The 72,089-nt window shown below is 39.2% G+C and overlaps 1 protein-coding gene across 2 annotated transcripts; it reads left to right on the forward strand.

Moving 5' to 3' along the window:
• Positions 1-7,691: 7,691 nt before the first annotated feature.
• ankrd50 (ankyrin repeat domain 50) lies at positions 7,692-56,137 on the forward strand. Of its 2 annotated transcripts, XM_067458138.1 has the most exons (6): positions 7,692-7,858; positions 17,874-17,900; positions 18,048-18,681; positions 28,494-28,711; positions 47,780-51,321; positions 55,145-56,137. In XM_067458138.1, the coding sequence occupies exons 3-5, from the start codon at positions 18,281-18,283 to the stop codon at positions 51,316-51,318; spliced, it is 4,158 nt and encodes a 1,385-aa protein (XP_067314239.1). In that variant the 5' UTR covers positions 7,692-7,858; positions 17,874-17,900; positions 18,048-18,280; the 3' UTR covers positions 51,319-51,321; positions 55,145-56,137. The 2 variants fall into 2 exon arrangements, with proteins under 2 accessions (XP_067314239.1, XP_067314238.1); XM_067458137.1 differs by lacking the exon at positions 17,874-17,900.
• The last annotated feature ends 15,952 nt before the right edge of the window (positions 56,138-72,089 follow it).

Consider the following 72,089-nt stretch of genomic DNA (forward strand, 5'->3'; position numbering starts at 1 on the left):
ATCACCTTTCTTTCCCATTCTGACATTCAGTTTGGAGTTCAGGAGATTGTCTTGACCAGGACCACACCCCTAAATGCACCGAAGAACTGCCATGTGATTGGCTGATTAGATAATTGCATTAATGAGAAATTGAACAGGTGTTCCTAATAATCCTTTAGGTGAGTGTGTGTGTGTGTGTGTGTGTGTGTGTGTGTGTGTGTGTGTGTGTGTGTGTGTGTGTGTGTGTGTGGGGGCATGTCTTTGTGACATATAAGGACACAAATGTGTATAATGCCATGGGTATGACACAGGTATTACAGGAGAGGGTGAAATATGAGGACATTACCCATGGCCCCACTTTACAAAAGGCTTTTTTCTGAGAAAGTCAAAAAGTAAAAATGCAGAATGTTTCCTGCGATGGGTAGGTTTAGGGGCAGTGTGTGTGTGTGTGTGTGTGTGTGTGTGTGTGTGTGTGTGTGTGTGTGTGTGTGTGTGTGTGAGAGATGGGTAGGTTTAGGGGCTGTGTGTGAGTGGAATATCTCCTCATACTCTCTAAAAGTGAAAGGCTCTTTCTTTTCTGCAGAGTGAGATGCGCCTGGTTAGCAGTAACAGGTGTTTAAAGATGGATCTGTGAGTGTCTGTCTGTTTGTGTTGTGTGTGTGTGTGTGTATGTGTGTGTGTGTGTGTGTGTGTGTGTGTGTGTGTGTGTGTGTGTGTGTGTGTGTGTGTGTGTGTGTGTGTGTGTCGAGGCAGCTGCGGGTGAGAAACTGTGTTACTGGAACTCAAGCGTTCTGTCTCCGCACGGATATAATCTGAGCCGCCGCAGTCAAAACACACACACAGTTCAGGGTGAAAGAGCCCAAATACTGCTGATAAGACTGAACACACACACACACACACACACACACACACACACACACACACACACACACACACACACACACACACACACACACACACACACACACACACACACACACACACACACAGATTTCATTAGCTCTGCAGTCGCTGACAGGCCAGAGATTGAGCGGTCAGAGCGCTGTTAACCTTTGACCTCCACACTTCAGAGGGCAGAGCGACGACACAAACCCTCATGAGAGACGCAGACATTTAAATATTAAATATAATATCATATTATATGTTATTAATATACATTAACGTTTTACTCTCTGCGTTTTTCACTGATTCACAGATGAATGTTGCACTAATATCAGACCCTTTACCGACAGACGGTTCACTGACTGGAGTTATTCCTCTCAGCATCTTCTGCTTTACCTGATTAGTAATCATCTCTCATTTAGATGTGATTATTAGGGCAATTATAGCTCTGAAACCTGTGATTTTACAGTGGACCTACTGTAATCTAAAACAACAGTTTAATACTGTAAAACATATCACAGTACTGCTCTAGAGAATATAGGCTGTACAGTGTAATTCTGTCAGGTTTTGGCTCCTATTATACTGTATAATATATCTATATATTAGTGTTACTGCTTTAATCTCCACACTGTAAATAATAAATACGGAAATGGTAATTTTCTGCCAGTACATTATCCAGTTATTTTACGGAAATGCCCATTAATTCTTAAAACACAAACTAATGCAACTTGTAATTCAAAATACAGGTAAAACAATACGGAAAATTCCTTCATATTTATACCGTTCGTTGTGCCCTGTTTTACAGACCTTTTTTTACAGTGCATAAAATGTACACTGTAAAAAAAATTGTTGGTTTTTGTTGGTTTAACTTAAAAAAGTAAGTAATCTATAAATTTGAGTTTATTGAAATAAAAAATTTGAGTTGATACAATGAAGGAAATTTGTTTAATAAATAGAAACTCAAAATATTATTGTATCTGAACCACATAAAAAATGTGATAAATCTGCGTCATCACAAATAAAACACACACAATTACCCAATATGCTTACAACATCTTTTAATAATATTTTAATAAAGGTTGTCGAATCACAAATTTTTTTTAAATTGTAATAACTCAACATTTTGTAAAAACTCTTTTTTGTTAAGTTTTGTTAAAACTTTTTCTAAATAATTTTTTACAGTGTATTAAAGTTCTATAAAATGTGATCTTTATATTGCGACACTAGAAACTGATGATGTAAAATTTGCATTTTAAAACCAAAAACACTGAAAATTGCTGGCAAACAAATGGCTCAGACAAAAGATGACCTGTAATTGTTAGAATTTCCAGGGATCATCATTTTCCTCTAAAACTGATCGGACAGACCAAACCGTAAGTCGAAGAGACTTGAAACTTTCAGGGCTGTTAACACTCACACCGACTACAACGTCCCCAAAGATCGCCCCAATCGGCCTGATGGTGGCGTTACAGCGGCCAAAATGGCTCATAACTCCTAAACCAGGGATCCTCAAATCTGGCCCACAAGATTCACTTTCATGCAAAGTTTACCTCTAACCCAATCACACACACCTAAACATGCTAATCAATGTCTCCAGGACCATTAGACAATCACCGGTGGGTGTGTTTGATCAAGATTTGAGGAACCCTGTCCTAAACCGTTATTCAAGTCTTATATCGTTGGAAAGCTTGGTTTAAGACGCACAAAACGCGGGTTTTCGGGTATTTTTTGGTATTTTCTTGCAAACTAGTTCTAGATTTTTTCACTAAATCTGAACTGAAATTTTAGATTGACACCCGTCACGGCATTAGCAGTGGGCGTGGACATCTTTACTAAAATGGCTATCCCTCTTGAAAGGAATGAGATAAATTCACCAAACTTGGTACACGTATGCATGAACTCGGTTTGTGGTTGTGTGAAAAAGGACGCTGCGACTGGCCACTTGGTGGCGCTACAACAGGGGAAAAAACCTTACAAAAAAAGCTATGCAGCAGTCAGTCCAATTGACTTGAAAACTGGCATAAGAGCCTTTGTCCAAAGTGCCACACATTGTCTATGAGGACATTCACGCATCTCGAAAAACATGGCTGCCAGCGGCTGTCAGACAAGGTTTTCGAAAACCTTTAAGCTTTTCACGTGCATATAAAAGATTGTATATCGCATGATTTTTTTGCTCAATCCTACGACATTCATAGCATATGATGAAACTTTCCCACTAGGACCGCCGCTGCCCATTGAATCAGTTAGTAAATATTGGCGATTATTTGATAAAATCAACTTTAAATCCAAGGTTTTTCATCTGTACACTGCAAAAAATGCTATTTTACTCAGTATTTTTGTCTTGTTTCTAGTCCAAACATCTAAAAGTTCTTAAAACAAGAATTATTTACTAGACAAGCAAAAGTAATTGTCTTGTTTTGGGGAAAATAACTCAAAATGAAGAGAGTTTTTGCTTAAAATAAGATAAATAATCTGCCAATGGGGTGAGAAAAATAATCTTAATTCAAACAGAAAACAAGATTATTTTTCTCAAAAAACTACAAACATGGCGGATGTGTGAGTCTGAAGGGTAAGGTTGAGATAAAGGGGTTTGAGAGATTAATACTTAGTATCTAACCTGAAGAAAAGATATTTACTCAGTGTCATCCACATTATTCTTCATCTGCAACAGCACTGTGAACTTTATCAAAGATACGTGTGGTCAATAAACTGAATGCATCATTATGAGTAGAGCATTAAAGACCCACGACTGGGCTGCATTTCTCTGATATGATAGGAAATTAAATTAAATGTAATTTAATTAAACTATGAAGATGAATGACAGGGCAGTTTAAACAGCGACAGGATGCACATAATTAAACAACAGAGCCGTTCGTTAAAGATGCAATTATGATGAAGTAGTACTGCCTACTCCTCTGATACAAGTGTGTACTTTTCCTTCACAATGACAGTATTTTGGGCGTAGTATAAGCAGGCGCATCAGTTATTCTCCTAATCAGCATTAACACAGCATATGTTATTCTTCTAACCTGTGAATAAACACACATCTGACCTGAAATGCTTGTATTATAATTCATGAATGCTTTAAATACAGACCTAAAAGAAGTGAGAACACTTAAAACATTAAAGTATAAAAGTTTAGTTTTCTGGAAAGCAAATGTACTGAACCAAACTTTAGTTTTTTCAACAAAATATATATTTTACAAAAATAATTTGGACTCTAAAATTGCTAGAAAATCAAAGCCGTATGTCCAGCCATGCTGTGCTTCAAGATATAAGTTGATATCACAAAATTTGAGCGGCTAAACTGTTTTAAAGCGTACCGGTACCTAATTTCATGAAGAAAATGTGAGTGCTGCTTGTCGTGGCAAAACTTTGAACTCGGTTACTCGGTGTTTCTAGGCAGTTTGTGGCATGGATGGTTGCTAGGGTGCTGTTAAGCAGTTGCTAGGGTATCCTGGCTAGTTGTGTTGCTAGGCAATTGCTAAGGTGTTCTGGGTAGCTGCTAGAGGGGCATGGAACGGTTGCTAGGGTGTTGTTAGTTCATTAGGGAATCCTGGATGGTTGCTGGGGTGTTGCTAAGGTATACTGAGTTGTTGCTAGAGTGTTTCTAGCTTCACCCTAGCAACCACCAAGCATACCCTATTTTTCATATTTATTTTTAAATAACTTTTTATTACATGAAATACCTTCAATCATTCTAGTTTGAAGATGTTCTGGGTGGTTGCTAGGGTGTTGCTATGTGGTTGCTAGGGTTAGATCATGAGTTGTTATAGGGTGCTGCTAGGTGGTTGATTATGGTGTTGCTAGGGTATCCTGGGTGGTTGTTAGGTTGTTGCTAAGGTGGTCTAGGTAGTTTTATGTATTTTTTTATTTGGAACCCCATTAGCTTCCACGAGTGGTCGCTAATCTTCCTGGGGTCCATTTTACAATATCAAGGCATTTTATAAACAATCACATTACACTTTTTACAATATGTTATCAAAAGAATAAATAAGAATGAGTCATTACACTTAGATTTCATTACAAATCATACATTTTTTTTTACCATCTTTTTAAAATAAGATCTGTTGCTTATTTGTCTTATACACATTGACATTAGATTCCAAGCTACTGAGGATCTAAATAGTACAGTTCTCCTCATATAATTTGACTGTGCAAAAGGAACAACTAAATCACCAGAGCTGACCTGCCGAGTAATACATTGGTGGCAAAACCCACTGTACACCAATTTATCCACAAAAAATCTGGGCTTGTTTTTATAGATGGCATTTTGCATGTAGCACAGAAGACTTCTCTTTAATTTATCCTGTACCTTCAACCATACTAATATAGTGTGCATCTCATTCACACCGGTCCCGTACGAACAGCCAAGAGCTACCCTGGCAGCTCTATTCTGAGCAAGCTGAAGTTTTTTCAAGTGCTCCTGTGTAGCACTGGACCAAATAACTGAGCAGTACTCCAGGTGTGACAAGACCAACGACTGGACTTCTGTTCTCACGACAGAGGGTGGACAAAACGGCACACACTTCCTAGCTAAAGCAATGCCTCTGCCCATCCTAGAAACAATAGTTGCCAGGGCATTGCTATGGTGTTCTGGGTGGTTGCTTTGGTGTTGCTAGAGTGATTGTTAGGGTGTTGCTAAGGTATCCTGGGTGGTTGCTATGGTGTTGCTAGAGTGGTTGTTAGGGTGTTGCTAAGGTATCCTGGGTGGTTGCTAGGGTGTTGCTAGGTGGTTGCTAATGTGTTCTGGGTGTTCCAAGCTGCGGGATTTCCAAGCAAACACCTGACAACTGCTCTGCATGTCCACCAGATTAATTCTCTGTTCCATACATGCAAAGTGTTAACAAATTATGACTGCATTTTCCGAAAAACCCCTGACAGATGTGTGAAGGACAGTCTGAGACAGATTGGCCAAACACATTCACAAAGCCCTGAGTGCCGGTGCCGTTCTGACCCCACAAAGGCCTCAGATTTGGTCGTTTTTCTCCGACCAACACAAAGAGAGAAAATTGGAGTAATTATCGGTGTTCTCCTGATTGGTTTGGCTGGCTGGGTGTCAGTCGAGCAGTTTAAGACCAACACGTGTTTCATGTAATGCAGAAACATCACCATGAAAAAAAAACAAAAACAAAAAAACAAAACTGCTATTAGTTTAAATATCATGTATGACTATAAAAAACCATAACATGAACTTAACAACATTAATACTGTTGTTTTCTTATTTATTACTTTGAATCTGTTTGAAACAATCTGTATTGTATAAAGCGCTATAAACAAATGGGTAACACGTTCCAATACGGTTGCGCTAATACGCATTAATTCCTGCTTAACTAACGCAGAGATAATCATGAGTTAATGAATGACTAATGAAGAACTAACCCATTTATTAATGATCACTGCATCAGCAACAGATGAAGATTCATCATGATTAATAGATTAAATAATCATTTAATAACGGCAGCCATCTTGGAGAACAGCGTTCGTTGCTCGACTCGTCGAGACTGTTCTCCAAGATGGCTGCCGTCTGTAAACGCGTAATGTTCTGTCTTTATAAAGTATCTTCTTATTAAACTGTTTGTACTCTTATAAAGTTCTCAATGCTGCGGTTTGCATGTAGGGACCCTCATTATGCTGCCGTGTTAGTGTGAGGCTATTTTGAGCCTTGTTAGTGGTATTAACTAGCGGTTTAATTTCACTTATTCCATGCCCCATAGACAAGCATTATAAGCTAATCTGTGTTTAGAGATCAAACTCTTTAAATTCGATTTTCATGAAAACGCATCGCAGAGAACGATCTACTCGCTAACCATCTGTTAATTACCCCGAGGGTCATTTCTCACCGGAGTTGGGCTTTAATATCATCAGCTAATGATTAATTAAAGCAGAAAACTGGAAGATGAAAGGTATGGCTTTGACCCGTTGTGGTAATTAACACATTAATTAACATTATTAGTTAATATAATATGTTATTAAGGAATTAATACATGATGACACATTTAGCTAATAAGAATGTAATGATTATTTAATCTATTAATCATGATGAATCTTCATCTGTTGCTGATGCAGTGATCATCTGCGTTAGTTAAGCAGGAATTAATGCGTATTAGCGCAACCGTATTGGTATAAATGTGTCTTGGCTTGACGACACACACTGACAGCCAATCAGAATCCAACAAACTTTACAACGCTCAAGCATTTAAAGCTGCAGAGGACAAATAAACAAGTGAAACTAAAATACTTAATAAACAGAACAATAATATGCTAATTATTATAATTATCGTTCTTGATGTGAACTGAAATGGACAGGATGATTAAGGTATAGGTCTACGTATTATTATTAATTGCCTACCTAAATATTTTTGTTTAGTATATGATATGATTAAAAATGTAGGCTAAACAATTTTGTGTGAAAATATTTTATCTCTGTAGCTTTATTTTACGTTTATTTTATTTGTTATACGTGTACATTCAACATTTTCTTTATTATTTCCTTTTTATGCAACGATTAGTTATGTTTGTATTGCATTGTATAAACGTCTGCCGTCGTATCGTCCTAACAGAACTTTTTATTTATTTATTTTTTATTATAGAAATCAAATTACAAACATTCACCCATCACAGTAGCAAACATCATTAATACATCAAATAATCACATATAACATAATATAAGTTAAAAAATAAAATAAAAACACTTACAAATTGTGTTAATAAGGATAAAGGGAATTCATTATTGAAATTTGAGAATTTATATCAGTTCGTCGTAACAGAACTACATCTCCCATCGTCCTCTGCGCATGCGTCACGACCAATGGGCGGAGTCTCGGATTCCGCGAGAGTCGGTCTGCGGGAGGAGCTCCACAGTACAAACCGACACACAACCCGAGTGGAAAATGTGAAAGGAAGATTCGGGATTGAAAATAACGACAAAAAAACCGGCATACGAGTGTTCCTATGTGGATGGGCCATGATTTCTGAGAGAACAGACGCGCCGAAGGTGAGATATTTATTAGATATTTAGCTGAAGTTCCACTCAGAGTCACCGAACGCGAGTGACGCGACGCGACAAACTAGAACGCTCCCATTATGATCAACGCAACGCATGCCCGTGCCGACAGTTGCGTTCGGTTGCTTGATGCGTCGCGTCTCTCGCGCTCAGACAGAGTCAACGGGCAGTTTCAGTCATAATAGCCGTTAAAATAACCGACACGATTCAAATAACGTTAACATTACATGTTTTTAAATAAGAAAATGAATGTCTAATGGAGGGAAAGTGGGACCTGTGTTATGTGTAAGTGTGTGTGTGTGTGTGTGTGTGGGTGTTCAGAGTCTTTGTCACCCGGGACGGGCGGAGCTCCGGTTTGGTTTATGTGACCCGTTACTGTACGGTTCTGAACGGGTTTGTTTTGATGGGCGTTTAAAGATCCGTTTGAAGAATCGCAGCGCTCCGATTCGTTTTGGCTCATACAGCCTGACCAAAGTTTCGGTTAAAAACAATTTAGCGACTACAGTATCATTATTTAACCACAGTAAAACTCTGGTAACTCGCAGAGATGGCAGGGTTACTTTAAAATGTAATCCGTTACTTACAGTTACTATAAATGTATTCATAAAAGTAATCAAAAAAACACCACGATATGAAAGTAATGTAATCTGATTACGTTTGGATTCCTTCAAGGTCACGTGTGTAAATAATATATTGTCAGCTGTCTTCAAAATGAGAAATTTGACACACTATAAAGTGTCTCTTTTAGGGAGATCTTGTATTATTTATTTATTTTAGCGTGCTAAGGGTCCTTACAAAGTGCTTGTACTTGGAATTTGACTTGTTGACATTTCAATTCCTGGAAAACGCTTGAATATATATATATATATATATATATATATATATATATATATAATATTATATCTGGAATTTCAGTTTAATCCTTAAAAAATAATAGATATTGTTTGATAAGTTTGATTTCTGATTGTAGCCTTTAAATAACGATAAGTACTTTGTAAAGATTTCATTTTACAGTATCTGTACGAACTACGGAGCCTAGATTGAGGTTTTATTGGTATTATTTGGCGTCATTCAGTCAGTCTTGACTTGTCTTCTATTAGGAGACACTGGCTGTGTGTCAAACCTAGTCAGCATTTTTGGGCCATTATGGTATCGTTGTGAATCAACAACATTACGGGGCATGACAACACAAATATATGTATAAGATAAAGCAGTTTTTGGCATGAAACGTAGCTATGTATCTTCCAAAGTCATCCGTGATATTGCTGAAAATGCTGCAGATTCACGAGTCCCCCTCATGGTTTGAGAGTTTGTGTTCCTCCTCACAGTTGGCTCAATATTTGCATGTTTCAGTGGTTCGTTGCTCTTTTGAATGTTGGCCGTGCGTGTGTGTGTGTGTGTTTGTGTGTGTGTGTGTGATGCTGTCTAGTTAGGCAACACATCTAAGGTGCATCTCGTGGGATATGAGTTTCACACAGGTATTTTTGCAAAATACCTCTACCTAGCTTCCTAATCTAGTTGTCTAATACAGGGGTTTTCAAACTGGGGTCTAAAGGTTCTTAAGCCCCGTTCACACCGCCAGCGACAAACGACATGATCCCATTCATTTCAATGGAGCGCTGGCGACTTCCGGCGACACGAGCGACAGTGACCGTTGGCGACAGAATGTGGGCGTGTCAAGCGACGCGAGACACGCGACAAAAGTTCCGAAATTTCAACTTTGTGCAAACGAGAAGCGATTTTTGCGCGCGACAACCAATAGGAGTGAAGTCAGTGGAGTGCACGTGATCCGTCTGCTGTACTGCTACTGCGGTGTCCGGAGGAGTTGTGGATATTAGCTTTTAGCAAGTCCCCTGTTCTTTACCATATGTCTCTGTGTAGCCTTCATACAGAGACACATTTAAAAAAATGATGCATGGAAAAACGTGTCTGGGATTGTGGGGAAATAAAGTAAGTTTTGACTAAACTGCATGCAATATGGTCTACCTATTACAGTACAGTGTGTATGTATTCTAATAACTTGCTCTGTTCTACAAAACACTAGTAATAAAAACGGTACTTTTTAGAGATGCTCCGATCAGCATTTTTGGGGCCGATTACCAAGATCATGATCTGCCGATCACAGAATGGCAGGGGAATGGGAATCTTTTATCTATAATCTTGCAGAGTTTGCACCATTTGTAGAAACTAAACTAACTCTAAATTAACTGTATTGAGAAAAAAAAACTGTAGAAATTGGCTAGATTCAAGATCTTGAAGAACCACCAAGTGTTTATTTAAAACTACTGTAGGCCATCTTTCCAAAATAAAACAGAGTAAAATAAAATGATTCCAACCAGATGGGTTAGGCAGACCAACACACATCAGATCAGCTTAATGGGACGGAGCCTCTTAAAACACTGATTACATTTAATCATTGGCAGCTATATGTAAATCTTGTTACACCAAAACTGGCTACTGTCACAAAGGACAAAACTATGGCACGTTTATTTTTTTAGTGTTATTATTATGAACATCTGATGTAGTTGAGGAACCCACTACATCAGATCCAAAAAATCTAATAATGCAAGCTACTGTATGCCAGTGCCATCCTTCCTAAATAATAAGGGTGCTCTGATCAGGTATTCTGGAGCCGATCGCTGATCACATGAAGCAGTCAATCTGCCGATCTGATAACAGATACCCACCTATTTGAAGCCTTCTTTTTATCATATATAATTATTTATAGGGATTTTTACAGACATTCATTCAGGGAATTGATTATTTCTGAAAATGGTGGAATTCCCCCCTCATAGCTGACTCTTGTTATACATTATCTCACCCAAATCTTTGGTGAAATTTTGATTTTAAAGACTTTTTTTTCAGGTAGGTCTTTGAGGTAAGAAATACTAAAGAAATTTAATAAATAATCATATGTAAATTAATATTGGTCTTCCCTGAATAAATTAGATTAATCCTTACAAAAGTTGCAAAAGCTAGTCATTACAAAAAAAAAAAAAAGTCCTTATGAAGTTGCAAAAGTTAGCCATTCAAGAGCAGTGAGTTTCATTAAGGTTCATCAAACAACAAGACAGAGAGAAACTGAGAGACAGGAGCAGTTTATTCGACCGCTTTCACTTTAAGAGCGAATACACAGAGACGGTTATGCAGACAAATGTTAACGTTCACTGCGAGTCACGACGGGCAGGGGTTTATGTGCGTACTCGTCAGTGGCGGATCTACAACATTTTACATGGGGGAGCAAAGGGGTGGCAAGAGGTCTTGGCAGGGTGGCAGGTGTAGACGGTACATGGAAATCCCTATATGTGAATTGCTTTAACAAAACAAACACAAAACCACTTTAAGGGTGCGTTCACACTTGTCATGTTTGGTTCGATTAAAACGAATCCGTGGTGCGATTGCTCGGTTAGTGCGGTTCATTTGAACATATGTGAAAGTTGCCATCCGAACCCTGGTGCGCACCAAACAAGCGGACCGAGAGCGCTAAAAAGACGAGTCTCGGTCCACTTCCAAACCAACTCTGGTGCGGTTCGATTGATATATGAACACAACACGGACCAAAGACATTAAACAAACCAAAAACCGGACGTAATGTCACAAGATGCGACGCATAGGCGTAATGCAGCTGATTTGACGACGCGGAAAGATCGGTGTATCCAAAATGAGTAACTTTAACGTTAGAGGGCAAACGTGGAGCAACGAGGAAGTGCCTAATCAATATTTGGTCAGACGAGCATGTTTCGAAAATGCTAGAAAAAACGCACAAAAAGCAAACCTGGCTCTTCTCATCAAAGTTCCTGTGTTGCCCATTATTAGCAGGTACAGACGACAGAACGGCCGTCTCTTTTCTGCACAACGGAGGAAATACTGATGCTGTTTTGAATGTTTTGAACATTTTATGAGCTCTTCATGAGTTCTCAGCGGGTAAAAATAATGCCACATGTACACGCATAAAATGATCGCGTTTAATCCAGCACACAGCGTTGTTTTGAATGTTGTGAACATTTCATGAGCTCTTCATGAGTTCTCTGGTAAAAAAATAATGCTGTATGTTAGGGCTGTACGTTTTCAAGTTTTTCATTAACCGTTAACCGAGGCCCTTAGCGGTTAATACTCGGTTAACCATAGTGTGCGTCAGGGTTATTTTTAGCTTATTAATTTGACGACCACCATCTCCGTAGTGAACGCGCCTATAGAGAGAATAATGCACATCATGGATTACACAATCAGAGAGTAGCCTATTTCTTTTCGTTTTAAATTGTTAAAAGACATTTCAAGTTTCTTTAGATCTATTTCATGTCTGCGAGGCGTACGCTGAGTTTCGTTAAATTAGGATGAGATGCGCTCCAGTTCACGAGCAATGCGAGTGGCCGCGAGGGCGGCTGCACGATTAGGGCATTAGTAAAATATGCAGCCGAGAATGATTCACACAGACAGCGTTTGACTCGCGCGGCTGCTGAGCCTCTCCCGGCAGAGTGATCAAGCATCTGTGGACTCGTCCCTTCAGCTCTGGCCATCTTGCTTTCAGTCCGCGATTAGCTTTTTTGTTTTCTTCATTACAGTTAAAGTAACGTCTGCTTTTCTCTAGTCATTCAGAAGTTTCTCACTTAAAACTTTCTTTCTTCTGCTCCGTTATGCACGGCGCGCGCGGCTCCCGCTCTGCTTCTGCCCTAATGCGACTTATAGTCCAGTGCAACGTATGTTATTTTCCTCTTCATGACGCATTTTTTGACTGATGCGACTCATACTCCGGAGCAACTTATAGCCTGAAAAATGCGGTAAGCACTGCATTGCAATACTTGCATTTTGCCCCGGTCACTCTCATTTTTAAAGTGCTCCCACGCTTTCTTTGCCCGCTTAGAAAGCTGGTCATGACTTCTTCTTGTGGATATTACAAATGTCTGGCAGCGCTCTTGTGGTCTCTAGGGGTGCAAACATATATTACAACTAAATTCAAAGCACGTCATTGACGCCACTTAACCGAGCAAAATGTTTCACTCAGTTACGCAATTTTTAACGGTTAATCGGTCAATCGGTTAACCATGGACACCCCTACTGTATGTACACGCATAAAATGCCCGCGTGTGTAATCCGCACACAGCATTGTTTTGAATGTTCGGTAAGCAGCTCCTACGTCATATAAACCGAGCAATCAGGTTGTGACTAGGGATGGGTATCGTTAAGGTTTTAACGGTATTGCTACTCTTACCGATACTGCTTATCGGTCCGGTACTTTAACGTTATTCTTATCGGTACTTTTTGAGATTTTATATATTTATAGTATGTGATTTTAGATTTTAGAGTGATTTTCTCTTTACATTTGGTTGTTTAATTCGCAGTAATTTGTCAGCATGTTTTATTTACACCGCTGCCTCTTTAAGACAGAGGTGCAGATCTCTCTCTCTCTCTCTCTCTCTCTCTCTCTCTCTCTCTCTCTCTCTCTCTCTCTCTCTCTCTCTCTCTCTCTCTCTCTCTCTCTCTCTCTCTCTCTCTCTCTTTTTCTGGTCACGTGTATTTTCAAAAGTACCGACAGCAGAACCGATAACGTCCGAGCTTATCGATACAACGGTCTTTAAAAATACGGGTTTAATACCGGTTTTCGGTACCCATCCCTAGTTGTGAGCGTCTCCCTGTGCCTTTGGTTCGGTAACTTTAGGTTCGCTGTTAAAAATGCCCGTGTGAACGCTAAGCGGACCAGGACTATTATGTTTTGTTTTTGTTTTTTGGTCCGGACCAAACGAACCAAACTAACCGAACTACAAGTGTGAACGCAGGACTAATAATTGCATCACAATAAGTGCATTGTGATTGTCACTAACATTTTAGTAACAACTGAATTTTATTAGGTTTAGTGGCAACATGTTACAGTGTTTACATGGTACAATTTCTGGTAAGCTACGCTTTATTTCAATTAAATTAAATTATTGTGATTTGATTTAATATTGACTCATTTGGATAAATATTAGGCACACAAGATGTCCCTAATCTCAAGAAAAACAACTCGCCTAATGCTGTAAACATACAGAGAGCCCTATCAGCTGGCAGTGTTATTTAAGATAAAAAAATAACTCAAATTAAAAACATGTTTTATTATAATAACAACTTTATTTAATGATATAAATACAAATATAATAAATGTATGTAAATAAATTTAATGGCTTTCCTGAGGTAAATGTTATGTGACAATTGTTCTCCAGTTGTTTTATTGACCCCTTTGTTAGATTGATTGGTTGATATTATATATGACGAATATACATTTAGGTAAGTTGTTGGCTACTGTTTCTTTCAACATTGTTCATTCGTGTTTACTATTAGCTAGTAACGTTAAGTTAGAACTGATCGGTCCAAGTGCAGCTAGGGCTGTCACGTAACATTTACAAGCGCCAAAACGGCATTTATTGTTTGAATTTCGTAATAAAAGTGACAGAATCTGAGAGCTGAGATTTTTTTTAAATATCGAAACTCAAAAGTAAGTTAACCTGCTCTGTCTAGTCTGTCTCCGGCGCTAATTTTGGCTAACGTAGACTCGCTGTTTTTGCTGATGCTGAATCGTCTTTAGCACACAATACATTCATTACAAATGTAATTTTAAGTTAAACGTGTGTTTAAACTACACCAGGGGAAACTCACTTCACCTTCAGGGGCTCTAGGGCAGCTCTGTCTCTCCAGTGGGTTTGTTGGGCTTTGCACCAATGCAGACTCGCTGTGTGTGTGTGTGTGTGTGTGTGTGTGTGCGCGTGTGAGTGAGCCAGACTGAGAGCGAGCGAATGCCGCTCTGCACGTTTGAATCAGGGACGTATTTGAGGGGCGGGGCCGCGGGGGAGGGGTATTTTATGTATTTTAATGTTAATACATTTAAAATAAAAAATGAAATGGTTTACTTTTGGTAAATGCATTGGTAAGTTAGTACATATTTTGTGTGTATTTGACCATTGCAGCGCAATTTGTACTCGCAAGCTTTTTGTCAGATGGGCTGTGTGTGTGTCAGGTGTGTGTGTGAGATCACGGTCTCTTGAGCCCCTTTCACACTGCACGTCAGAACCGCAATATTCCCGGAGCATTGCCGGGTCGCCTTCTGTGTGAAAGCAACCACGTCCCGGAATTGATTACCGAACTGAACCCGGGTCGGGGACCTAGTAACGTTGCGGTGTTCGACCCGGGATGAGCGCTGTGTGAACAAAAGCCGAAACTAATGCCGCAGCGTGTGCGTAGTTATCGTGCGACTCCTAGAGCTTGTTTTTTCAATAACACAACCCTGCAGTGCCAGAAGAGCTCGTCAGTGTTTTAAACGCAGAGAGTGTTCGGATACAAAAGAAACTAAAATTAAACAAGCAGAAATGAGCTCAAACTGGACACAAGTCGAGACCACGGAGCTCCTTACTATCCGCGCTTAAGCGGAGATAGCTCGCCGTTATACGTCACATCAGGATGTCACGTGTCAACTCGACCCGGGACCGTTACGGGCTGTGTGTGAAAGCGCACATATTACGGTATTTCGCCGGCAGTGTGAATGGACCAAATCTAGCGGCCCGGGAACAAATGCCGGCTCGCATTATCCGTGTATTTGCATGCGTACTATTGCACCATTTTCATTTAGCATTAAAACGTGTTCTGACAGTGTGTTAAACTTCAAACTTCACTGAACGAGTAAAATAATCTGCCAATGGGGTGAGGAAAATAATCCTAATTCAAACAGAAAACAAGATTATTTATTTTAAGCAAAAACTCTCTTCATTTTGAGTTATTTTTCCCAAAACAAGACAATCATTTGTACTTGTCTAGTAAATGTTTCTTAATGTACGAATTTTTTATTTATTATTTTAAGTATTTTTTTAAATGTTTTTTTCGGTAACTTTTATGTCTCGACCCTTGCTCCCTGTGACTCTTTTTTTTTTGTATTTGTATTTTTTGGTATTTCTTTTTTTTTCTGGTTTCTTCGCAAATTTAAGCTCTGTTTGTATCCTAATTAGGGATGTCAATTTTCACAAATTCCCATGATCGATCGTCGTTTAAATTAACGATCAATTAATCGATTAATCGTTAACCATAATACTGAAATATGCGTCTACAGCAGTGGCTTATAGCCGACAGCATGACAGTAGGCCTATGTGCAATGCTGCTCAAAACGCCATATTCTTCACCAAATGAATGATAAGGATTTTTATCTAAACAAAGGGCTATGGGATTGTAAAATTAGTCGATGTTATTTATAATTTAATTACATTAGGCTACTTATTTAATTACCAAATATAACATTTAACACAACACGAACACCGCCTCAGATCTGTTATTCAGAATTTGTGGACGCACTTGCAAGAGCAACGTGCTGAAACGTCACCTAAACCCAGTTAATTCAAAACGATTTATTAAAATATTGTTTTCATTAATGTAATGTAATGTAATGTGACAGTCCCAATCATAGTTATTATTAGTTGTGCGTTGCTGTTTGAACAGCGCGAGCTGAAGCTGATGCGCTGAATCAACACTGGTAAGTTACACTGAAACTTTGCTAGCACGTTATTTAACTCAACAAAAAGCTTCCTATATGAGATTAATCAGATTTATATAAAGTTAACAAAATATTACAAATTATATATCTTAACAAAATGATGCGAATGGACAAGTGAACTTGAATTGAGTTGCTGATATTCATATTGAGAATGGGAGACGCGTGGTGTTCACGCGCTCTAGGAACAACGCTCTAAACACGGCACCTAAACCCAATGACTTTACAACCATTTATTAAAATAGTGTTCTCATTTCTGTTATATAATATGATCGTCCCAATCATCGTTATTATGCATTGCTCTGCATGCGCTAAAGCAGAAGCACTGAATGAAAACCGGTAGCCATCACTGACTGAAGCCATTTGTTAGTGCGTTTTATTTCGCTTGAAAGAAACGCATCCTATATGATTGATCACATATATAACGTCACAAAATAAATGTAATATTACAAATTACTTCAGCACAATCTGATGCGAATGCACAAGTGAACTAAGTTATGCGCGAGTCAGAATGCGTGACTCATGTTGTGCATGCGCTCTTCCTGGATCAACGCAATGAAACACGGCAAATAAACCCAAATAATTAACAATCACAATGTTTTATTAGGCTACAATAGTGTTCTCATTAATGTTGTGTAACATGACAGTCCCAATCATAGTCATTATTAGCTGTGCATTGCTGTTGGAGCTGCACGCTGAAGCTGATCACCGCCACGCTTTTACTACCGCTCACCTCTAACGTTAATTATTAACCAAATGCATCCTTATGAGATAAATCAGCTAAAGATAGGCCTGCACAAAATAAACACAATATTACAACTTACATTTGCACAAAACAAAAGGCTGCGAATGCACATGCAAGCTTGCAGTCATGATGAAGGTGTGACTCCAGCTGTAAAATGGTTCCAAATAGAACTCGGGCACGCTCGCTTCATTTTTCCTCCCGTTTCCTCACGCACGCGCATGACCCTGCTTAATCGATGATCGATAAGTCTTATCGATCAAATGTCTTATCGACAATTAATCGATCATCGATGAAACGTTGACATCCCTAATCCTAATGGAAGTGTCTTACATTATTGGTTGTTCCGTCTTATGTATATATTGCAATTAAAACAATTAAGAATTTTTAGATATTTTGACTACACGGTAAAAATGATTTAGAAAAAGTTTACCTGGCTTCCTTAAAATTTTGAGTTAATACAATGAACATTTTTTTGAGATTTGACAACCTTTATTAAAATATTATTAAAAGATGTTGTAATCATATTGGGTAATTGTGTGTTTTATTTGTGATGACGCAGCCAAACTGTGCTATTTTCATGATTTATCACATTTTTTATGTGCTTCAGATACAATAATATTTTGAGTTTCTATTTATTTAACAAATTTCCTTCATTGTATCAACTCAAATTTTTTTATTTCAATAAATTCAAAATTTTAAGGCAACCAGGTTATTTACTCTTTTAAGTTAAACCAACAACATTTTTTTTTTTACAGTGTGGAAACAAGACAAAGATAGTAATAGTAAGTAAGCAAAGCATTTTTTGCAGTCTTTGTATTTGCATTAAATGTATGAATTTGATTGGGAAACTGCTAGCACCACGTTTGAGCTGATTGTTCCATACACGTTGGCTTTAATGGTGTCGTGTGTGTGTGTGTGTTTTATTTCAGGGTGTTTCATCAGCCCGTTGACAATGACAAACACACAGTCATGGCCCGATCTGATGGAGACCTCAGTGTGTAGGCTCTGAAACGCCCCCTAAATCCACCTCCAGGTTCTGGTCCTGAATTCTTCCAAAAGGAGGAGCGTGTCACTCAGACTCATCGTCATGGTGATGGACGGGTGTTTGCGCCGACGCCCGCTCGGGGTTTGAGGTCCAATCTGAGCCTCTCGACCTCCAATCATGGCTCAGACCAGCCTTCTGCAGGGCAAGCGCTTTTACTGCCGCGAATGGGTCTTCCATAAGATCCAACATTGCCTTCAGGAGAAAACCAGCCAGAAAGGCGGGTCGTGGGGGGTTCTGCTGGTGGGCGGCCCCGGCAGTGGGAAGTCGGCCCTGTGTACGGAGCTACTGTGGCCCGGTTCGGCTCACCGCGGGCTGCACCGGCTCGCTCTCGGCTTCCACTTTTGCCGACCGGAGGATTCGGACACACTCTGTGTTAGCGGCTTTATCCGCGGTTTGGTGGCTCAGATTTGCGGGTCGGGACTCGTGCCGGATTACGAGGAGAAGGTGACGGAGCCGGCGGTCCAGAGCGCGCTGCAGCCGGGGGAGTGTGAGAGGAACCCATCCGAGGCCTTCAAGAGGTGAGGAGCGCCTGCTGCTAATCTGGCAGATCACACACTGGAGCTTTCATTTGGAATCGCCTGTCGCATGAATGAATGGTGCAGACGTGCGGTTTTATCACACACACACACACACACACACACACACACACACACACACACACACACACACACACACACTGCCCCTAAACCTACCCATCACAGGAAACATTCTGCATTTTTACTTTCTCATAAAAACTCCTCCTGTGTGATTTATAAGCCTTTTGTAAAGTGGGGCCATGGGTAATGTCCTCATATTTCACCCTCTCCTGTAATACCTGTGTCATACCCATGGCATTATACACATTATCCTCATATGTCACAAAAATATCTGATATGTCACAAAAATACCCCCCCCCCCCCTCACACACACTCTATAGCACACAATTGTACAGTTTAATGTAAGTCTGAATACTAATAACAACAATACAATAATTATCAACTTTAATTTTAAAGGAATAATCGCACATATTTCTTCCATGTTTTAATTATATAAATTTACCCCTGTTGTGCAGCACTTTTGCTTGCCAAAAAATGGGAGGGTTTATTTAAATTTAAATGGATTATATATAAATTATTGTTTTATAAATTCATTTGATTACCAGAAAAAAACAAAACACAACATGGACTTTCCGGAAAGAAAAAAAACGTAGGGCCTAAGTTATTTTTTATTAATGAAATTAATTAGACCTGTTATTCATTCAACCATTTAAATGGAATCCAGAAAAATGTAGAAAAATACGGCATTTGGGGAAAAAATAAAACGGATTTCATGGAGCCATAAATTCTCAAATAGCTCGTTAGTTTCAGATACCAAAATGAGTGTCTTACTGCGCTAACGGTCAAATACACACAACATTGTGTATGTGAGTGTGTGTAAAATAACTCTTGTCTTCAGACGTGTGTGTGTGTGTGTGGTGATGTGACTGAGTGAAGGTCTCGCTGAACTCTGTGAACTCTACAGATCTATAGATGATTGAGCTCTGTGTCATGAGTCAGCATTTGAGTTATTCAGCATCACTTCTGTCTTGGCAGAATCTACACTAACATTAAAATGTTTGGGGTCAGTATGTTTGTGAAAGCGAGACACACACACACACACACACACACACACACACACCTAAACCTACCCATCACAGGAAACATTCTGCATTTTTACTTTCTCATAAAAACTCCTCCTGTGTGATTTATAAGCCTTATGTAAAGTGGGGCCATGGGTAATGTCCTCATATTTCACCCTCTCCTGTAATACCTGTGTCATACCCATGGCATTATACACATTTGTGTCCTCATGTCACAAAAACATGCCCACACACACACACACGTACACACACACACACACACACACACACGTACACACTCAGGCTCCACTTTAAATCCGATGGCTCAGTTTGATCTGAGATCTAAATTTGGTTTATGCGCTCCAGAACTGAAGGATGAGCGTGTGCTGGATCTGTGTGTGTGTGTGTGTGTGTGTGTGTGTGTGTGTGTGTGTGTGTGTCATTCACTCTGAGATGACTCAGCAGTTTGCGCTCGAAGGTTCAGGCAACATTTAAAGCGCGAGACACACTCTTTTCCGAGAGTTCGAGAACAGTCGTGTGTTTGACAGTGTGTCTTTATGCTGGCTTTGGTTTATGGTTCACCTCTCGCTGTGTTTCTGATATGCACACATGCAAACTTTCTGTAGGCCGCTAATTTATGTCAGTTTTATTTCACAATACACATCGCAGGTTTAGAGAAAGTCATGTAGTCATTGAAAGTCAATGACAGAAAGTCATTTTAGTCGCAAAATTTTGCGACTACAAGCAATAAAGCCGTTGAGATGTGCTGTATCATATATATTGGTTTATGTGAGTATACTCTGTACATGCAAGTATATATACTGTACGGTTCGGCACGCAATTGCACCGTGGTTCATCTCAAATCTGAATATCTATAACAACTTTATGGAGATCGGACCCTAGGTGGCGCTATAATCCAACCTGGTCTCATTGGCAAAACGTAGCTGTGACATAGTTTTTGCAAACCACAAAATACGCACCAATAGGTTCATATCGCGACAGTTTCAAAGTGAAATGAACACTGAGGCAGTAGAACAGCAGTATTTAAAAATAAATATATTTATACCATAGTCCATGATCTGTAAACAAATACATTTTGGAGTTTGTCTCCAAGGGGTTAGTTCACCAAAAATGATATTTCTTTCATGAACTCCTCTCCCTAATGTCGTTCCACACCTGTAACAGTATAGTGTGTGGACAGTATAGTGTGCATACACTTACATTCAAAGGACAGAAAGGCCTCGCACTAAATCTAAAATATCTTAAACTGTGTGTGAAGATGAACGGAGGTCTTACGGGTTTGGAACAACATTAGGGGAGAGGAGTTCATGAAATAAACTAGGGGGAGGAGTAGGGATGGGTCGATACCACAATTTTGGCTTCGGTACGGTACCACAATCTAATACCGAAGTACCGATATTAAATCGATACCACACAGTCTAATATTAGCGCGGGTATATTGCGCAAGAATGAGTACGTGGAATATCACCACAAATGTTTATTAGCAAATTAATTAGCAAAGCTTATCACATCAAATCAGTCATTTGAAAACTTTCTTGTGAGAAATAATTGCAGCAAAAATCTCTCAAAATTAGCAAATTGCTTCTGGGTTCAAAAGACATCGCACGACACTAAAGCAATCCTCATAATCCGATTCAACATTTCACGCTCGTCTCGGGATGGAGAACGGAAATCATTTAGACATGCAAGAGATTTTATAGCATTTCGTAATAACAGTTACAGGAGATATGAGCTCATAACAACGACACACACACACACTCCTGTAACGTAACGTTAGAGCTCGCACATTACACATTAAATTTCCTTAAACAGTCAAATACACAGAATTATGTACAAATGTCCGTCTTTAGTGAGTATTCACATAAACACAGTCGGCTGTGTCTAACGGGAATGTAAATAGTGCAATAGTACGCGAGCAAATATTATGAGATCTAAATGTCATTGGTTGAAACGAAAGCTGGAGATTTAGTGATATTCGATCTTATGTTAGGCTGTGTGTGTGCGTTGATCAGTGTAAAAAGAAAATAAATGTCTAAATGAGATGGTTTGAATGATCACTGACCTGTCGATCTCTTCAGAAGTCTTGAAGTCAGGATAGTGACAGATGCTTGGCTAGGTTTGATGGTTCGTCATCAGTTTTATAAGCAAAGTAATTACAAATTCCACTTCTACTCCTCCCTTTATTAATTTGTTTTGGGCATCTTGAGTAGGGTTGGGCATCGAGAACCGGTTCTAACTTGGAACCGTTTAAAAAATAACGATTCCATTGGAATCGTTTAGAAAATTTATTTTTCCAAGCGCGCAAGTTTTGGTTTCCATGGCCACCTGATTTCCGGTGCTTGCGCGCCCGCTTGTTCTTTTAGTCATGGAAGCCCGGTAAGCGGCTCTAAAGTGTGGATTTATTTCACTTTTAAAAGCCTGGGTCGGCTCAGTGCAACTAGTGTTGTCAAAAATATCGATACTGAAATATCTAAAAAGATACGATAGCCTGCTCAGCCTACACAATCGATCCCAGCTGCTGTCCTCTCCTCTCCTCTCTGACCGACAGCGAGTTGACACGCAGCCGCATATTCTCACTCAGCCGGTTAACCTCTGAACACGACGGACGCGCGTTCTGCTGGACTTTTCCTTACGACAGCGTGTTAGTGTTAGTGTGTGTGATCGGTCTGAATTTCGCGCGGGATTGCACATAATTCTACGAATCCCCGCAGATTTCAAGCTCACATCTGAAGCGCACACACACACATAGCCTACCGTAATAAAGCCGCCCCTGACATACAATGCTTCTTTTTCCAGCTTATTATTGGTCAAATACAATCAACCAAATTCTCAGTGCACATTTTGAACAGTATGTAAACACAGTCTTAAACAATTCAGGAAGAAATGAAGAATGAGTAACAGGAACAGTTCAGGATCAATGAGTGGGGGACCGCAGTCATTTGTTATTCAAAGACAAACGATCACATTGCTCTTGACTGATCAACTTGTCTAACTTTAATGGTTTTATATGAAAATATTTATTTTTTTGCAAAAAACATTATCCAATGTTATTTTAAATTTATTTCTTACCTGAATGTTAGACCTACCTGAAAAAATAAAGCAGTCTATTTCATTTATATCTTTTATTCTACTGTATTTATTTGTGCTGTGTGTAAACTATTGCAACACAATTACCCCGTTGTAAAAAATACATTGAGCTAACAAATATTTGTGAGAGAATTTTAATAGTAATTGATCAATGTTTATATATGAGAAAAAGCTTAAAAGCTTTATCATATAAAGTGATCTCTTCAGAAGAAATGTTTGATTGCCTAGACTTTCAAAAGACAGACAAAAAAAAAATTATATAAAAAATATCTAATTGACAGTATATGCAGCGTTTTTCCCCCGTTGTATTGAAAATAGCATTGAATATCGATGTGATATGTTTTGACTCCACCCCTCAAAGAATCGGAATCGAGAATCGAAAAGAACCGGAATCGAAAGTAAGAATCGGAATCGGCATCAGAATCGTTCAAATCAAAACGATGCCCAACCCTAATCTTGAGTGAGATTCAACTGCTTTATCCATTTTGTTTGTCTATGTTGTCGTCACATTTGCCGGCTGTTTCGGGTCAGTTTGTGTAGCGCGCTGCCATCTAGCGGTGAACTTCGGAACAGCAGCATATACCGAAATGTGCAAAATCATGATATCGTACCGTTTTAAATAAAATATATACCGGCATTTTTCCAGTACCTGTATACCGCGCATCCCTAGTGAGGAGTTAATTTTTGGGTAACCTAACCCTTTAACCAGCTCCATATGTTCGGCTTTTCTGACCTATTAAGCTCGATAGCTCAGCTGGTGTAGATTTGAGCTTGCGATAAAAGACGAGTTAAGCTAAAATGACATGATACAATCTTATTTTTGTCACATTTGCTTGTTAGTGCTGTTAGCACTATCGGGTTGATTTAGGGTTTGGTGTGGGTGTGCGTTAAAAAACCAACGTAACAAAACATGCCAGATTCACACACATCTGTTCCAGAAAACAACTAAACTTTTCACTTTCACTGTCGCGATATGAACCTATTTGGTACGTATTTTGTGGTTTGCAAAAACGTTTTCATAGCTACGTTTTGCCAATGAGACCAGGCTGGAATAAATCATCCATAATAAACCTCTTGGGAACACAATATGATTGATCCCTGTGTACAATCAATTCTAGATATTTGTTTAAATCTCTTTGACAAGCATTTCAACAATATTTAGTTTTCAGTTGTAAGAAGTGCCGAAAAAACTAAATCTCCTTTTTTGGCAATACAGATAAATAAGGTCCCTATACTATTCCAAAATCTCTTACGTACATCTGCATATATTAAGATTTCTAACAGCAGCAGTACACAGCCCCCCCCCCCCCCCCCCAGTAAAAATAGATCCCAATGTACTGCATAAATATGAGGGATTTTTCCATATTGGTTTTTTACAGGTGTTTTACCTGTATTTTGAATTACACATTGCATTAGTTTGTGTTTAAAGGGTTAACGGAAATGACGTTTTTCCAATGAGACCAGGCTGAAATAATCATATATTTCTAATGGTAAATTGAAACCTATGAGGTGTTGTTTAGGACATTTTGGTATATTAACTGCTACCTGACAATCTGCTTGTGTTTCTCTGCTGTAGTGCATGCTGGGGGATTTCAGGCCATGCGCCTACTCTCATGCACAAACACACTCTGTTAGTGTGTGTGTGTGTGTGTGTGTGTGACGTGGGCTGAGAGCCCGGTTCACAAAGAGTCCATCAGCCGCATATTCAGACTCGTCCCAATCTTTCGGTCAGAAATGCAGTTATAATAATGCAGCTGTGATTTTACTGCTAGTGTAGAGACGGATGAAATCTGACATGCAGTACAATAAACTTCGGAAATAGTAGACCATGCGGGTGTACTCGATTTGAGACGCACTAATTCAAATACTATTTAGGATGGATAGTACACCCAAAAAACAATTTGGATTTACTTTTTTTGTTTTGTTTTTGTCAACAGGTTCCACCTAACTGGTTTATATTGAATGAATTAACATTGTTTATTTCAGTAAAGAGATTATCATTTTTTTTTTAAACGTTTTTATTTAATGCCATTTAGTTGAATCAGGTTAACATGCTTAATTTTGTCCAAAACTATTAAGTTTAATTATTCAAAATGAATATCAAACAAAAACCATAACAACACTGCAAAACATGCTTTTCTTACTTAGTATTTTTGTCTTGTTTATAATCAAAATATATACAAATTCTTACATTAATAAGATAAATAATCTTTGTTTTCTGTTTGAATTAAGATTATTTTTCTCACCCCATTGGCAGATTATTTATCTTATTTTAAGCAAAAACTCTCTTCATTTTGAGTTATTTCTTCCCAAAACAAGACAATTACTTTTGCTTGTCTAGTAAATACTTCTTGATTTAAGAATTTAGATGTTTGGAGTCGAAACAAGACAAAAATACTGAGTAAGAAAAGTATTTTTTGCAGTGTAATCCAGTTCAATTACAATGTATCAAGAATTTTTCTTACAAAAGTTGTTTGTTACATCCATTGCATTCCCAAAGTAGGTGTTTTAAAAAAAAATATTTTTAAAACAGCTTTAATTGTTATTAGCAGGTCCTCAGCCCAAGCACATGCTCCACACAGTGGTAACCTCCAAAAACACGAACAGAACACACACTCTTAAATACCAACATAACAGAACATTAAACATTAAAAACTCTCTCCATTTCTCATCTTGTTATAAATGCATAATAGCACTTTATTTGAGCATTTCATCTCCAAATTCAGCCCTTTTGCAAAGCATGATGGGAAGTGAATGTCCTGTTTGATTAGGTTACTTAATTATAACATGTTATTTGAAAATAAAAACATCAAGTTATGTCAAAGAGTAATGGTTTTAAGTCAATATAACATGAAGCAATTACACCTGAACCAGAAACCTGATATAATGCGGTTAAATCGAGATGAATTGCTTAAATAAAGTGAACCGCATCATACAATCATTTTTTTGAGATATGCAAATTGGGACACACCATGTGTGTGTGTGATATAATGACAGAACTGGACAGGAAATGAGTGGACAGACACTGAGTCAACCAATACAAAGCTGATGTAAGAGAGTCTCTGCTTCCTCAAAACCGCACCAATCATCTCATGTGCCATCAAACACAATGGCTTTACATCCATTTAAAACGCGTATTGTGTGCCTTCAACAAACATCTGCCGCAGTGTGACTTTATAAAGAGTGCACTAGGGTCGTGCAAAAAATAAAAAATCGACATTATTGAATTATCGCAAATGTACACGTCGCAATATGCATATCGCAACGTCACGCAATATCTGAATGATTTTAATAAGCTACTTCAACATTGTGACTAGGGATGTTAACCGATGACCGTTTGACCGATGGTTGACCGAATCAAAGTTAACCGATCAAAGTTGTCGGTTAAAAAAAAAAGTGATCTCTAAATTAGGCTATCCGCTTGTTAAGTCGTGACGTAAGGAACGGCGCTTCTGGGTCCAAGCCTCAACTCGTCTCACTTGAGAATGCCATTGACGCCCGTTTATGAGCACTATTTATTCATATTAAACATCAAACGTTTAAAAAAGTTAAACATTTTAAATACTTACAGTCTACACAACAGTCTCTGTGCTCACAGCGTCACACACATTAATATTTTAACGATTTATAAAAGATGAATCACTGTCTGGCCATCGGGAACTTTGGTATGGAGAAAAAGGTTGATTATAACTTTTTGTAGTATTACACCACGTGTGTGTGTGTATATTAGCACCGTTTGTAGTTTAGATAGAGCGTCTGGACCCGGAAGCGCGACCTAACAACCGGATAAGGTGCTTGAAAAACGACCGATAGAGTCGTATTTTTTTTGGAGGCCAGGTTGAAATGTTTAGTTAGCCTTTATTTTAAGGCGTCCGTGTTACAGTGTAATTATACAATTATGCCGCCTTCACGTGCTATCGGAAATGTGATCATTTTCCTACTTCTGAAGTCGTGATTACGAGCTCACGCCATTCAAATTGTGACATTGGAGCGCGTTCATGAGCCATTTTTACTGAGGAAACTCGTATTTACGATCATTCTGAGAGCACGTGACGGCGGCATTAAAGGGTTAGTTCACCCAAAAATGAAATGTATGTCATTAACTCCTCTCCCAAATGTCGTTCCACACCCGTAAAGATTCAAACGGTTAATGAATCAGTGAATCGATCAATGCTTCGGGTCGCCAGTGTCACGTGATTTCAGCAGTTTGGCGGTTTGACGCGATCTGAACTGCTGAAATCACGTGACATTGGCGACCTGAATCATTGATCGATTCACACCGTTTGAATCTTTTCGGAGGAACCCGGAAGAGAAGACAATGCTGAATAAAGTCGTAGTTTTTGTTATTTTTGGACCAAAATGTATTTCTGATGCTTCAAGAGACTCGAATTAACCCACTGATGTCACTTGTGTGTGTGTGTATATTAGCACGGTTTGTAGTTTAGATAGAGCGTTTGGACCCAGAAGCGCTGCCGCGTGACGTCAGACCGAACAACCGGATTATAGACAGTGGACTAAACACTACTACAGTTAGCCGTCTCATTTCAAAGTCTTTTTGTGTGAAGTGAACAAATCCCTTACACTTAATTTTTCATAACTCGCCTGTTTGTACTTAAAGGTGCACTATGTAGTATTTTTGCAGTAAAATATCCAAAAACCACTAGGCCAGTGTTATATATTTTGTTCAGTTGAGTTCTTACAATATGCCAAATGTTTCCAACTATTTGTAAATTGTGAGAAAATTGCTATTTTAACTGAGGACCGGGACGAGTCAGCATAGCGTCTGAGGGAGTCGCCTGTCAATCACTTCATATCTGCGCTACCCTCGGCTTTATTCTGCAGAAGCGCTTTACTCTTAGCAGTGTGAACATGTCACCGCAGCGCCAAGTGAAATGTATCTGATATGATAAACAGAGCTGCTTTACCTCATAATCATGACCGGAAAAAGCGGAAGTGTGGGCGCCGGGCGACTGTGTCCCGTTCCGTCATAATAAAAGTCCCGGTGCTCGCGAGCCGTGTGTGTGTGTGTGTGTGTGTGTGTGTGTGTGTAACAATCGCTCCAGCGGCCGTGCTCAGCTCCTCAACACTCGCTCCTGTTCTCCTTCACTACAGTAACGTTAATAACCGCATCCATGAACGTGATTTCTGCCCGAGTCCTATTTTCCACCGGCTGTGAGGTCAAGACCACATGTCCCAAGATACTGCGCTCACACCTGGCGTCATCAAACTACGCCTTTGTTTTGAACAGGCGACCTCTAGTGGATGGAAAGTTGCATAGTGCACCTTTAAAAAAGGTAAACAAATCACAAATATGCAGTTTTTAATATGCCAAAGATGATTGTTGAAAACCAGATTTTTTCCCCCAAAAAAATAAGTCTGAAAAATGGGGGGTCGTCTTATATTTGGGTATATACGGTAAAATAAACAAATAAATCAATAGATTCCGGACAAGCAAATTTTTTACTCGGACGAGCACCTGAACAGGCTTAATGTCGAGCCCTGAGATAGAAATTTGTTGCCCATTCTTAATGGGAAAGTGTCCAAGCAACATCTTTCAGCAACATTGCTCAAAAAGTTGCCCTGTGTATCATCATCAGCTTAAGAGTGTGTGTGTTTGTGTCTCAGGTGTGTGTTGTTGCCGTTGTTGAGCTGCAAGGCCCCGTCTCAGGCTCTGTTTGTGCTGGTGGACTCAGTGGATGAAGGCTGTGTGACCGGAGAGCGAGACCAGAGGTCAGGAAACATCGCTGAGCTTTTGGCCGGCCATCACGAGCTCTTCCCTCCGTGGCTTCTGCTCATCTGTTCCGCCCGGCGACAGAACAAACACATCACCAAACTCTTCACAGGTGACGCTCTTTACCCTCACTGTGTGTCTGAGATCATGACTATCATATCAATCTTTCAAATATTCATACTCTTGTGTAATCGACGCGTCATCCTGAATAAACCCGTTTCTTGCGTGATACCCAGAAATTTTTAATATTCCGATCTAATATGATTTCTGACCTAATAATCCTCCACTGTGTGTTAATAGGCCAGAGGAGAACTGAGTCGGGTTTCTCTAAGGTTTATTTTTCTCCATCATGCCCTGATGAGTTTTGGTTCCTTTGGTCGCCTTTGGCTTGGCTTGCTCAGTTGGGGACACTAACATTATGATCAGAGTTATTCAACTAAACATACAAACAAAATTAATTAATTAGGTTTTATTTAATTCTATAAACTATAATACTGATCTGCCAACATTGTCGCTCTATGATAAATTAAAAGGAGCTGATGACATCATTGTTTTTTCCAGAACGACTGTACAGCCAAATCTAACGCGCACATTATATAGGCCTACGCGCACATTATATAGGCCTACTCGGACATTATATAGGCCTACGCGCACATTATATAGGCCTACTCGCAAATTATATAGGCCTACTCGCAAATTATATAGGCCTACGCGCACATTATATAGGCCTCTGCGCACATTATATAGGCCTACTCGCACATTATATAGGCCTACGAGCACATTATATAGGCCTACTCGCACATTATATAGGCCTACGCGCACATTATATAGGCCTACTCGCACATTATATAGGCCTACTCACACATTATATAGGCCTACTCGCACATTATATAGGCCTACACGTACATTAAATAGGCCTACGCGTACATTAAATAGGCCTACGAGCACATTATATAGGCCTACTCAGACATTATATAGGCCTACGCACACATTATATAGGCCTACGCGCACATTATATAGGCCTACGAGCACATTATATAGGCCTACGCGCACATTATATAGGCCTACTCTGACATTATATAGGCCTACGCGTACATTAAATAGGCCTACGCGCACATTATATAGGCCTACGAGCACATTATATAGGCCTACGCGTACATTAAATAGGCCTACGCATACATTAAATAGGCCTACGAGCACATTATATAGGCCTACGCGCACATTATATAGGCCTACGCGCACATTATATAGGCCTACGCGCACATTATATAGGCCTACGAGCACATTATATAGGCCTACGAGCACATTATATAGGCCTACGAGCACATTATATAGGCCTACGCGCACATTATATAGGCCTACGCGCACATTATATAGGCCTACGCGCACATTATATAGGCCTACGAGCACATTATATAGGCCTACGCGCACATTATATAGGCCTACGAGCACATTATATAGGCCTAAGAGCACATTATAATTAATTTTATTTTGGGTGCTTGTCGGGTGTCGGGTCTATTTTAAGCGGGTCAGGTCGGGTGTGGATTTTAATCAGTGCTCCCTGTCGGAAAACGGGTCGGATGCGGTTTAACGCACCGCGGGTACGGGCGGGTGCGGATTTACTAAATCGGATCCGTGCAGGACTCTGGATTGACATTCCAACGCTCTCCATTGACTTTGTATTGCGTGAGGCTGCCTTTTTGCTTAAAATAAGATAAATAATCTGCCAATGGGGTGAGAAAAATAATCTTAATTCAAACAGAAAACAAGATTATTTTTCTCATCCCATTGGCAGATTATTTATCTTATTTTAAGCAAAAAGTCTTCATTTCGAGTTATTTTCCCCCAAAACAAGACAATTACTTTTGCTTGTCTGGTAAATGTTTCTTAATGTAAGGATTTTTTTGATATTTTGACTAGAAACACGACAAAAATACTAAGTTAGAAAAGCATCTTTTGCAGTGTTCTGATGTTCATTTGTGTTTATTTGCTGCTGTATCTAGTAGTAGAGCGGAAGAGATGATCGCTTCAGCAGCCATGTAGTTACTTTTTGAATTTCATAATAAAATTGATACACTGTAAAATATTATTTAGAAAGTTACCTGCCTTAAAATTGAGTTCATTGATTCAAGATTTATCTTTTTTTTAAATGTGGATCAGATACAATAATATTTTGCGTTTCTATTTATTAAACAAATTTCCTTCATTGTATCAACTCAAGTTTTTTATTTCAATAAACTCAACATTTTAAGGCAACCAGGTTACTTACTTTAAGTTCAACCAACAAAAAAATGTACAGTGTAGAATTTTAAATCTGAGTCTTTGTTTTGTATCAAAGCTTATTGTGATTATTGGATGGCAGACCTACAGGAGCTCTGCTTTCCCAGTAATGGAGAGGAGAGGAGAGCAGTTGTTGTGTTGAGACTGGATGGGTTTCTCTGCGCCTGCAGCAGGAAATCAGCCCCAGATGTGTGAATATTTCTAATGAGCAGAAAGACAGTGAGTGTGTGTTATGTGAGGACAGATAAACGCTGCTGTTTGTTTTGGCGCTATGGATTCTGTCTGAAACAAAACCCCTCATTGACAGAGTTTGGTAAATCTGTCCCGTGACTTTCTTACTCTGACGTTTCTTCACATTTTCTACATTTTTGCACTTGTGTAGCATTTTATTCTTTCTCTTTTTTTATGCATTAGTGAGTTTGAGATTGTGAATTAGTGTGTGTGTGCGAGTGAGAAAGTGAGAGTTAGTGTGTGTGTGAGTGAGTGTGTGTGTGTGTCTCAGTGGATGTGTGGCGGCACACAGTAAACATCAGTGACTCTGACCTCGTCTGCTGACTCTCAGGCTGCATTTACACTGCAGGTCTTGATGCACAATTCCGATTTGGTGACTATATCCGATTTTTTTGACGACCTGCTTACATCAACTTTTCAAAAGCGACCCGTATCCGATATTTGCATTTACACTTTACACTGGCGAAACAGCCCAAGACGTTCTTAACCGGTGAAAGGAAGTAAAACAGCGCGCTATGCAATGGACGCAGACAAAATGATTATACAATGTTTTGCTGTCTGCACTGTTCCACACATCTTTAAAGTCGGCAAAACATTGCTCTCTTTAAAGCTCCACTGTGTGATATTTTCCCCCATCTAGTGGTGTAAAGGTTATGACCATCGAGTGAAATATAGTTTCTGCTCCTCTCAATTTCGATTTCGTTTAACTCCTACGGTGGCCGATTTAGTCATGGCTTCCAGTTCGACCTCTTCGGTGAGTGTTGCTTCAAGTGATGAGGTTACTTTTGAAAACTATTATAATTTGCAGTTATTTAATTTGCCAAATGATCAAATGAATCTATGTAAAATGAATAATAGTTTTACGTTTTCGTTATTTTTTTACCATTTCATTGCTAACATCAGCTATCAGGTTCCCAGACGAATGCAAGCTAATCTTAGTAAAGTAACTTTTATCAGTGCTATCATTATTCTGTATATTGTACGAACTCACTAGCGTAAGGCAAAGTTTACATTGTTGGCTATATCATTTTCTCTGATGACCTCCCAGTGCCCCATTCATGTGAAATATATTTACATCGTACAATAATACGTCTTAAATGAATAAGATTACAGGACAGATGTAAAAGTAAAGGTGAAAGTCTTGCTTAGAAACAGCTAACTTATACTAGCATTATCAGATTAGACTACATTAATTGTGTATACAGAAAAATAACTAAAATTGAAAGTGCCTACATATATAGCCTACAAATTATAATGCAATTAAAATATTAATCTCATGTTATGCGTCATAGAACACGGATTTATGTTATAAGGTAAACAATACTTTTTCATCATTGACGCGAGGAAAACTATCCTAGACGTCGTTCTAGTGTTAAGCACAGCACACCATGATATAATTAGCCAAGCAACAATAAAACTTCCAATATACACAAATAGGCTGAATTAATATTACCTGTCGAGAAGAAAGCAGGCAACGTCGGCGTTCTTTTTAAAATCGTTGCTCCTCATGAGCTCTTTCCATCTTGGAAAGGCCACTCCAATATTTACGTTTGTCTCGTTGATTTACCTGTCGCGTTGCCGTCTTAATTCTCTTTTCCGCTTCCTTGGCGACTCTGGCAAATATCCTCGAGTATAAGAGTGATCCTCCATCATCATATAGCAGCCTCAAGCAATCCCCCTCTTCACATGCGACACGGTGCCATCGAGTGTTAAAACACGAAAAGCGAAGCTTGAATTTACGGGTATGTCCCTCTTTGGCTACTGTACTTTCAAGATGGAGGAGCAACATGGCGACCGCCATCCGAACCCCTCACCCGTATGTGTTTTCAACGGCATATTTTAAACTTACGAGAATACTTTATTACTCGAAAGAAGTAAATATACATTAATGAGCACATCTATTTTTGAAAGAACTAAGTGATTTTAGCTAAGAATAAACTAAAAAAGTTAAACAGTGTAGCTTTAAGACGGAGAAAAAGAGGAGAGCCCTTGACGGGGTTGCCAGGTTTTCACAACAAAACCCGTCCAATTGCAACTCAAAACTGTGTTAAAGTAGCCCAATTCCACATGAAAACCGCAGACTTGTCAACACTGGATCGTAGTTTGTGTCCACCTGAGTTGACGTCATTCGCCTCCGTCCTTTTTTCAGTGACGGACGACTCGCATTTACTGGGGGATATCTGGATTTGACCGCTTACATGGCAGACGCTAATGCACGCATCCCAATCATATCAGATTTATTACCACATATGAGTGAGGCCTGAATCCGATCTGAGGATATCGGTATTCATGCGTTTTATTCCTGCTTACACGTTCACATGTCATATCCGATCTGTGCCACATGAGAGGAAAAAATCGGATTTGGGTCACTTGAACCATGCAGTGTAAATGGGGCCTCAGTGTTAGTGTGAAATCAGCAGATATTCAGAGTCTGGATGAGTGACAGCTGAACTAGAGACGCACCGACAGATGTCAGAGTCACATGACACACACACACACACACTTATTCATTAACACGCTTGACCGTTAGCAGTGTTTGGGTGCGAGGGGCCGGTCTTCTGACCTCTGTGACCTCTGTGCCGTGTCCATGGCGACGGTGCTGGTGGGTCAAAGGTTAATCTGTGGGAAACAGTGCAGAACCTTCATATGTGTCACTGCTGCTGGTTCAGGAGTTTAACTAGGGCTGGACAATTGACAAAAATGTCTGTTTTCTGTGATTTTGTGTATAGTGTGTGTGTATATACACACAGTCAAACCACAATGCATTTAGACAACTTCAACATTTCCTCACATGATCGCAGTTTATTCACTATAGTTTAGAAAATGCTAATAAAATATGACAAGAACTCAGAGTTAACTGTCAGAACAAACTCTTGATAATGTCAGATAACTTTAATAGAAAGGGACAGATCACAATCAACCAATCAGCTGTTAAATTTAAGGACACAATCAGATAGTACCAATTTATCTCAACCAATGACCAAGCAGCGCTTCATTTTGTTCAGTCTGTGGGGTCAAAGGTCGCATTAGCAATTAAAGAAAAAACACTTCAGCAAAACACTCTCAGGTCAAAGTGTCTGAATCATTTTGCCCCAAATTACACCTTTGACTGGTAGTCACTGTATGAAGAATTGCTGGGTATAATATGTCACACTTTACTGTATTTTGCTCTCCTCACTGACAGAACTATAGTGTCCAGCACACACTAGTCAAACATTATATCTGTGTCTGAATATATAGAGTGAATATAATGCGGGCAAACATTTAAGCCCATTTGAGTAAAACTATGCAATCCCGCCGTGAAATTCAGGCCCTGAAAATAAAGATGTGCATCTGCTTCATCCTGCCTGAAAGAGAAGGAAGTGTCTGTCCTTCCTGCGAACATCCTCGAGCTGTCATCGCCGCACTGCAAAACATGCTTCTCTTACTTAGTATTTTTGTCTTGTTTCTCGTCTAAATATCTATAAATTCTTACATTAAGAAACATTTATTGACAAGTACAAATTATTGTCTTGTTTTGGGGGAAAATAACTCAAAATGAAGAGAGTTTTTGCTTAAAATAAGATAAATAATCTGCCAATGGGGTGAGAAAAATAATCTTAATTCAAACAGAAAACAAGATTATTTTTCTCACCCCATTGGAAGATTATTTATCTTATTTTAAGCAAAAACTCTTCATTTTGAGTTATTTTCCCCCAAAACAAGACAATAATTTGTACTTGTCAATAAATGTTTCTTAATGTAAGAATTTGTAGATATTTTGACTAGAAACAAGACAAAAATACTAAGTTAGAAAAGCATGTTTTGCAGTGTTCTGATGTTCATTTGTGTTTATTTGCTGCTGTAACTAGTAGTAGAGCGGAAGAGAAAGAAAAGCATTTTTTGCACTTTAGCGTTTCAGACACTGAGAGCAAAGAGCTGATGCTGGAGTGGAGATTATGAGAGAAGGAAAGCCTTTTAGACCTTGAGGACCTGTTGAAGAAGACTGACAAACAACACTAGGACCGCTAAAATACTGGAATAGGGCACTGTAAAGTAAAATAATATACTATGATATCATACTATTGCATCCAGTTCAACAATAGAGCAACCGTCTTTCATCTCCATCTGCAGCAGAGAACATGTCTGTACATGACTTTATGTTTGTAATGATTTTAGTAACACTCTCTCTCTCTCTCTCTCTCTCTCTCTCTCTCTCTCTCTCTCTCTCTCTCTCTCTCTCTCTCTCTCTCTCTCTCAATGTCCTCTGACTCAACACTCACACATGTTTGTTTTTTGTGACATGTGGGGACTCTCCATAGGCGTAATGGTTTTTATACTGTACAAACCGTATTTTCTATCCCCTTACACTGCCCCTAAACCTACCCATCACACACACACACACACTGCCCCTAAATCTACCCATCACAGGAACCATTCTGCATTTTTACTTTCTCATATAAACTCCTCCTGTGTGATTTATAAGCCTTTTGTAAAGTGGGGCCATGGGTAATGTCCTCATATTTCACCCTCTCCTGTAATACCTGTGTCATACCCATGGCATTATACACATTTATGTCCTCATATGTCACAAAAACATGCCAACTTACACTCTCTCTCTCACACACACACACATACACTCACACACACATGAGCTTTGATTTGGGTAGCTTGTGTTCGGGAAGTTTGCTGATTCAAGTGTATTTTTAGGAAACTTTGTTCTCTTTGGTAAGAGCTCAGATCACATAATTACAAACGCGGAGCAGCCGACGCTCGCATGTCGAGGGCGAGCGATGTTTCCTTCATGCAGAAACCTCACCGCATGTACAGAGAGTTAAAATAGGACGTAATCAAGAGACACATGTGCGTGGGGTTTAGGGTTTCTGCCACTCCATTTCAGACGGGCTGGAAAGGCCAAATCGACCCCAGATGATCTCCAAATTGTGATAATTGACTAATCTAATGATAATCTGATGTGGACTATTCCTGTCTGCTCTGCTCAGTTACATTTAGTTTGAGCGTCGGCGTTTCACAGGGTTTAAAAGACATGCAATAGCATTGATTTCGAATGAGAACAACATTTTAACTGAATTGAGCTGAATAATCACACAGTTGGCTTCCGTATAGCTGCTTTACAGCTAAATAGGAGAAACATCCGAGAAACAGGAGCGTAAAGCGTTAGTTCAGCCAGAAATGTAAATTGTGTGATTAATTCCTCCTGTGGTTGGCCAGCCGTCAGACCTCCGCTCATCTTCACACACAGATGAAGATATTAGTGTTGAAATCCGATGGCTCAGAAAGGCCTTCATTGACACCAATGTCATTTCCTCTCTCAAGACCCATAAAGGCACTAAAGACGTCGTTACAAAGCCCATCTCACTACAGCGGCTCTACAATCATTGATGAAGAGGCCAGAATAGAGTTAGTGCGCAAAAAACACTAAATAACGACTTATATAGTGATGGCCGATTTCAGAACAACGCTTCGAACCGTTATGAGTCAGTGAATCGATTCATGATTCGGATCGCGAAAGTCTCGTGGGCTGCGTCCGAAACCTGGAAAATGCTGCCTTCGGAGCACACATTTGAAGGCAGAAAGGCATCAAGCTGCGTCCGAATCTAATGTTTGCTTCATTTCCTGTCTCCTGAGAGACCTTCACCTGATCGATTTTTGAAGGCAGCACACGAGTGTCCTTCGCTGCCTTTGATATCCCGCAATCCTGTGCTTTCCATTTAGTGAAAGTTGAGCTGGGAAAAAAAAAAAGGTGTCCGACATTTAAAAAAAAGGTCAGTTTGTGTGTAAATGTATGTTTTTTAGGATTATTTTTCACTTCTGATGTCATTTCTAGCGAGAAATCACTACTGTAGTAATTAAATATGTAACTAGATATGTATTTAGTTCTCACCAAAGCTTGCTCTATTTTGCTGTAGATCATTAAACTGTTACACTGCCTTAGAAGTCTGTCCGAAATTAGTTTCATGAGGTGCCTTCTTGCACAAAACACTGCCTTACAAGTCATTGTCTGATGAGGCAGTGAGGCAACGAGTCAGCTGTCTAGGTTTTCGGACGCAGCCGTGATTTCAGCAGTTTGACACGCGATCCGAATCATGAATCGATTCACTGACTCATAACGGTTCGAAGCGTTGTTCTGAAATCGGCCATCACTATATGTCGTTATTTAGTGTTTTTTGCGCACTAACTCTATTCTGGCCTCTTCATCAATGATTGTAGAGCCGCTGTAGTGAGATGGGCTTTGTAATGACGTCTTTAGTGCCTTTATGGGTCTTGAGAGAGGAAATGACATTGGTGTCAATGAAGGCCTTTCTGAGCCATTACATTTTTGGCTGAACTAACCCTTGAAGCAAAAGTTTGATTTCTCAATGCAGACAATGTGAAATCCTCTAGCTGTCTCTATACGTGCATGTGAAGGCATACACACACACACACACACACACACACACACACACACACACACACACACACACACACACACACACACACACACACACACACCTAAGTTCTGCTCACAATGGCCACTCCTTATGCAAGCACACCTGTCTGTCGTTGTGTCGTATGATTGATTAATTCATCTATGGCTGCGGATCCAGTTTCCTCTCAGACAGCCTGGAGCATCTCCTGAGCCGGCGTGTGAATCGAGCTAGTCTGCACGGCAAAAAATGCTCTTCTTACTCAGTATTTTTGTCTTGTTTCTAGTCCAAACATCAAAAAATTCTTAAAACAAGAAGTATTTACTAGACAAGCAAAAGTAATTGTCTTGTTTTGGGGAAAATAACTCAAAATGAAGAGAGTTTTTGCTTAAAATAAGATAAATAATCTGCCAATGGGGTGAGAAAAATAATCTTAATTTAAACAGAAAACAAGATTATTTTTCTCACCCCATTGGCAGATTATTTATCTTATTTTAAACTAAACTCTTAATTTTAAGTAATTTTTTCCCAAAACAAAAATGTTTTACTAGTAAATGTAAATGTTTCCTAAAGCTACACTGTGTAACTTTTTTTAGTTTATTCTTAGCTAAAAACACTGTTCCTTCAAAAATATATGTGCTCATTAATGTATATTTACTACTTTCACGTAATAAAGTATTCTCATAAGTTTATGCCAGTGAAAACACATACGGGTGAGGGTTTGAATACAGGTCGCCATGTTGCTCCTCCATCTTGAAAGTACAGTAGCCAAAGAGGGACATACCCGTAAATTCAAGCTTCGCCTTTCGCGTTTTAACACTCGATGGCACTCATTGACGAGGTCGAACTGGAAGCCATGTTAATCTTGGACTAAATCGGCCACCGTAGGAATTAAAACGAAATCAGAATTGAGAGGAACAGAAACTAATATTCACTGGATGGTCATATAGCTTAACACCGCTAGATGGTAGGGATGTAACGATATTGACGATATCTTGCTATCGCGGTGTTAAACGTGTCTCGATATCGTCGTGGTTGGGTTACAATATTAAAAGGACAGGTGTCCGTCAAAAAGCAAGAGGGATAAACACAGTCCCGCAGAACAAATCATTGTTAACTACATGGACCATGATCGTTAGCGACCCAGATCTATATTTAACATGGATAGACCTCTACCTGTCGTGATAATATATAAAACTCCTGATGTTAGAGTTACACTTACAGAAGAATAAAGTAAAACCTACTTTGTTACCTTTTGGAGCTTGGAAGGGTTCAGTGTGAGCAGATGTTTAATACCATCATCATCTGTCCTCATCAGAGTTCGTTTACCAGTATATTCAGCATCTGCCTCATATTGGCGATCTCGAGTATATTCTCCAAACTCATTTTCAACGTCTTCAAAATCAATATTTTGATCACTGACAGCTTCTTGAGCACATCCATCATCAGTGACAGTGACACTAATATTTGATTGTGTTTAGTTCTTACTCTCTGCTGTAAATCACTGAGCCATTTCAAGTTTTGCAGATTAGAATTATTGTTTCGTTTTCTGTCAGAGGTAACTATGAGTGAAACGTCACTTCATCATTGCGTATCAGACATTGCCACCTTGTGGAATAAAGGTGAATTGTGCCCTATTTCCTTATTATAGATTAATTTATCAGTGTGCAAAAAAATATATATATACGTACAATCCTACACACCTCGGGTCGTTAGCGACCCTATACAATTTTGACAAATACTAGTGAAAAAACAGGCATTCAATTATAATTCTATTATTGTTTTCTTGTTATATTGTTTAAAATGGATTGATTGAGGAATACTAAGAATGTTGATGTCTAATATTCAGGTCTCGTTCAGAATGTGTAATAGCGCCCCCTAGCGTCTGACAGTGAAAACACGAAACCTGGAAAATTATGTGTTTGGCTGGGAAAGTTATTCGTAATAATTATTAATAATTAATAATACAGATTCCCTCCCCTTTCCCGAATTAACATGGAAAAATAGCAATCAATTCTTACATATGATGCCGATTATATAAAGTATTAACAGTAAATAATAAGAAGAATATGCCACAGAACCGACTTTTCTTCTGTGGAAACCTGGAGAATAAAAACAGGATACCGTGCCCGATCGGACAGAATTTTTGCACTGCAAAAAATGCTTTTCTTACTTAGTATTTTTGTCTTGTTTAGTCAAAATATCAAAAAATTCTTACATTAAGAAACATTTACTAGACAAGTACAAATTATTGTCTTGTTTTGGGGAAAAAATAACCAAAAAATTAAGAGAGTTTTTGCTTAAAATAAGATAATAATAATAATCTTGTTTTCTGTTTGAATTTAGATTATTTTTCTCACCCCATTGGCAGATTATTGATCTTATTTTAAGCAAAAACTCTCTTCATTTTGAGTTTTTTTCCCCAAAACAAGACAATTACTTTTGCTTGTCTAGTAAATACTTCTTGTTTTAAGAATTTTTAGATGTTTGGACTAGAAACAAGACAAAAATACTGAGTAAGAAGAGCATTTTTTGCAGTGTGTTAAGATTGAGAGTCCATTGCTTATATTATTTGTGGTTGTTTTGTTGTGAATATTTAAAATGTTTTCCGTTTTCAGTGTTAAATAGTCTTTGGAATTAAAAGTTTATTGATCTTTGAAAAGGTGTGCCTTCATAATGCCATTATCATTATTTTAGATGGTCTCAGAACGACAATATTATTGCAAGTATATAGTTATATATGGTCATATAATATAGTTTATCGCAATAATTTCTTGGCCAATTTATCGTCCAGCAAAATGTGTTATCGTCACAGGCCTAACCGTGCCCGATCGGACAGAACAGGGCTTCCCTCGACCTCCCGCCTCAATGATTGAATAGATGCTGAAAACATAAAGAAAGGGGTTTAGTTGGCTACATAGATAAAACAAGCTCTTGAAACGACTCCAGTGTTTACTAGATCCAGTAATTTGTAATCCGTATTTTAAACCCTGTGAACTCTTAAACTGGTGGCAGCTTTCCAAACCCAACATCCCTTCAACCTACTTAAACCAATGAGTTAGTTACATGCAGGCCCGCCGGCCAAATAACATATGTGGGTCATCTGTTCCACTGCCCCACTTTTAGTCCCCCTACAAGGCCCCTTCCTCTTTCAGCCTTTCTATTTCCTTCATCTGGAGCCGCACGAGCTCAAGGCATGTGTGTTATGAATGGAGGGTGAAGGTCTGGGTCAGTTAGTGCACTAATGACAAAAACAAGCCTCAGTCGAAGCAGGAACATGGGCTATAATATAACCAGTGTTGGGCAGTAACGCGTTACTGTAATTTGATTCCTTTTTGAGTTACGGAGTAATTTAACATGTTATAATTTCCAAAATAGTGATTAGAGTATACACTGCAAAAATGCTCTTCTTACTTATTAATTTTGTCTTTGATGTGATGTATTTACTAGATCAGTAAAACGACATAAGATATTTTTGCTTGTTTACTGGGGAAAAAATCTAAATGAAGTGAGTTTTTGCTTAAAACAGGCTAAATGATCTTCCAATGGGGTGAGAAAAAATAATCTTGTTTCTGTTTGAAATCTTGTGTCCGTCCCAAACAGAAATAAGATTATTTTTCTCACCCCATTGGCAGATCATTTAGCCTGTTTTAAGCAAAAACTCTCTTCATTGAAAAAAAGTTCCCCAGAAAACAAGCAAAAATATCTTATGTAATTTTACTGATCTAGTAAATGCATCTTGATTTAAGAATTTTGAGATATTTGGAGTTGAAACAAGGAAAAAATACTAAATAAGAAGGGCATTTTTTTGCAGTGTAGCTCCAAGCAGTGCTGTCACGATACTAAAATTATGACTTCGATACCAGACTAAAATAACTCGATACCGATACTGAATCCATACCACAGCAAAAAACTAAGTAATTGAATATGTCAGAACTTACTTTTATTATTTCTTTAATAAATATATATTTTTAAAACCCTAAAAACTTGTTACTGCCCTGACCATTCCCTCCTCTTTATTATAAAATAATATAAGAAGAAAGATAACTATACATCCTTACAGAGATGCAACAATCACATTATTATCAGTCATTTTAAAACTAACCTTTCATTTCTGAACAGGTAGGAATGACCAAAATCTCATTTTATGATAATAATAATTAAAAGTATGTTAAATTTGAAATATTCAATATTTATGATAGTTTCAAATTTTACATCGTCGTCAAAATTATTGCGATTTTATCGCTAATATTCGATATATCGCTCAGCCCTATAAAGTATGATGCAATATGAGCAGATCTAAATTTAATGAAGCAGCTATGAGGTTATTATATTCTGTTGATTGAAGGGGTGGGTGGCTAGTATCATAACTAATTAATTTTGAAAATAAAGTAAACAGAAGAGTAACATAATTAGGAGTAATCAGTAATGTAATTACACTTCCAGAGTAACTTGCACAACACTGGTTGTAACCTGCAGTACATGTCGGGTTATTGTGAGGGGTGAACTGGATCTACATGTTTTATAATAACTGGATATTAAAGGCCAATGGTAAGGAGGAGAAGAAAAGATGGCACGGAGGGCGGGATGATTTTCCACAGGTGTGCCTCTGTTGTCATGCGGCGGTTTAAATTTCACACAGGTTTTATTTGGGAAACCTCAGCTGTTGACGGCAGCCTCAGGCCTTAAGCACCAAAGACAAAGAAAATAACTCCTGAGCCCTTTGAGAAAGATGGAGGTTATATAATCTCATTCAAAAGGGGTTTTGTGAACGTTTCAGACACAGAGGGACTGGACAGGAAAGATGTCATCTGTATTCTGTTGTTTGTGTTGCTGGTTTGTCTTTCTGAAGAGCTGAGACACTTTCTAGGGTTGGACTTGAACAGTGTATTGTTGTAAACATTAGGGATGCAACAATACAGTTAGTCCACGGTTCAACACACACCTCTGTTTTTAACCACGGTTTTTCAGTTTCTTCTATTCTTAGGCGACAGGAACAGAAAGAGGTTAAGGAGAAAATGTTCTTATTCCAATACTCTTTCTTTATTTTACTTCAAAGACTTGCAAAACCTTACTTAAACTTAAAACTTTACTTTAAAAAACCCTTGCACACATTCCCAGTGTATTGTATAGTGTAACATAAATATATATAAAGATTTACAGTGGCAGCTCAGAGATGTACAGCAGCATTTAAGTATGAAATTGAATGAATAAATGTAGGCTAAAATTAAAACTGCATAGTAGGGCTGGGCGATATGTTAATTTTTGGGGGGCGATAATCGCCTTCAAAAATATCGCGATATCCGATAATATCATCTACTCCGCACTGATCCCGCCCACTCCCCTGCGCGCCACAAAATTTTCCAGGCATAAAATGGAGGACAACGCTTAATATCCAAGAAAAGATGTACATCAGTAATTTGGCAGTATTATGGATTTAAAGTACCAAATGCAAATGGTGAACCAGTGGATTCAACAGAAGCTATCTGCAGGCTTTGCAAAAAAAAGAAGAAGGAAAAAAAAGAAAGAAAGTGAACCACTAATCTCCGCAGCCATATCCACGTACACTACCCAGCATTAGCAGTCTCCTTTGAGCCCCGCTCTGCAGCCGCTTCTCAAAGACGACGGATATGTGGTCGAGCAGCAATGACACCGTAAATGTCAATTAGAGCTTAGATCGTGCTCAAAAAATCAAGCCCGACCCTAAAAGATCAAGCCCGAGCTTGTGCTCGTTGTGTCCGAGCCTTGCCCGGCCCGGCACATTAACTGTAATTATGAGAACGAGCCTGTAATGAGCGAAGCGGACCGGTGTGACTCATGTTAAAACTAAAATTAACGAAATAAGCTGATAACATCACTGTTTTCCCAGAACGACTGGAAATCAAATTTTGCTGCAATATTGTCCTGTTTAACACTGTGAAGCTGCTTTGAAACAATCGTCATTGAAAAAGAACTAGTATAATAAATAAAGTTGACTTGGCTTGACTCAGCTCAATAATCCGCAGGCGCGCTCGTGAACCGCTCACCTGTAAAATAATTAAATCCAGCTCAGACATTTATCTGTAGCTCACTTTGTTGTAGCCATTAAACAATTTTTGTCTTCTTTCTTTTTGCATATTATGTTTGAATAGGCCTATTATAATAGTATTTTTACATTTCATCTGATTATGATAAGTGCAAAGATGCGAGTGAGTCAGAAATGATTTTGGTGCTTATATTTAGTTTAATATTAAGTTTTGTTTTGTAGAAAGCATTCTTTCGTTTTGTTTAAATTGTATCTTAATTTTAATAAAGGTTTCTTTGGCCAATTGCCTGGGTTTAATAAATAATATGGAAATGGAAGACATGAATCGTGTTGAAGTCGCGGGAGTGACCGCTTTAATTTCTTATGAACTTGAGCGCGTGTCTCATAAATAAACCGAAACGCAGCAGCTACTTGCCTCACAGACAAGAGAAATATGCGCATAGAAAGCTTAAAATGTCCACTTTTAAACGAAGCATTCGAAACGAAAATATGTAATTAAGCAAAGTGCAGTGTTGACGCGAGCAGCTCATGCGTTTCTGTTCAGAATACTGCGCTCCATCACTGCACGAGCTGTGAGTTTAACGCGCATTTTTACATCACTTTAATATATTTTTCTTTCATTTTTTATATTATAATAATTTTATTCTGACACCTTTATTTTATAGTATTTAAAATACAGGCCTATGGTTAGCTTTTATAGACATTTTCAACTGTTTAAGGTTGAGCTATTTTTTTCCCGTTGAGCTATTTTTCCCCCCAAAGGTTTCTCTTTCGTTTTATTTTTAGCGTTAGTAGACTATTTTAAATGTTTTCCAGGTTTCCATGTTTGATTAATGTTTGTATTATTAATAGGCTATTATATTTATAATTTAGCCTAATAGCCAATAATATTTTTTAGAGCGTTTTAAAACATTTAGCCAAGCCAATGTGCTTCTCTTTGCGCGTGTATAATGAAAACACAACCAACGTCTTATCCATAATTCAATGTTTTGCTTTAACACATATAGGCTACTGTAGTTATGCATCAAAAACACTAAAAAGGTGAGTGTATGGTAACTACTATTTATAATGTATTTGGCAACGCAATGTCCTGTGAGTTTATCAGTCGTCATTTTTATGATGTCGATTATCGTCTGATAACACTGACTGTTATCGATATCGACATATTTGCTAGACATCGTCGATATATGATAATATCGTCATATCGCCCAGCCCTACTGCATAGTCTTCAATTTACAACATTGATTAAAAGCTACTGTATTATAGCTCTTTTTTATTTTTATTAAAATCATTTTAGATGTGAACTGTCCCTTTAAAGACAGGTGTTCATTATCTCTGGCTGCTGCTAAGACCTGTTCGCATCTCATATACAGACACACACAATTTTACTTTCACTTTAGACATAACCAACTGTGTTTATATACCGTATTTCCTCAAATAAAAGCCTGTAGTCAATTAAAGGGGGGGTGAAACACTCAGTTTCAGTCAATCTCATGTCAATCTTGAGTACCTATGGAGTAGTATTGCATCCTTCATATCTCCGAAAAGTCTTTAGTTTTATTATATTTATAAAAGAAATATGGGCTGTACCGAGTCTTTCCGGAAAAAAACGAGCGGCTGGAGGCGTATCGTGTGGGCGGAGCTAAAGAATGACGAGCACACCCATAGCGATGACGTCCTCAAGCGTGGAGAAACCCATGTAAAACGCAGTAAGACGACTTAGTCCAGTAATCCCGTATGTTTGACAGACGTTTAGTGCGCACGCTCAGTGCAAAGCAGTGCATAAGCATGCCAATTAAATGTTTAGCCGGCAAGGTTTTAAAACACAGCTAACACCCCTAACTTTAGTGCATATGATTGGATATTTGCTCATATCAGCGCGTAGACTCACAGGCACACTCAAACACATCAAACGGAGAGAAATGGAAATAATTAATTAAATGCAAAACCGGAAAAAAACACAAGCGCATATTGAACCGTGAATGCCGTACCGAACGGTTCAATATCATATTGAGTAGTGTGCCATCTCTAGTGGACATACTCCTTTCAGAGAGGGCGAAGGCCTATTTTTACCCTCGTTCACAAAGAAAATAGGCCTTGTATATGTTGCATGAGTGACGACCAATAAAATTACATGTGTGCTGCTCTCCCACCAGTGGGGGTTCAGAAAGATTAAGACACATGTGAACGACCTTAGAGGAGTTCATGTTTTTTCCTTTTCCGTTGACCCCTTGATTCTGAATCCATGGGAACTGTAAATAAAATCTGTGCATAAAATTCTTGCTGTGCCCTCCGGGCCCTTGTTAAGCAGGCATGCCGACCCAGATAAACTATGGAATTTGCACTTATCTGAAGCAGAAAGCCCAAGCTGTTGACATCTGTTGGCATAAGTGCTTGTTTGTTAAACTGCCTTGTTTTATTCTCCAAACGTCTCTTCACAGCTTACGTGAAACTCTCGAGAACGCCTCGAACTGTGTGAAGCTGCAGATGTGACCTAGTTCTGCCACAGAATCATTTACACATCTTGTTTTATTTTCTAGAGAAAACAAAGCAAATTCCACTCATCTTTTCTGTCACTTCTGGACTTGAGTTCTGTATTTTCTGCAAGATGGTGTGTGTGAGACTTTATGCACACAGGCTCATGGGGACTTGGGTCACTGTGGGGACATAAATTGAGGTCCACATGAGGAAACAAGCGTATAAATCATACACGAGTTATTTTAAAAATGCTAAAATGCCTGTACTTTTTTGGTGATGGGTAAGTTTTGTGTGTGTGATTGCTTGGTTTAGAGTTTTTGTGTCTGTGTGTCTGTGTGTCTGTGTGTCTGTGTGTGTGCGTGCGTGCGTGCGTGCATGTGTGTGTGTGTGTGTGTGTGTGAGATGGATTGGTTTAGGGATTCGATTTTTGTGTGTGTGTGTGTGTGTGTGTGTGTGTGTGTGTGTGTGTGTGATGGTTTGGTTTAGGGATCTGATTTGTGTGTGTGTGTGTGTGTTTGTGATAGCTTGGTTTATAGTTTGTGTGTGTGTGTTTGTGATGGCTTGGTTTAGAGTTTGTGTGTGTGTGTTTGTGATGGCTTGGTTTAGAGTTTGTGTGTGTGTGTTTGTGATGGCTTGGTTTAGAGTTTGTGTGTGTGTGTTTGTGATGGCTTGGTTTAGAGTTTGTGTGTGTGTGTATGTGATGGCTTGGTTTAGAGTTTGTGTGTGTGCGTGTGCGTGTGTGTGTGTGTTGTATCTGCAATGCTACTGATACGGTTGAGTGCATAAGTTTGCATTCCCCTTGTGGTATCTGAAGGATGTTTACCATTTTAAAAAATGCGTTTTGCATTATATTTACTATTGCCCTGATTAAACTATTTCACATAACAGATATATTAACTTACGAAGGTTTTATATTTATATATTTTACGAATTTATTTGAATGAATTCTGCATTTTAGAAGCATTTAATGTATTAAACGCTGTAATTTTTTTAACACATACCTTTCTCAGTAGACCTAATTTGTTTACCTTAAACCTAATCTATTGTGAAGATGCTTGTCCGTTTGTAGCTGACATTACCAAATCAAATATGCAAAATCAGTGTTTTCTGCTCAAAAGTTATGTCCCGGTTTTTATCCACTTTATTATCTTTATTAACTTTACTATCTGTAATTTGTGTGTCAAATTCTCAGGCTGATACTCATAGCAATCTACAGCGATCAGCTAACTGAGTCATGTTATGTGTAAACCCCACTGGGATCAAATGTGACTACCAGCAATGCAAACACTGCAAAAAATGCTCTTCTTACTCAGTATTTTTGTCTTGTTTCTAGTCTAAATATCTAACAATTCTTAAATCAAGATGCATTTACTAGATCAGTAAAACGACATAAGATATTTTTTCTTGTTTTGATGAAAATAAAATCAAAATGAAGAGAGTTTTTGCTTAAAACAGGCAAAATGATCTGCCAATGGGGTGAGAAAAATAGTCTTATTTCTTGATTGAAATCTTGTTTCCGTCCCAAACAGAAATACGTTTTTTTGTAGAAATATGTTTTAAGCAAAAACTCATTTTGATATTTTTTCCCAGAAAACAAGAAAACATATTTTAATTTTACTTATCTAGTAAATGCAAATGGATTTTAAGAATATTAAGATATTTGGACTGGAAACAAGATAAAAAATACTAAATAAGGAGCATTTTTTGCAGTGCAAACTTCATGCCAATCTAACCGCCTTTGTCTCTCTCCTCTCCGTAGGATTCAGAAAGATCAGCCTCGACGACCTACGGAAGGCCTATATTGTAAAAGATGTCCAGCAATATATTCTCCACCGGCTGGACCAGGAGGAAGCCCTGAGGCAACATCTCACCAAGGAGACTGCAGAGATGCTAAACCAACTTCATATCAAGAGCAGCGGCTGCTTTTTGTACCTTGAGCGTGTCCTTGATGGAGTAGTTGAGAGCTTTATCATGCTGCGGGAAATTCGAGACATCCCGGGGACTCTGAACGGACTGTACCTTTGGCTCTGCCAGAGACTGTTTGTCAGAAAGCAGTTTGCTAAAGTCCAGCCTATCCTAAATGTTATTCTGGCTGCATGTAGGCCGCTGACCGTCAGGGAGCTCTATCATGCAGTCTGGACTAAAAACATGACGTTGACGATGGAGGACTTCCAAAAGAAGATGGACATTCTCTCCAAGCTGCTTATTAATGGACTTGGAAGTACTAAGATCTTGTTTCACTACAGCTTTGCCGAATGGCTTCTGGATGTTAAGCACTGCACACAAAAATACCTTTGCAACGCAGCAGAAGGACACCGAATGATGGCCATGAGTTACACATGCAGAGCGAAGCAGCTTAAACCTCTTGAGGTGCAAGAGTTTGCCTACCATCTGATTAACTCCAATCTGCAAATCGAGCCGTTTAATCTCGCCCTTTGGATGGTGTGGAATGGCACCCCTGCTAAAGACTCCCTGTCCACTTCCATCCCAAAAGAACAGGAGGTGCTTCAACTTCTGGTCAAAGCTGGGGCTCACGTTAGCAACGAAGATGACCATGCTTCGTGCATTGTGCAACAAGCCTTAGAACGTGAGGACTCGATTCGAACCCTGCTAGATAACGGCGCTTCTGTTAATCAAACGGACTCCAACGGGAGAACTCTTTTAGCTAATGCGGCATACAGTGGAAATTTGGATGTTGTGAACCTTCTTATCTCTAGAAGAGCCAATATGGAGTTGGCGGACAACCATGGACAGACGCCACTTACTTTGGCAGCTAGACAGGGGCACACCAAAGTTATCAATTGTCTTATTGGGTGTGATGCTAATATCAATCACACGGATCATGATGGATGGACCGCCCTTAGGTCTGCAGCTTGGGGAGGACACTCAGAAGTTGTGTCTGCGCTTCTGTATGCAGGTGCAAAGGTGGATTGCGCGGATGCAGATTGTAGAACTGCCCTAAGAGCTGCGGCTTGGGGAGGGCATGAAGATATTGTCCTCAACCTTCTTCAGCACGGAGCCGAAGTCAACAAGGCAGATAATGAAGGACGAACTGCGCTGATCGCCGCGGCATACATGGGCCACCGAGAAATCGTGGAGCATCTTTTGGATCATGGGGCTGAGGTCAATCATGAGGATGTGGATGGTAGGACGGCACTTTCTGTCGCTGCTCTTTGCGTGCCTGCAAGCAAAGGCCATGGCTCAGTCGTAAGCTTATTAATCGACCGTGGAGCGGAGGTGGATCACTGCGATAAAGACTGCATGACTCCCCTTTTGGTAGCGGCCTACGAAGGCCATGTAGATGTGGTTGATTTGCTTCTAGAAGGAGGAGCGGATGTTGATCATACGGATAACAATGGCAGAACACCTTTGCTTGCTGCCGCGTCTATGGGACACGCTTCGGTTGTCAATACTCTGCTTTTTTGGGGTGCAGCAGTGGATAGTATTGATAGTGAAGGCAGAACTGTGCTAAGCATTGCGTCTGCACAGGGCAACGTAGAGGTTGTTCGAACTCTGCTGGACAGAGGATTGGACGAAAACCACAGAGACGACGCAGGCTGGACTCCATTACACATGGCTTCTTTTGAGGGACACAGGCAAGTTTGTGACGCCCTCATTGAACAAGGTGCCCGCGGCACGGAGGTTGACAATGATGGACGTATCCCTTTAATCCTGGCTGCTCAAGAGGGTCATTACGATTGTGTGCACATATTGGTGGAGAATAAGTCATGTATTGACCAGAGAGGGTATGATGGGAGAAATGCTCTCCGAGTTGCGGCACTAGAGGGACACAGAGATATTGTGGAGTTGTTGCTGAGCCACGGGGCGGATATCGACTTTAAGGATGCAGACGGTCGCCCGACTCTTTACATCCTGGCACTTGAGAATCAGCTGGCAATGGCGGAGTACTTCCTCGAAAACGGGGCCAATGTTGAGGCCAGCGATATGGAAGGGAGAACGGCTTTGCATGTGTCCTGTTGGCAAGGCCACGTAGAAATGGTCAGGTTGCTAATTAACTACCATGCGGATGTAAACTCATGTGATAATGAGAAACGATCTGCTCTTCAGTCGGCGGCTTGGCAGGGTCACATAAAGGTTGTTCAGATCTTGATTGATAATGGCACTGTTGTAGACCACACATGCAACCAAGGTGCTACAGCTCTGGGCATCGCCGCTCAGGAGGGGCATATGGATGTGGTTCAGATTCTTCTAGAACATGGTGCGGATCCTAACCACGCAGATCAATTTGGACGCACTGCCATGAGAGTGGCAGCCAAAGGTGGTCACAGCGCCATAATCAAACTCTTGGAGAAATATGGTGCCACGAGTCTCAATGGTTGTAACCCATCTCCCGTCCACACCATGGAGCAACAAATGCCAGCTTCAGTTGCTGGGAAAGTGCAGTCACTTACTATAAAGTCTAGCAGCTCTGGAAGCACCGGAGCTGGCGATGTGCATTCTGGAGGACGAGGACAATCTAACGGACCTGTTCATGCTTTCAGCTCACCATCAGAGTCCCCAGACTCAACAGTGGACCGGCAGAAGTCCTCCCTCTCCAATAACTCACTCAAAAGTTCAAAAAACTCTTCGCTGAGGACCACCTCGTCCACTGCGACAGCCCAAACTGTCCCCATTGACAGCGTCCATGCCCTTTCTTTCATTGAGCAAATTCAGCAGCATTCGCTGCCTCGCAGTCGCAGTCGACAATCCATCGCTTCTCCCTCCTCCACCACCAGATCCATTGGGACTCAGCCTGGCTCTCCAACTAGCGAGTTTGACTGGAGCCAGGTGAAGCCAGGCCTCAAGTCAACCAAAGCATCCAAGAACGGCCAAAACTGCTCAAACAAGGGAACATCTGGTGAAAAGAAAAAAAGCAAGAATAGTTCTTATTCACAGGGCCAGGTTCTTGAATATGAGCTGACTCAGTTTGATAAAAAACTTGTGCTCAATAAGCCGGTGTCCAGCATTGCAGTTAAAGATCCCCAGTGTAAGATTATAGTGGGCAGATCCAGCACCATTGATTCTGTCCAATCGCAAGAGCAGTTTTACATTCAGTCCCAGAGCTGTGCAGAGAAGAAGAGGAACGGCATTATGACCAACCCCAAATACCACCTACAGGGAAACCAGGTTTTTCTTGGGAGAGTTTCAGTCCCTAGAACGGTTCCCAGCAGGGGCCACCAGGACCTACTGGACAATTACCCAATAGGGGAGACAGAATTAAGCCTGAAACAAGCCCTACAGCTCCAGATTGAAGGATCGGACTCTGGGTTAAACTGCAAAAAAGAGACGCCATTATAACTGGTGAGTACATTACATTTAAAGATGTTTATATTTAGAGTTTTTACATCTCAATTGGCCATTTTGTGTCTTAACCCGTTTGCACGTACGATCTAGGGATGCAAGAATACATTTAGTCCATGATTCAATACATACATTGGTTTTTAACCACAGTTTTCGGTTTGGTTTGTTGCTATTCTATTCTTAGGCGACAGGAACAGAAAGAGGTTAAGGAGAAAATGTTCTTATTGCAATACTCTTTCTTTATTTTACTTAAAAGTCTTGAAAAACCCTTACTTAAACTTAAAACTGGACTTAAAACCTTGTACACATTCCTAGTGTATTGTATAGTATAAAATAAATAAATATATATAAAGATTTACAGTGGCAGCTCAGAGATGTACAGCAGGATTTAAGTATGAAATTGAATGAATGAATGTAGGCTAAAATTAAAACTATAGTCTTCAATATACAACATTGATTAAAAGCTACTGTATTAAGAGTCTTTTTTTATTTAAGAGCAGTGAGTGATTTTCTCTTTCTTTTGTTGTTTTATTAACATAATTTTAGAGGTGAACTCTCCCTTTAAGGACAAGCGTTCGCTATAGGCGGCCTGCTTGCATCTCATATACAGACACACACAAATTTACTTTCACTTTAGACATAACCGACTATGTTTATATATGTTAATCTTGTGTGTATATTGAAAAATAGAAATAATTAATTAAATGCAAAACCGAAAAACACAATTCACAAGTGCGTATTGAACCGTGATTGCCGTACCAAACAGTTCAATATTATATTGAGAATTGGGGCATCCCTAATATGATCACACCGGTGTGATCAGTCTTGGCTGGTCCGTGGAGCGCACAGTTAAACAGTTAAGCTATCCGGTTGTTAGGTCTGACGTCACGCGGCAGCGCTTCCAGGTCCAAACGCTCTATCGCATACCACAAGATAAACTACAAACGGTGCTAATATACACACAATGTGGTGTAATACTACAAAAAGTTATAATCATAACCTTTTTCTCCATACCAAAATTCCAGATGGCCAGACAGTCATTCATCTTTTATAAATCGTTCAAATGTTAATGTGTGTGACGCTGTGAGCACAGAGACTGTTGTGTAGACTGTAAGTATTTAAAATGTTTAATTATTTTAAATGTTTGATGTTTAATATGAAAAAATAGTGCTCATTAACGGGCGTCAATGGCATTCTCAAGTGAAACGAGTTGAGGCTTGGACCCAGAAGCGCCGTTCCTTACATCATGACTTAACAAGCGGATAGTTTAGAAAAGGCTAATAAAATATGACAAGAGCTCAGAGTTAAATTGTCAGAACAAACCCATCTTTAGAATGTCAGATAACTTTGATAGAAAGGGACGTAATGGATCACAATCAACCAATCAGCTGTTAAATTTAAGGACACAATCAGATAATACCAATTTATCTCAACCAATGACCAAGCAGCGCTTCATTTTGTTCAGTCTGTGGGGTCAAAGGTCGCATTAGCAATTAAAGAAAAAACACTTCAGCAAAACACTCTCAGGTCAAAGTGTCTGAATCATTTTGTCCCAAAATATAAATTTGACTGGTAGTCACTGTATGAAGAATTGCTGGGTATAATATGTCACACTTTACTGTATTTTGCTCTCCTCACTGACAGAACTATAGTGTCCAGCGAGAATACATTAAACTTGCGTGTGAAAGGGTTAAAGCACATTTGTACCTCACATTAACAGTATTATTAAATTGTCATGTTGATTTACAGTGTATTGTTGCATAAAGCTTTAATTATTTAGTGTTTATAGCATTGTGACATTTATAAATGATTTAGAGTGTAAAGCTTTTCTCTTTAAAAAAAGAGAACTTCTGTGAACATTATGGCCTCCAAGATGACCATAATGCAATTATTAATTTATATGGTATGTTAGTGGTTCTCAAACTATGGTTTGTTTTCCGCAAACTTTCAAAATGCTGCTATTCACGTCAAGTCACCTTTGCTTTATATAACATTATACAATACAGATTTTTTCAAAGCAACTTTACAATAATAACGTAATTCAATTCTAAAGCAGCTCTAAAAGACAATAATGTCATTATTCAGCTAAAGTCGTTTCAGTGTCAATTCGGGTGATTCGAGTTCAATTCAGCTGTAAAGCAGCTCTGGAGAAAACACTGATGTCTTTATTCAGCACAGTTCAGTTCGCATCCAATAATGTCAGTCCAGTCAAATCAATAATATTGCTGGATGTTAATGAATATATTATCATACATTACCTGGTCTATGCTGCTAAATATATGTTTTCAAAGAGACGTGGTGGTATTTTGATTTGAAGCTGATACTTGGCCTGAAAAGTTTGAGAACCACTCACATATACAGAGCATTCGGAAAGTATTCACAGCGCTTCCCTTTTTACACATTTTATTTTACAGCCATATTCCAAAATTGATTAAGTTCATATTTGTTTTCCTCAATTCTACAAACAATACCCCATAATGACAATGTGAAAGGAGTTTGGTTGAAATCTTTGCATGTATAAAAAATAATGTCCATAAGTATTCGCAGCCTTTGCTCAATACTTTGTTGAAGCACCTTTGGCACCAGCCTCAAGTCTTTTTGAGTATGAGCCTACAAGCTTGGCACACCTATTTTTGGGTAGTTTCTCCCATTCTTCTTTGCAGGACCTCTCAAGCTCAAGTTCAATCGGGTTTAAGTCTGAGGACATTCACAGAGTTGTCCCGTAGCCACTCCTTTGTTATCTTGGCTGTGTGCTTAGGGAAGACATTGCTGCATTCATCTTTCCCTCGATGCTTACTAGTCTCCCAGCTTCTGCCGCTCAAAAACACCCCCACAGCATTATGCTGCCACCACCGTGCTTTACTGTAGGGATGGCATTGGCCAGGTGATGAGCGGTGCCTGGTTTCCTCCAGACATGAAACTTGCCATTCAGGCCAAAGTGTTCAATCTTTTATTTTGTTTCTCATGGTCCGAGAGTCCTTTAGGTGCCTTTTGGCAAACTCCAGATGGGCTGTAATGTGCCTTTTCCTAAAGAGTGTCTTCCATTTGGCCTGATTGGTGGAGAGCTGCAGAGATGGCTGTTCTTCTAGAAGTGTCTCCTCTCTCCACAGAGAATAGCTGGAGCTCTGTCAGAATGACCATCAGGTTCTTGGTCTCCTCCCTGATTAAGGCCCTTCTTTCCTAGATTGCTCAGTTTTGCCAGGACCAGATCTAGGAAGAGTCCTGGTGGATCCAAACTTCTTCCATTTATGGATGATGGAGGCCACTGGGCTTATTGGGACCTTTATTGCTGCAGAAATGTTTCTGTACCGTCCCCCAGATCTGTGGCTCGATACAATCCTGTCTCAGAGGTCTATTGACACTTTCTTGAACTTCATGGCTTGGTTTGTGCTCTGACATGCACTGTTAACTGTGGGACCTTATTTAGACAGCTGTGTGCCTTTCCAATTCATGCGCCATCATGAATTTACCACAGGTAGACTTTAATCAAGTTGTGGAAACATCTCAAGGATGATCTGTGGAAACAGGAACACCTGAGCTCAATTTTGAGTGTCATGGCAAAGGCTATGAATACTTGTGTACATGTGATTTTTTTTTATAAAAAGATTTCAAACAAGCTTCTTTCACGTTCTCATTATGTGGTATTGTTTGTAGATTCAAGGTAAAAAAATAATGAATTTAATCTATTTTTGAATAAGGCTTTAACATAACAATATGTGGGAAAAGGGAAGCGCTGTGAATGCTTTCCGGATGCACTGTATGTATTGCAAGAATGCCAATAACTTCTCAAATACTGACCTGTGTAGTTCTGATGCCGTTTCAGATGTCTTAATCTGTATCCGTCATTCAGAAAGAGACTGTGCCAAAGTGAACGCTTTCATCCGCAAAAGAACTGAAACATTTCTCAGAGGAGCATCTCAAGAAGAAAGGGAAATGGAAGAACTGACGGGAGGACTGATGCAAATGAACACTCGTGCCTGTCGATGCCTTCTTTGTGGTGGCCATAATGCACACAGACGCTTTTAATTTAATGCATTAATATTTAATAGGCAGTGGATGCACTTTCTTCCTTTTTCTTTTTTTGAAAATCTTTGTTTTTTGCCTTTTAAATCCTTTGTTCGTTTTAAGAGTTTACTTTAAAAAAAGAAATGTACATTTGTTTTGTCTTGACCTGTACAAGTGCAACTGACAGCAATGTGCCGCTGGAGTACGTTATTTCCAAATATCACAAACTTTCTGCCATGTTCACGTCCGAGTCTCTTAAAGTCTCCACTCGGAGCACTCATAAACTCATGAGAGCAGTCTTAGTTTACTCTTCGCACGTATTTATTTTGGAGAAAAGGCCGCTTCCATGTGTGCTGTATTGCTATTATCACGGTGCTATGTTTTGGCGTCGCCTGCTATAATTTTTTTTGTATAATTTTCTCACAGGCCTGAACCACAAATGTCTTATTCCGTCATTTTAACGCTATATTATGTTTGTAGCATATTGATGCCCTTAAAGAAGAGTAACTCTGGCTTTACCATGCTTGATTATTTAGTCCCTGTGGGACCTGTCTTTGTTTATTTGTTTGTTTGTGTTTTCCTCTAGTTGCATAATTGCATATTTAAACAACTGACGGTGTATTGTTAGCGACAGAGTTTGGTGCTAAATGAGGAGTTCTCAGCGACTGAAGAAAATGCAACGAGTGCACTGCAAAAAATGCTTCTCTTAGTATTTTTGTCTCGTTTCTAGTCAAAATATCTACAAATTCTTACATTAGGAGACATTTACTAGACAAGTACAAATTATTGTCTTGTTTTGGGGGAAAATAACTCAAAATGAAGAGAGTTTTTGCTTAAAATAAGATCAATAATCTGCCAATGGGGTGAGAAAAATAATCTTGTTTTCTGTTTGAATTAAGATTATTTTTCTCACCCCATTGGCAGATTATTTATCTTATTTTAAGCAAAAACTCTCTTCATTTAGAGTTATTTTCCCCAAAACAAGACAATTACTTTTGCTTGTCTAGTAAATACTATGCATTTTTAGATGTTTAGACTAGAAACAAGACAAAAATACTTAATAAGAAAAGCATTTTTTTGCAGTGTGTCGGCGGGCGATGTCAGGGACGTCTGATTATAAGGTCAGTGAAAGGTCATTGTGCTTTTGACTCATGCCAAGCAGCAAACCGCAGTAATATTTGGATTTCAGGGATAAGGTTTTTGAAATGTATACTCCTCAAGCCAAAGTTAAAACACAGCGAGGATACAAAAAAGCCCACGGTCCTCTGAAGCCGGATCTCATGTCTCCGAGCCGTGTGTCTCTATGGGGGAGGGTGATTTTGGGCTGGATTTCAGACATCTGTTTGCTATGAGAGCGAGGAGACGCTCAGTAAGGCCATATTGGGTGTAACTGCATCAGAAAGCTTGTCCTCCGAAGAATTACAGAAAGGCACTTTAGTAAGCCTGGGACAAGGACACTTTTAAGATGAAGATGAACCCTGGACAGTATTCAGAAATCTCAAGCCATCTGTTTTACTGATGTTTTTTTCCCTCCTTTGTTCAGCTGTTTTGGTTCTGAGCCTGGAGTTTGTTTAAAAAGAAGTTTGATTGTAAATAGCTGACTGTGTACATCGAAAATGTTCACATTTTGAAATTTAATTTTCTGTATTATATTGAGCTGAATTTTCTGACCATATTAAAGTGCTTAATAAACATATCTGCTTTTCTGCCAAAGCAATTCATTCTTCATTTGTGGTGCTTTCTAAGCCGATCATTGCTCATGCTGATTTGAGAAAAGAAAATCCCACAGACTTGCGTTGCAGGAGGGACTTTACAAATCTCGCATCTACTTTAAAGGTGGGTAAGTGTTATTTCAAAACCGCTTTAGAAAACGGACTCAGGCCGAGTGGAATAACAAACCTGTAGCCAATCAGCAGGTAAGGGGCGTGTCTCCTAATGAACGTGAGAAGAGAGGCTCAGATCCCGTCATTATTCAAAACACACGAGTCACACAGGACGGACATTAGCCGACAGCTAATATATGCTGCTTTTGCTTGAATACGCTCGTGTGTCATGTTCGCTTGTTTGTCCATTTGCGATCGTATTGTGGCTCACCTCAGCGATGATAAAGAGCCGTTCATTTCCACACCGTATGGAGCATCTAAAACCCCTCAGTGTCTGTTTCAAACGTCAGCTCACAAAATGTGTCCGACAGGTAAGATACTATACTCCTAATATATGTTTGTGTCCTCTACATCTATATAACCCATCCGGTCATAATTGTAATATGTCGTCAGCTGGACTATCGAGCTTGTATACTAACGTTATCGAGTTGATCATGAGAACGGTTTGTGTTTTTGTGATGGAAGGGGTGACTGTTACACACAGATTCTGCTGTAGTCGTTGGCTGGGTTGCGTATGTGTGGGGCGGAGCTGTCAATATAGGGCCGAGACCCTTTTGGGGGTAGGGGTGTGTTTGCTTTGGTGATTTGAAATATCAACAAGGGTTACCAGATAGCACTTACCCCACCTTTAAGGCAAGACACTGCATTTTGTTTCCATATCAGAAATCTGTTTATTTCTATTGAGTTTCTAGTGAGTTTTCATCAGCACTTACATACGCCAAAACTTACAGTTTTAATTAATATCTACAGGTGCTGGTCATATAATTAGAATATCATCAAAAACTTGATTTATTTTACTATTTCCATTCAAAAAGTGAAACTTTGATATTATATTATTTCATTACAAACAGACTTTTTATTATTTCATTTATTTATTTTAGTTTTGATGATTATAACTGACAACTAAGGAAAATCCCAAATTTAGAAAATTAGAATATTGTGAAAAGGTTCAATATTGACGACCCCTGGTGCCACACTCTATTCAGCTAATTAAGTCAAAACACCTGCAGAGGCCTTTAAATGGCCTCTCAGTCTAGTTCTGTGGGCTACACTATCATGGGGAAGACTGCTGACTGGACAGTTGTCCAAAAGAAGACCATTGACACCTTACACAAGGAGGGCAAGACACAAAAGGTCATCGCAAAAGAGGCTGTCTGTTTACAGAGCTCTGTGTCCAAGCACATTAATAGAGAGGCGAAGGGAAGGAAAAGATGTGGTAGATAAAAATGTACAAGCAATGGGGATAACCGCACCCGGGAGAGGATTGTGAAACAAAACCCATTCATAAATGTGGAGGAGATACACAAAGAGTGGACTGCAGCTGGAGTCAGTGCTTTAAGAAACACTGCGCACAGACGTATGCAAGACATGGGTTTCAGCTTTGCATTCCTCGTGTCAAGCCACTCTTGAACAGACAGCGTCAGAAGTGTCTCGCCTGGGCTAAAGACAAAAGGGACTGCTGAGTGGTCCAAAGTTGTGTCCTCTGATGACAGTAAATTTAGCATTTCCTTTGGAAATCAGGGTACCAGAGTCTGGAGGAAGAGCGGAGAGGCACACAATCCATGTTTCTTGAGGTCCAGTGAAAAGTTTCCACAGTCAGTGATGGTTTGGGGTGCCATGCCATCTGCTGGTGTTGGTCCATTGTGCTTCCGTATACCAGTTTTAGAGCACTGGGAATTTTTTTGCAATCATGGCCAGATCTGTGCTTTGCCACAATTCTGTCTCTGAGCTCTTCCGGCAGTTCCTTTGACCTCATGATTGTCATTTGCTCTGACCTGCACTGTGAGCTGTAAGGTCTGATATAGACAGGTGTGTGGCTTTCCTAATCAAGTCCAGTCAGTGTAATCTAACACAGCTGGACTCAAATGAAGGTGTAGAACCATCTCAAGGATGATCAGAAGAAATGGACAGCACTGAGTTAAATATATGAGTGTCACAGCAAACGCTCTGAATACTGAGGACCATGTGATTATTTCACTTTTTCTTTCTTTTTTTAATCAAAAATATCAACAATTCTGTGTGTTTCTGTCAATATGGGGTGTTTTGTGTACATTAATGAGAAAAAATTTAATGATTTTAGCAAATGGCTGCAATATAACAGAGTGGAAAAAATTGTGTACTCACTATATTTTTCAACTTTTTTTTAACAGTCGTTTCTAAGTATCTCTCACTGTAAGCTCTACAGTATTTAGATATGGCCACAGTGCCCTGATTCGACACAAACCCTTTAGACACCATGACAGAAATGCTGGTCTCACCTCAAATCACAAGGCTGGATCTCTCACAGAAAGGAGCCAGCGATATCTCCATCTCTAACAGCTTTCACTCCTGAAATATATGTTGTGTTTTCAGAGTGCCGATGATAAGAAGCCTTTCAGAAAATATGACTCTGTGCCCAGAGGTCTTCATGGCAGCAGGTGAAGTATGACAAGAACACCTGCATCCAAAGGAAACACGGTCTGGCGTTGGAGATTTGTATCTAAATAAGTTCAAGTACACTTAAAAATAAAGCTATTGATCCTTTAACACACTGCAAAAAATGCTTTTCTTACTCAGTATTTTTGTCTTGTTTCTAGTCCAAACATCTAAATTCTTAAAACAAGAAGTATTTACTAGACAAGCAAAAGTAATTGTCTTGTTTTGGGGAAAATAACTCCAAATGAAGAGAGTTTTTGCTTAAAATAAGATAAATAATCTGCCAATGGGGTGAGAAAAATAATCTTAATTCAAACAGAAAACAAGATTATTTTTCTCACCCCATTGGCAGATTATTGATCTTATTTTAAGCAAAAACTCTCTTCATTTTGAGTTATTTTCCCCAAAACAAGACAATAATTTGTTTGTCTAGTAAATGTTTCTTAATGTAAGAATTTTTAAATAATTTGTCTTTTTTTCAGTGCATCCATTCCAGAAAAGGTTTTTAAAAAGTTATGGTAACACTTTAGAATAATGGTCATTAGTAAGCATAAGTTAATGTATTAACTAACGTGAACTACAGTACATGTGTTACTCTTTTTGTTCATCTTTGTTGACGTTAGTTAATATAAATCCAGCTGTTCATGGTTTGTTCATGTTAGTTCACAGTGCATTAACTAATGTTAAGAAGATTTTAATAATGTATTAGTAAATGTAGAAATTTACAAAGATAAATAAATGCTTTATAAGTGCAGTTCATTATTAGTTCATGTTAACTAATGTAAAGCTTTACCAAAGTTCTTTTAAGAAACATTGACTGGAAAGTTCTTTGGGAAATCAAAAATAATCATTTTATGGCACACCGACACTGCAAAAAAATGCTCTTCTTACTCAGTCAGTGTGTCTTGTTTCCAGTCTAAATATCTAACAATTCTTGAATCAAGATGCATTTACTAGATCAGTAAAATGACATAAGATATTTTTTCTTGTTTTGTTGAAAATAAAACCAAAATGAAGATAGTTTTTGCTTAAAACAGGCAAAATGATCTGCCAATGGGGTGAGAAAAATAATCTTTTTTCTGATTGAAATCTTGTTTCTTGTTCCCAAACAGAAAAAGGATTATTTTTCTCACCCCTTTGGTGGATAATTGTGCTTGTTTTAAGCAAAAACTTAAATTTTGCTCCCCAGAAAACAAGAAGAAGAAAAAATATTATGTAATTCATTTTACTTATCTAGTAAATGCATCTTGATTAAAGAATATTGAGATATTTGGACATTTTTTGCAGTGTGTGGAAACCCCCGTTTGAAACCTTTATTTTTATGAGTGTACAGTATTTGTATGTTAAAGGAAATTATTTCTTCTGTGAGAAACAAATATTGCGCAATCTCTAAGCTATTCATCCATACAATGAAGAGGAAGAAAAGCCTTGTGTATTTCTAAAGAAGTGTTGGTCTTTAAATAGCTGTGTGTAGGCTGTACGGCTCTGACATCTCCCTGGTGCCTGTGTTGAGTTCAGCAGAACCAGGTTTGAGCAAGCGGCCGGTTTCGGACCTGCCGAGACTCGTCCTGATCCCAGAGATCTCAATCAATGACGTGTTTTGGACCCGTCTCATTCAAAGACTTGCTGTGACAAAATGTGAATTTTACACTGTAATTTACTGTGTGTGAAAAATATGCCAGCGACATGAATTTTCAGATTGAAATCTTAATACACCAGAATGCTTATCTACTTAAACTCCAAGACCAATTTTGGGGATTTCCGCCTGGATTTGGCCGACTCTAATTGAAAAGCTTCCCAAACACACATACAGTGGTCTCTAAGTTCAGAATGTCGGTGTCATTTTACAGGAAAACCTCTGAAATCACATAAAACACTGCTAAAAGTCATAAACATGTAAGTATATGTTGTCTAAGCCAGTGTTTCCCAACCTTTTCTCAGTCATGGCAGCTCCTCGCATACGTTACGCTCGGGGTGTAACGGTACAGATCGCTCACGGGTCGGTTAGTATCACGGCTTTAGGTTCACGGTTTCAGTACGGTTCGGTATTTGCTGTGTTCAGAGAATAAAGGACCAATACAAATAAAGAAAATAAGAACAAATAACTTAAATACAAGCATTTCACAAATATACTATTGAGCAAAGATATAAAATGATAAAGTGATAAAGATAAAATGAACAATGCTTTTCAGATTTTTCAGGTCTAGCATTAGTTTTAGGAGGAGAAATTGAATAAATAATCAAATGTAAAATAACTGCATATTTAACTGTAAATTAAAGACTAATCCTTATTAAACTTTCAAACGCTATTCAATCAAGAGCAGTGAGTGATTCCTTATCTTTTGTTTGACATTAAACAGAGTAAAGGCTACTGCCCCTTTAAGAGCTATATATTCGTCCTCTTTTTGACTGTATAAAGTCCTCTTAAAGCCGGGTGCACACTGTGCGATTTTGGCCACGATTTGGCCGTCTGAGACAAATTTAGCAAATCCTAAAAGATTCCTCAGATCCTAGGCTAAAATCTGACGTCTTTGGTCGTTAGTTTGACATGTTCACCGGCCGCCGATTAATGAGCGCTGCGATCAAATTTTACCTCAGACGAAATTCAGGCAGTGCCAGAAGATTTGGCGTACAATCCTGCAGTGTGACTTCTCCTACGACGACTCAAATATCTCCGTTTTTCAAGACAAACTATGACCAAAACGAGTGCTAGAGATTTCTCTGTAGCCAGCATTTCAGTCCCGCGTGTAATGCAGCTCACCGTCACCGAACGCGTCATTCACTGATGATATCAAACTCCGGGTGAGATTTCTTGCGCGCGTCCGTTTTTAGCGCGCCTTAACTATCGTGCAGTCTGACATTAATGTCAACTGAGATCTTACAGTGTGACACGGCGATCATGTTCGTACAGTCTGACAAGGGACACTCGCAAAGGATTTTGAAAAATCGCACAGTGTGCAGGACCCATAAGGCATATTCAGACTATGTCTGCTTGGATACTCATCAAGATGGACATGCTAACACTTTCTGTGTGAGTTTGTCCGTTTAAGCGCAAGACTTGAAAGAGAAGTCAATATTTGCGTGCTGTGAGACGTGTGCGCGCTCTCGGATGAGTGCAGAGACAGATCTTCACACACCGCGCGCTCTCGTTCGCGTGTTCTGCCGAATATATACCGGGTGATGACGCCGAAATGACTGGCCATACGACCGCACTCGCATGCATTGAACACAGTTTACAAAGAGAGACCGTTTTGCTCATTTTTCTTTTATCGCTGTTGTAGTGTAGCCAGCACATGTATCCGTCGACAGAAACATACATAAAAGCATGCTTTTCAAGTTACAACCCATATTGCGTCATCATCAGACGTGAGATGAACGTTCCCAGACGTTGGGAAACGCTGGTCTAAGCTGTAATAACCCCCCAAACATAGGCGCCACCACCACCACATACAGTGATATAAATGCAATATCCCAATTAAATTAATTTGTTTCATTAAATTAATTATACATGCTGGAAGCAGCCCAAAGTGTCTGCAGGGTCCTAGAGCACACAGGGCCTTGAGTTACACACATTCAAAAATGAATTTATATAAAAAAAATCAAAAAGCGCCTACGTTTGGGGGGTTATTACAGCTTAGACAACATATACTCACATGTTTATCACTTTTAGCAGTGTTTTATGTAACTTTAAAGGGTTTCCTGTAAAATGACACCAGCATTTTGAACCTAGACCACTGTATGTGTGTATGGGAGGCTTTTCAATTTGGGTCGGCCAAATCCAGGCGGAAATGGCACCAGAGTAATTTAGTGTAAATACATTACTGTGTGTAAAACAAATGCCAAAGTGATGCTCGAGAGAGAAGAGACTCTAAGCTTTCATATGAGCTCAGAGCTCCTCCACAGACATTTAACATGGAAGGTAAAAACATGAGGATGTCATTGCCGTCTCTGTACCGGGTCCTCGGAGTTTAAGAGGTTATAAATATATCAAACATTTGATGGTTTTCTTAGCTTTTTCTAATTATGTACATTAGGGTTTTGCTCCATCTTATGTTAATGTTGATTGCATTTTTTTGGTGTTGTGTGTTTGTAACACCTGTATATATTTTGAATTGATCATGCATAACATGAATACCCTCTTAATATTTTGCTGGTCCCCCTTTTGCTGACCCGTCGAGGCATGGACTCCACTAGACCCCTGAAGGTGTGCTGTGGTATCTGGCACCAAGATGTTGGCAGTAGATCCTTTAAGTCCTGTAAGTTGCGAGGTGGATCGGACTTGTTTGTCCAGCTCATCCCACAGATGCTCGATTGGATTGAGATCTGGGGAATCTGGAGGCCGAGTCGACGCCTCAAACTGGTTGTTGTGCTCCTCAAACCATTCCTGAAGCATTTGTGCTTTGTGTCAGGAGCATTATCCTGCTGGAAGAGCCACAGCCACCAGAATACCGTTTCCATCAAAGGCTGAACATGGTCTCAGCAATGCTTAGGTAGGTGGAGCGTGTCAAAGTAACATCCACATGGATGGAGGACCCAAGGTTTCCCAGCAGAACATTGGCCAAAGCATCACACTGCCTCCGCCGGCTCGCCTTCTTCCCATAGTGCATCCTGGGGCCATGTGTTCCCCAGGTAAGCCACACACACACACACACACCCGGCCATCCACATGATGTAGAAGAACACGTGATTCCTCAGACCAGGCCACCTTCTTCCATTGCTCCGTGGTCCAGTTCTGATGCTCACGTGCCACTGTTGGTGCTTTCGGCGGGGTCAGAGGTCACCCTGACTGGTCCATACGCCTCAAACTGAGCTGCTCTGTGTATTCTGACAGCTTTCTATCAGAACCAGCATTAACTTCTGGAGCAGTTTGAGCTCCAGTAGCTCGTCTGTTTGATCGGACCCCACGGGCCAGCCTTCGCTCCCCACGTGCATCAATGAGCCTTGGCCGCCCATGACCCTGTGGCCGGTTCTCCACTGGTCCTTCCTTGGAGCACTTTTGATAGATACTGACCACTGCAGACCGGGAACAGCCCACAAGAGCTGCAGTTTTGGAGATGCTCTGACCCAGTCGTCTAGCCGTCACAATCTGGCCAAACTCGCTCAAATCCTTACGCTTGCCCATTTCTCCTGCTTCACACACATCAACTCAGGACTAAATGTTCACCTGCTGCCTAATATATCCCATCCCGTGTTGGGTTGCTATTACACGAAACGTGAAAATAGAGACACCAGCCACCATAAAAAGATTAGACAAAAACAATACCCGATAAAGGCATGACGAAACATTACACGTCATCCCATTCCAAACCTGTTTGATGATTTTCTTTTGTAAAATAAGATATTTGAAGAAGTCAAACAACTTTGGACCCCATTTACTTTCATTACGGGCACAAACTTACTTAAAGGGGCGGTGAAATGCTGTTTCATGCATACTGAGCTTTCCACTGTTAAAGACTTGGATTCCCATCCTAAACATAGACAAAGTTTCAAACACTAATGTTGGACGTTTGATGGAGTATTTCTGTGTCAAAAATACTCCTTCCGGTTTCTCACAAGTGTCGGCGAGTTTTTTTCGAGTATGGGTCTACTTGACGTTAATAAGATCGGAAGGTCCTTGTATGGGCCGTACGGGCTCTTCTCCCGGTAGGGTGCGCGCGCGCGTGACTAGAGCACGCTGTAAACAGTCTCTCAGCTGCAGATCCAGTCGTCCGTGAACACTTCTGTCGTTATAGTCCGCGCCGCGCTCCACTTTATTCCTATGGGTGACGTCGAGCGACTTCAACGCTTCAGCACAGCATTCTGGGAAGGCAGCGCTGCATTTGAACCGATTTGAACGCAGAAATGACGGGAAGCTTGACAACATCGTTTCAGTTGCGTCTCAAAATGGATTTACACGCCACTGCTGTCACAGGACTTTACCAAATCATACCAAAGAAGTGTGTTTCTGACGGAGCGGTCCCAGCGATAAAGCTTCGACGGTGAGTTAACTTAAACTGCTTCAAATGTCTCTGCTATTGGCTACCGTGGCATGAGTAAACATCAGTAAACGACACGATCGCGTGCTTCGTCATTCAAATGCGCTAACAGTTACTCCATTGTTGTTCTCTGTATAACGTTACAGTATTCTGACGTGCAAAACCGTTTTGCTTGCTACTTCTAAGGTCTAGTCGCATACAATAGTCCATAAACCGAATCATGTCCTCATACTCTGCGAGTAAACACACACAAATGTGGAGAGGCCATTAAATACAGTAACTTACATACCACAGAGACGGACGTCCTGCTGTTGCCATTTCTCCTGTTCAATTTATTTCTCCCTCAGATCTGATTCTGGATCAGTATTAGCTGAGATAGATGGGTTTCTCCACGCTTGAGGACGTCACCGCTTTGCGCGCTTGTCATTCTTTAGCTCCGCCCACACGATACGCCTCCAGGCGCTCGGTTTTTTCCGGAAAGACTCGGTACAGCCTATATTTCTTTTATAAATATGATAAAACTAAAGACTTTTCGGAGATATGAAGGATGCAATACTACTCTATAGGTACTCAAGATTGACATGAGATTGACTGAAACTGAGTGTTTCACCCCCCCCCTTTAACAAAAGTAACAAATAACTTTTGCTTCTCTAGTAAATACTTCTTGTTTTAAGATTTTTAGATGTTTGGACGAAACAAGACAAAAATACTGAGTAAGAAGAGCATTTTTTGCAGTGCATTTCTCAAAATATCTTGTTTTGTAAATCACGAATCAGAATGTTGTTTTTTGGGGTGGACTGTATCTTTAAATGGGTTGTTTCGCCCGGCTCAGACTTTATAAAGCACACACATGCCTCACTAACGCCATGAGTCTGACAGAACTAAAGGAGTCGTGTGGATGAGCAGCAGAAACGGCTGGTGTTCCTCCAGTTTTCCTCAGTCTTTCCATCATTTGTCTTGCGGTGAGGGCCGTAATTACGCCGAGCTGCACGTGGCAGAGGGGCTGAAGCTCAAACCTCAAACCTTTTACTCGTGTCATGTCTAAATTTTTCCTGTAGCGCAGATCTGTCAGATGTGTATTTATAGGCTGGCCCGCTGCAGTGCACTGTGAAAACACTCAGGGTCTCAAACTTTACTGACGGCTGGCACTTCTTACAGTGCAACAAAATGCTTTTCTTACTCAGTATTTTTGTCTTGTTTCGTCCAAACATCTAAAAATTCTTACATTAAGAAACATTTACTAGACCGGTACAAATTATTGTCTTGTTTTGGGGAAAAATAACTCAAAATGAAGAGAGTTTCTGCTTGAAATAAGATAAATAATCTGCCAATGGGGTGAGAAAAATAATCTTGTTTTCTGTTTGAATTAAGATTATTTTTCTCACCCCATTGGCAGATTATTTATCTTATTTTAAGCAGAAACTCTCTTCATTTTGAGTTATTTTTTCCCAAAACAAGACAATAATTTGTACCGGTCTAGTAAATGTTTCTTAATGTAAGAATTTTTAGATGTTTGGACGAAACAAGACAAAAATACTGAAAAAGTAAAAGAGCATTTTTTGCAGTGTGAGGATTATTAATATTCTGGGTTTTGTGCATTGAAATAAAGTTGAGATAAAATATAAATATTAGATGAAAGCTCTAAAATATGTAAACTTGAATCATAAAAATAAATACTAAAATGTTATAAAACAGCACTGGGCAGTTACTGAACTGTTAAAGATTAATGGAGTATTTTTAATTGTTGACTATTTCAGTCTTTAAAAGCATCCCAGAATACATTAGGTGCATTTCATTACACTATTCTAAATATTAATAACATGTTGATAGTATATGAATAATAATATGACACTGATGTGGAGGCCGATGGCATTGTTTATTATTTTCAGAAGTTTTCCGTCGTGTGATCTGATGATTTGATGCCTCGGTTAAAACATGATTTCACTAAAGGCTTTTCTTTTACAGCCAGGCCAAACAATTTAGATTTGTTTGACTCCTAATATTTGATTAACAGCCGTAGTGTTAATAATCAAACGTGTGTGTGTGTGTGTCTGTGTGTGTGTCTGTGTGTGTGTCTGTGTGTGTGTGTGTGTGTGTGTGTGTGTGGAGTGTAAAGCTCTCGTCTTCATGGACAGATTGAAACTAGTTCAGTATTCACTGAAACGGTCACACTGGGGATCTCTGTGGCTCGACAGCTGTGTGTGTGTGTGTGTGTGTGTGTGTGTGTGTGTGTGTGTGTGTGTGTTTTCTGTGGGAGTGTTTTGGTGCCTTGGTTGGATTTCTTGGAGAGTGTGTGTGTGTGTTTGTGTGAGAGAGCATGTGTTCAGAGTTGAGCTGAGGACACGTCTCTACTGTCGGGGAATTACAGTCTACATGAGCAGAACTTACAGTTTGCTGGAACTTCCTGTAGACACACACACACACACACACACACACACACACACACACACACACACACACACACACACACACACACACACACACACACAGTCTGTTAAAAAGCCTTAGACACAAAGGTGGGTGTGTTTTAGTTTCCTGGTGCTTTTAAGGATATCATAATTGTGCTGGTGAGTGAGGAAAGGTGTGTGTGTGTGAGAGTGTGTGTTATTGAGTGAGTGAGTGTGTGTGTGTGTTAGTGAGTGTGAGTGTGTGTGTGAGTGTGTGTGTGTGTGTTATTGAGTGAGTGTGTGTATGTGTGTGTGTTATTGAGTGAGTGAGTGTAAGTGTGTAATATTGTGTGTGTGTGTGTGTGTGTGTGTGTGTGTGTGTGTGTGTGTGTGTGTGTGATTCTTTGTTAGTGGGTGCGATTCACAGGTGTGACGCTGAATAATTGATGGACGTCATGATGTCATCATGTGGCTTTAAGCTCCACACACACACACACACACACACACACACACACACACACACACACACACACACCCCAGATAGCATGGTGACATTGATTCAATGTTGAAATTCCATCAGAATCATCATTTTGGTTGAGGTTGAAATTTCAATGCTAAGTAATATTGGATCAATGTTGAAAATTCAATGCTAACACCATACTGGACCAATGTTGAAAATTCACTGCTAAATAATATTGGATCAATGTTGATAATTCCATGCTTTTCAGTGTTGAAAAGACAAACATTGAATCAATGCTGATGTTTGGTCAGCTTAATTCTCCACCGGTGAGGCTTACGGTCAATCTATCTGTCACATTATTCAACATGTTAAGACAAGTCCAAATCAATGGGGTACATTTGTGTGAATGTGAGCACATTTATTATCCTCAAAGGATACGATGAGTACACCAACGAGTATATGGATTCACAAAGAATACATAAATGTAAATTTTGTAATTGTAAGCCTTTCTTTAAATTTTTCTGGAAGAGTTTAAATTGTATGCGTGTTTGATTTCTGACTCTTCCAATAAGAAAGCTGTAAAAACTATGAATCTTTTTAAAAGGTATTATTTTCCTGCTTACTGGCATGTAATGTTGTCATTCTGTGTTTCATGTTATTATAATAAAAATTTTAAAAAACAAATAAATAAAAAAACAAAGAACTTCTACCATAAATTTAGTCTATCAGTTTGAAATAAATAAAAATGTAGCCTATTATTATTTAAATCATGTAGAATGTACATGCATTTCATTATTTATCTAAAGAATACAGAGTTAATAAAGAATTTAGAATATGTGTCCCTATCGAATATCGAATGCGCCACAATCCAATCCAGCAGGTGGCGGTAATGCACCTTCAAGACATCCACCAATCAACCAAAGCAAGCGCAGCTGAACAGACTTCAATCGCGAAAAAGACACAGGACAACGACCATGTTTTTTAGAGGTATGTGGCCTACAAAAATATAATTATAAAATTCATCTCAATTTTAATTTAGTGTTTTTATTCATCTATATGTTTTACAACTTGTGTGCTTCTCCTGAGCGAGTTAGAGTGAACTGCAATGTTAATAATAGTCACATGAGCGCCCTCGTAAGTTACACAACCAATGGCCAGGGTAATCTTAATACATTGAGTTTCAGTTTGTTTTTCACCAAACCATATCATATTTGTGATCTTTTTTTTTTTCTTAAGATTGGCATATACACTATGAATTGTGTCTAAATTCTGACTCGTGCAACTCTTTTTTTTTTTTTTTGAAACGGTGCTGCGCATGCATTCATTGACTTGTGAGTCGATCCTATTTGATTCATTTAAATTTTGAGACCATATAGGATCGACTCACAAGTCAATGAATGCGCGGCGCGGATCCACAAACGTATCTTACTCGTTGCACACAGATGAATCATTTTGAATCATCCTATATTCGTCCAGTGTATAAACGAGAGGCGATCGGAAGGTTAGATGAATTTCTGGCTTGTCAGTAATTGTGTTCGCCACTCGTGAGAGTATCTCACAGCTGAAGCAGAACTAGAACTGATTGACCTGTTAGCGGTGAGGGGAAATACAATCAGTTCAGCTCTGCTTCAGGTGTGATATATCATCACGAGAGCAGATCACAATGACATCATTACAGTTTAATCTTTAATGCAGCAAGAAAAAAAGAAAAGAGTGAGATCTTTAAGTTATGTAGTCAGCTATATCAAAATACAGAAATTTAGTAAACAGTTGTGCCTCCAGTTCGTCTTGTAAATGGAAAAAAAATCTCTTCCAAACCACCATGTAGCCTATACAGCTCCTCTTTTATTTTCTTAATTTAGCTATTTGGTCATTCATTTACTTGTTTCTTTTTCACACTTTATTTATTTACTATTAAATACAATAATATTATTAGATAAAACACCGGATATAGTCACTTTGCTCTTTCATTCATTGTGTGTCTGCAGGTCCTTTAAAGTCTGTACTAAAATGCATTAAATAGTCCTGAATTTAATGTTACCGTTTTAACTGGGATATCAAGATTTTGATAATTTCATTTTGTAGTACGCTATATTTGTAATGTATAATTAATCACATTTCCAAATATTTACTAACTTCTTGTTGTTTTAGATGCCGTGAATGCTGATAATAAGAGGCATCAGAGTTAATCTTTGCTGGGACGGTGCAGAACTGGCTCCATTACAACCTGAAAGGCTTCGGGGCATTGCTCATGGTGGAAACCCCTGAGTTTGGAGTATTATTCTTTCTTCTACCTTCTTTCTTTCAGTAGTACTGTGTCATTTCTGTATTTATTGGCAAGTTTACATTTGTATTTACATCCATTTTGCAGATGCACGTTGTCATGTTTTTCCAGGCTCTTCTCATTTGTGTTATAAATTCAGATGTAATTGTTTTAAGTCAATGTGAGATTTCCTGTTGTAACTGTGGGGGCAAAAATAAATACATTTGCATGTAAACTGAAGGATGTTGTTAACTTTGAGTGACTTTTTGATGCAAAATCATATCGACTGCAGCCACACATGGTCTCTGATTAAAATGAATAAAATAAAGAGACAAATTAACTGGCATAGAATCCTGCTGTACATAAAGCAAGATTGATCTATTTTTCATTGTTGAATTAACATTATTTCCCGGTGCAAACCTGATGAAAAATCAATGTTATATTTCAATATTGATTCAATGATATTTTGATTGATGCATTAACATTGATTCAACATTGATTCACTTAAATAAGTGGTTTAATTTTAGTTGGAAAACTATTGATTTTAAGCCCATCTTGATCTATTTTTCATCGTTGAAATAACATTATTTCAGGGTGCAAACCTGATGAAAAATCAACATTCTCAACATTGACATCTCAACATTGATTCAATGATATTTTAGTTGATGCATTAACATTGATTCAACGCTGATTCACTGTTTGTCTGCTATCTGGGACACACACACACACAGCCATGGGTGTTTTCTTTCTGGCACACACTCAAATGTAATATATTTAATATTTGATGTCAGAGCTTTGTTCACATCGCTGTGAGCACTTTATTTAGTTTAATATTTTATATGTATAACGGTCACAGATTCTGATATCGATCTCCTCTTCAGACGAACACCTGCGGATCAACGTCTGTCTGCAGTCATTACTGTAATCGTTAAGAACCGTCGCCCTGATGAACATGCGGGTCAGAGGTCAAGCAGGGTCAGACCTCGAGAGTGTGTGTGTGTGTGTGTGTGTGTGTGTGTGTGTGTAGCCAAATGTGCAGTTTTAGTGCCATTGTGGTTCACGCTCTAGTTTTTCTCATCTAGCAAAATGATTAATTTCTCCTTTAAAATCAAACATTGAAACTGTTCAAAATTATTTTGAACAGCACAGGAATTTGGAAATTTATTAAGAGAACTGAACTTAAAATTCAGTAAATGCAGGTTTTAAAAGTTGAAGGACTGATGCGATGTTTGTCCATCACACTTACATCAGAGTGTGTGTTTGCACATTTTGTAACTGATTATTGAGCTTCACTCAAGGACAGCTGTGTGTGCGTGTGTGTGTGTGTGTGTGTGTGTGTGTGTGTGTGTGTGTGTGTGTGTGTGTGTGTGTGTGTGTGTG

The sequence above is a fragment of the Pseudorasbora parva genome, chromosome 11 (genome assembly GCF_024679245.1).
Source record: "Pseudorasbora parva isolate DD20220531a chromosome 11, ASM2467924v1, whole genome shotgun sequence".
Lineage (NCBI taxonomy): Eukaryota > Metazoa > Chordata > Actinopteri > Cypriniformes > Gobionidae > Pseudorasbora > Pseudorasbora parva.

What these genes read in the sequence shown, in the direction of transcription:
- ankrd50 (XM_067458138.1), top strand. Translation starts at nt 18,281, where the DNA reads ATGGCTCAGACCAGCCTTCTGCAGGGCAAGCGCTTTTACTGCCGCGAA. An exon ending in CCATCCGAGGCCTTCAAGAG is followed by an intron (nt 18,682 to 28,493) that starts GTGAGGAGCGCC and finishes TTTGTGTCTCAG; the next exon opens with GTGTGTGTTGTTGCCGTTGT. An exon ending in CATCACCAAACTCTTCACAG is followed by an intron (nt 28,712 to 47,779) that starts GTGACGCTCTTT and finishes TCCTCTCCGTAG; the next exon opens with GATTCAGAAAGATCAGCCTC.